Here is a 72,089-nt window from a genome sequence, read left to right on the forward strand (position 1 = left end):
TGTAGTGGACTTCAGCTTCTGAACAGGAATTCTAGCAGTGAGAGGCCCCCAGATATACTAGTTGATCTCCCATTCATTCCGCTGGGTCACACTCAGGCAACCAATCAGTCAGAAGGGCATTCATGCAGGCAGGCAGCCAATCAGGTGCATAGTGCATTCAGGCCATTCACTCCTCTCCAGACACTCACAACAAGTTATGTGTATTGGGACAAGTAACACTCCACACTGCATTCCTACCAGTTTCGGGCAGGGCTGTCTCAGTCATTGTGTCCAACACCAGATACTAGACACCCACAACACAGAATGTGTGTTCGTTACACACTCCATTCACCCAGGTCCCACCCACAGGCGTACCCACAACATACAGTCATTGGGAAGGCTCCAGCCAGTCTGGCCTGGACTTCACAACAACACCATATATGGAACTTCAACCCAACAGCCGGTCAGGGGGAAGGGACAGAGTCAGGGCTTACCAGGACTTTGGGAAAACAAGGTAACAGGCAATGGAAAGCAAGAGGCCATGGGGCCATTTTGCTTCCTATCAGGAATCAACTGATCCCAATGGCAGGGCCTGGGTATCCCAAAATGGAGGATACTCAGAGCACCTGTCAAATTCAGCATGGAGATGCCACCAGCCCATACCCTGCTCTGTGGGCCACACACAGGTGCCCAAAAACATACACTAGGGGCACAGGGTTGTACCCCCACCCATGGGTGCCATAAGGGTATCCCATGGGTCTGTTCACCAAACAAAAAGAGAGAGCTGCACCGCCAGGAGTCCCACATGAACTCCTGTGCGGAAAACACGACAGAACACACGATAAAAAGCAGTAAAGGACAAGGATACAGAGGCCCTGTCCCTCCGATGCATTTCCATCATCACAAAAGCGAGTATAGAAGAGGCAGGATTTGTGGTAGAGACAGGGGGTGTGATAAAGGGAGGAAGTGTAGTGGAGATAAAATGTGATAGAGCTTGGGCACATGATAGAGAGCTACGTATGAGAGAGGGAATGTGAAAGGGGTAATGTGGAAGGGAGTGGGAGTGTGGTAAAGAGTAATGGGGTGCAGTAGTGTGGTAGGAATAGAGGGAAGGTGTTTGTGAGAGAAGGAATGTTGTATAAGTAGAGGCGGTGTGCTAGAAAGAGAGGAAGCGTGGTCTAATGAGTGGTATAGAGGGGAGTATGGTAGAGAAAGGAATTGTGGTAGAGAGAGGGGATGTGGTAGAGAGGAAGTGGTAGAGAGTGTGAGGAACAGGGTATCACCCACAAATAGCACAGACAATCACTGTGAATCCCAAAATACCACATTGCAGATGATCCATTTCACTGCATATATATGTGGGGGGTGGGTACATTTAATAAAACATGTGGAGGGGTATGGGAGGGGCTACGGGGGTCTTCACGCCTATATATGCTGTAAAATGGGGAAAAAGAAAAAAAACAGTACTTTAGAATGTTTTATAAAACAACATTTTTATAATGTTCACAAAGATCAATATCAAGATCAAGATCGAGAGAGGGGGAATGAAGCAGAGAGAGGGAGGAGTGTCGTAAGGAAAGGAGAGTGTTGTAGAGAAATAATGGTAGAGAGAGTGTGGTAGAGAGGTGTTAAGATGGCCCAGGGAAACCCCAGTTTAAAGAGAAATGGGAAGCTGGAATATCCCACATGAAATAACGGAAATAGTCAAAGTGAAAGGCAAAACCTGCTTGATTAACAATCCAACATAAAGCAGGGACAGCATACAAGCACTTGAGTCTCAGCTCTCAGAGGTTCTCATACAAAACAACGAATTATAAATCAAAAACACGTCACTAGTGATGTCATATCACTATCTCTCTTACAAAAACCTACAGGGTGAATTGATTGGTTAGGGGAATTGATGTATGTATTATACAGGGGTTAATCTTCTAATTGGTTATTACATATCTGATGGCTCCACCTGACACCACCTCTAAAATTATAATAGTGAATACATGTCATCTATACAATAAGCTATTGGTTGGCATAATACATACCGGGCGGCCAAGCATTGGGTGTTTTCATTGGACGGCATCTTACTGACCAACCTTGGCAAATTGACAGGTCATCAACACATGAGCCAGACTGGAGTAGGGGGAGAGAGGCCTATAACTTCTTTTCTTTTACTTAAAAAAGATACTGGGCCTCATTACAACTCTGGCGTTAGCAGTGCCCTTATTAAGGGCACGGCTGCCGCCAGAGTTGCATTTTTTCTGGCACCTGCAAATGAGCAAGAACCGGGTCATGCCGAGCTCAGCGGACCCGGTAATTGCCCATTTGCAGGTGCCGGAATCAAAGGCCTCCCGATCCTTATTCTGTCCCATAGGGATGCAAGGGCAAATACAGAGCTGTGCCGGTGCATCCGACGTGCTCTGCTTACGGGTGCCATTACACCCGCCAGGAAAAACCTGGTGGGTGAAACGGCACCCGCGAGCAGAGCACGTAGTATGGCGATCCGGGAACTATGGTACTGGCATGCTTACAGGTACCGTAGTTCCCGGACCGCCATGCTTGTAATGAGGCCCACTATCCCTTATTCATTTCCTAGGCCATGGGCCAGATCAACCTCTTTGCAGTTGACCTTGCACAGCGCTGCATGTTTGGGAATATGTGGGGACTCGAGGCAGGTGCTTATCTGTGCCTGAGGCTAATGAATAGAAAGTGTTCTTGAATTAAGGATCACGTGCGAGAGAACCATGTTATGAATTATTTCAACCTACATTTACTGAGATTTCTAGCTAATATAAATGCAAGTGTTATTACTTTCCTGACCACTAGATACTGATTCTGCACCTACCCTTCCAAGGCTGGTTGTTTTTTAGAATCCAAGTGATTTGACCGAATGTCAAATTATCGAAAATGAAATGACCGAAAACAAAGTGTTCGAATGACCAAAAGTTCGAACACTTTGTTTTCGGTCATTTCAGACCCGATAATTCCGAAAAACACACATTCTCAAACACCCCCATACACACACACAACATACCCATAACACCCCCACACCCACACCCCAATCAACACCCTCAGCAAACCCCCACCCACACCACCAACATAAACAAACCCCACTTACTTTCTTCTTCACGCTGGTTCCTGCAGCACCAGTTCCCTTTCACTTCCGTGATCCGGAACCGGTGTTGCAGGGTCCTTTTTATTAACACGGATGGCTGCGGGCCGCCGCTCACTATACCATAAAGTATAGTGAGCGGGGGAATGCGGGGGACAACCCCGCAGCCCCCGTTTCTTTTTTTTTTTTAACACGGACGGCTGTGGGGTTTTCCCCCGCAGTCCCCGCTCACTATACCATAAAGTATAGTGAGCGGGGCAATGCGGGGGACGCCCCTGCAGCCCCCGTTTTTATTAAATGCTACCCCCAAAGGATCAAGGTTTTGGTGTTCGATCCTTTGGTGGCAGCATTTTTTGAACTTTTGGTCATTTCAACCTTTTTTTTTAGATCATTTCAACCTAAACCGTTTTTTAATTGATCCTAGAAAAATATGTTTTGTGCCATGGGAATTATTATTTCATGTCCTCTACAAGCCGTCCAAACCCTCTCTAATTTCTCGGCACCCTTGGATGGGTCTGTGCAGCAACTGAATGTGCCCTGAACAGGTCTGTATTTCAGTGATTTCAGCACATTGAGACTCATGCAGCCACAAGGCCTTTCATTCATTTGAATGTGTGGCGCTGCATAAATTAAGAAAATTATGGCTGCGCATAACTGTCGCGTTTCTATGTTAGTGAGCTATATACGTGTATTGCTTGTTTTGAATTTCAGTTTATACATTACTTATGTATGTGCTTTGTGTCTTTATGGTTGGAAGTGATATTTTTCATGTATAAATGCATATTTGACCTATTGTCCATGTTTCCTCGTGGTGAGTGTATATTTGCTTTGTGTCTATTGCATGCGCGTGTGTCAGTTAATCGTGAGTTTGATTATTCTCGCCTTCTTTAGTTCCAGTAGGTCCATTTCCACCTGTACTTGCCTAGGATAAGCTTGGTATGGTCGCCTTAGAGAGTGACGTTTCTCACCTGTGCTATATTAGCGTGTGGGAGGGGCAATAGTTATGCATAACATTTTCATGTTCCTTTCAACAGAGAGATGGGTGGGAGAGGGAGGAACGGAGTGGGTGAGAGAAAGAGAGGGAGAGAGGAGGGTGTTAGACAGAAAGGGAGCAAAGTGAACGTGTGCGTGGGACTGTGAGAGATAATGGTATACCGATTCAACATCCCATGTCATCAACCACTTCTGTGTGATTACCAAGGTTGTGTTCCCCTTGTGCGTGCACAGAACATGCTTCCACATACCCCTTTCACTTCTTCCCTCTTTTTCTCCCTTCCATTCTTTCTCCTGCTGTCTACCTCCTTGGTTGAAATACGAGCATCAAGTTAATCACGACTTTACAAGTATTTAGCTTTTTATTCGGCTCTGCCCTGCTGAACAGCCACTTACCACAATCTTTAGCAGTAAAGCAAAGCTCATAGTATAGCAACCTAGCACAGTTACTTGTTTCAAAATAACAATAACCCACGATTAACCCTAAACCATCCACTGCACCAATTAAATAATCACTTCTCTGTTAACCCAGAACAAGAGACAAGCCTTGTGTCTGTAGATACATCAGCAGGAATGTTAAAATGCATGGGTTCTTCAGGATATTGATATTGATATTTTATTTCTATTGCCCTCGTACACAAGTGTTTCAGAGCCCGACAAGGCAAGGGAGGGGAACAGGGGAGAACAAAACAGCGATCTTACTAGGCCCAGTGACATTGAGAACGCGCAAGTGCATGGGAGACAGGGAGTGGAAAAGTGCATGGAAGGGGGGAGAAGTGAAAAGTGTGAAGCATAGGAGAATCAGATAAATAACAATAAATAAATAATAAAGGCAAAAAACAGCGGTAGTGCAGCCAGCAATTTGCAAGTACTAGGTTTAAGGCAGCAGACAGAGTAGATCTGATAAGTGCAGGAAGAAAAGGGTGGGGTCTGTATGGGTACAGATACAGACCCCAGTGCAAGGGGTGGCCCGGAGGCAGTGCGGGAGGGTGGCAGGGTGAGCAGGTACCTGGGCCCGGAGGACAGAGGGTGGCCAGGTGCATGGTGCCAAGAGAGAACAGATCAGCAGGGGAGAGGGGGAGCGAAGGCAGAAGAAAAGAGGAAGGTCTTAAGGTGCTTCCGGAACCAGAGATGGTTCTCCTCAAGTTTTAGAGTGGCAGGGAGGCTGTTCCAGAGGGAGGCCCCTGCTGAAGACAGAGATATACCCACAGCTCGTTTCTTTGAAAAACGACTGACCCTGAGGGAGTTGGAGGTAGAGGAGCGAAGAGCTCGAGAGGGGAGGAATTTGCGGTAGGATAGCTGAAGGTATTTTGGGCCCAGGCCCCAGAAAGCCTTGTGGACAATGCAGAGGGTTTTGAATTTAATCCTTGCATCCACTGGGAGCCAATGGAGAGATTTCAGGGCTGGAGAGATATGATCCCAGGGCTTGAGGCCAAGGACAAGTATCGCAGTCCTGTTCTGGATTAGTTACAGAGGGCGGAGAGTAGAGGCAGGTAGATTTAGAAAGAGGCTGTTACAATAGTCCAACCTAGAGAGAACCAGAGCTTGGGATACCATGACCTTCTGGGGGAAGGAGAGGAAAGGCAGAGTACCTCTGAGGAGGTGCAGTAGGAAAGTTGACTTTTTAGAGACCTCAGAGATGTGTGCGGAGAAGGAAAGGATGGAGTCAAAGATGACCCTGAGGTTCTTAGCCTTGCAGGTGGGGGTAGGAGGAGGGCCAAAGGAGGCCGGCCGGACAGTGAGGGGAAAGGATGTGAAGGTGTGCCGATGAGGAGGATCTCTGTCTTTCTGGCATTCAGACAAAGATCATTGGCTGCACACCAATCTTGAATGGCAGTTAGGCAATCAGATATGAGAGAGGGAGAGGAGGTGGCAGAGGGCAGCCTGAAAATTAGTTGAGTGTCATCAGCGTAGCACTGGAAATTTGAGCAGAAAGTGGCAATGCAGTGGGAGAGAGTTGCCAGGTATTGGTTGAAAAGCCAGGGCGAGGGGTTAGACCCCTGGGGAACACCACAGGTAGAGAGGAAGATAGATGAAAGGAAGGACCAGGGATCACAGAGTGGGGTAAGTAATTTATTTACTGGTACAAGTCTTTAGGTTCCAAATAACAGGTAAGAACATTAGGTCAAGGGACACAGAGAGATCCACCGGCACCCTCTTGTTCAAGCAGCTAGCTCTCAACTGACATATGTGGAACACACACAGGCAAACACACATCAACATGCCACAACTCACATTCCACAGGCAGTCAGGCAGCTTGCATGCTCATAACATATCTCTCTCCTTTACAAACAGCCAAAGGAAGAAATGAATTACAGAAATACTCAATGTTAATGTTAAAGGTCATTTGTACCGCGCACTATCACCACCGGAGTGGTCCCCTGGCGCTCTGGCGGCTCTGAAAGAGGGAGGGAGGGGTGGGTTAGTGGGTGGAGGCTGGAAAAGTGCAAGATTGCAGTGATGTGCTGTTGGCAGCCTCAGCCCGGTGGTTCCGTCGGCTGGGCCTGGGGTGTATGCGGCCGGTAGTCGTCGTGTGCTGATGTGCGAGTCTATGTGTGTTTTTGTTTTGTTGTTGCAGTGTAGTGAAGTTCGTGCGGTTTGCTGTGCTGGAGGTTTGTGGTTGTGTTTGGTTTGGAGTTTGAGAGGTGTATGCAGAGAAGGAAGTTGTTAGTGGTATTGGTTAGTTGGCATCTCTATCCTGGATTGAGCCGGTTGGGCTCGTGTAATCTTACACGACGGGATGCTTGTACACCCTGTGCCTCAGGAGGTACGTGCTCGTTTTTTTTTTTTTTTTCTCCATTCGAGGCCGTTTGAGGATTTAGCTGTCCCCTCCGCCCGCTCCCTTAATAACTTTGCATGCTCCTCACCCCCCCACATGACTAGCGCAGCTGCTAGTGTCCATACTTCCGTTTGTGTGGTGATTAGTTGTGTCTTGTCCGTTCCACAGCTCGTGGTACCTAGTTGTGGCTGTACGGGTGATGGGGGATGGTGAGGGTTGGCTGGAATCGTTGCCTCCGTCTCCCTGGGTCTCGCAGGTGGACCCCTGTGTCAAGGTCCTTTTTGTTGAGCTATTTGTCTTATTGTTGTTTCGGTTTTAGTCTCTGGTTTTGAAGAGCCAGGTTTTTAGTAATTTTCTGAATTTGAGGTGATCTTTGGTGTTCCTTATTATTTTTGGGATGCTGTTCCAGGTTTTCGCGGCTAGGTGGTAGAAAGCGGTTCCTCCGAGTTTCTTCTTGATGTAAGGTTTTTGTTCCAGTCGGATTTCATTGGTTGACCTGAGCGGTCTCGTTGGCTTGTAGATTGTTATTTTCTTTTGTAGGAATTCTGCTCCTTGTCCGCTGATTGCCCTGTGCGTTATGCACATTGTTTTGAAGATGATGCGCTGTTTTACTGGGAGCCAGTGTAGTGTTTTTAGGGCCGGGGTGATGTGGTCTCTTCTGGATAGTTTGAGGAGTAGTCTGGCTGCTGTGTTTTGGATCCTTTGTAGCTTCTTCAGTAGGTATTCCGGTATACCGAGGTAGAGGCTGTTTGCATAGTCGATGCTTGACATGATGAGGCCGACGATGGTGAGTGTTTTGTGTGTGAAGGAGAGGAAAGGTAGTATTTTTCTTGCCGTGTGGAGGAGGAAGAAGCATTTCTTGACTGTTGCGTTTATTTGCGGTTCTAAGGTTAGGGTGTTGTCCATCAGGACTCCCAGATTTTTTACTACCTTAGATGGTGATGGTGCAGATCCCATTTCCGTTGGCCACGGGATGGCGGTTTCCTTTTGTTGGTTTTTGGATATGATCATGATTTCGGTTTTACCTGGGTTGATTTTCAGGTTGTTGGCATTCATCCAGTTGAAGACTTCTTTTAGACAGTCGGTTAAGTTTGAATGATCGGCTTGGGTGTCTTCGATCTTGTAGATGATTTGAGTGTCGTCTGCGTAGTTGTAGCATTTGATGTTGTGTTTCTTGAAGATTCTGATTACTGGGGTTTGATAGATGTTGAAGTACAGTGGTGATAGGGAGGATCCTTGTGGTACTCCACAGTCGTTGACTCGTGGGGTAGATTTGAATGGTTTGATCCAGACGGTTTCAGTTCTGTCTGCTAGGAATGATTTAGTCCAGCGTAGCGCTGTGTCTGTTATGCCTATGTCTGCTAGTCTTTTGGTTAGGGTGTCATGGCTAACTGTGTGAAAGGCTGCAGAGAGGTCGAGCAGGATAAGGGCAGATGTTGTGTCGGAGTCTGCGTTTGTTTTTAGGTCATCCCAGATGGATAGTAGTGCTGTTTCTGTACCTCTTGTGGGTCTGAAGCCGACTTGAGCTTGGTCTAGCAGGTGGTGTTCTTCAGCGTATTCTTGGGTTAGTTTGTATACGTAGGTTTCGAGGAGTTTGGCTGGGTAGGGATGTTGGAGATTGGTCTGTAGTTGGAGAGGTCGTCTACGTCCCCGCTTGTGTTTTTCAGAAGTGGTTTGATGAAAGCCGATTTGAAGATCCTTGGTACTGTTCCTGTTGCCAGTGATAGATTTAGAAGGTTTCTGAAGTATTCTGCTGGTGTTCCTTGTGCGAGGATTGATTTGTAGATGTCCGGGGGACAGGGATCCATCGGTGAACCCGCTTTCTTGCTGTGTTTTACCAGCATTGCGAATGCCTCTGCTGATATTTCGGGGTAGTTATTGAGTTTGTGCTGCGGTTCTGATTTGGGTTTGTTTGGTTGTATGTCGCTGCTAGTTGGTCTCTGTTGGATGGTTTGTCGGATGTCGTTGATTTTCTTTTTGAAGTGGTCTGCAAGATTGTTGCATAGTTTCTCCGAGGGGGTTGGGGTGTTGTCACAGCCTGGTGGGTTTCTCATTTCTTTAATGATACGGAACATTTCTTTTTGTGTGTTGGTGGCATTTGTGATTCTGTCATCAAAATGCCTTCTCTTTGCCTTTTGAATTTCCTTCTTGTATGCACGAATTTGCTTCTGGAACATTGTTTTGTTGTCTGGGTTGTAATCTTTCCTCCATTCCATTTCCATCTTTTTGTTTTCTTTTTTCATGGTGCTTAGTAGTGGGGTAAACCATTTTGCCATTGCTCTCTTTTTTGATGGTGTGAATGGTTTTTCTGTTCAACCCATGTTCAACCCACATAGAGACATGCCAGTGACATGTATGAACAACAACTCCATTCCCAAACAACAGGAAAAGCACTCCCACCAAAAAACAGGAGAAAAACTATCACCAAACCATCCCCTTACAATCCTACAGGGTGGAAAAACCACAGGACCAAACCACCTGAAACCACGCCAGAGTTCATACATGCTTGACAGATAGCAGAACAACTCACAAGACGGGGACAAGCCCCAAACACTCCAAGCAACTCACAAAAGCCAACATCCCAACACAACCATCTCTGTCAAACACAAGAAACCAACATGACTGTGCAGTAAACATCGCAGCTAGCGACCAACTTCTTAGCTCCCAAAGATATAACTAAAAATGTAAAAGTTCGAACAACTACCAACACAACCCAAAGTGCAGGAATGAACTGCCCCCTGACAAGGTACTGGGTGCCCAAACCCTAACACAAATGGTGTAACAGCAACCATTGAAAGATGTCCAACAATGACAGTGCAAGTTGTCAAACAACCCAATACATTAATGAAACAGGGTATCACACTAACAACTCCACTGATTGGTGCCCAATACCAGCCAACTAAACATCAGGGTAACAAAACACTGCCACAACCATTGATAACATCACCGCCATCACCACTCAACTCACACAAATAGTACAGTTCCACTGAAACCCCACAACAGTGCCAGGTGTCCCACACCCCTGAAGCAGTCACTGCCACAACCCAAAAAGGTATCCACACCTACCTCCTAAACCGCTTGGCACAGTTCCGAAGAACCCCATACAGGCTGGGTGTATAGCACCTCAAACACATAGAAACTACTCTTACCAAGTCCAACCCTGAGCTAACAAAGTCTGCAATATAGTTGGTCCTGGGGAGGTAAAAGTTAACATAGTCATAAAATAAGGACCGCTATTACAATGTCCTAACATGAACACAGGCCACCTCATCCATTCCCATGATACATCCTGTCAGAGGAAATCAGCACTCTCACCTGCAAAAGGCTTCACATCACATGAACACTACTAATCAAAATTTTGGGGACTGCATTGACAATTCCCTAAAGAAAGCGAAGAAATCTGCATCCAGCTCCTGCAGAAATGCCAGATGTTGATTCCTTCAATCCCTCAACATGGGCCTACAACCGCAGCAGAAGCTCCACAATTCCTTCCAATAAGCAGCTAACCCTTCCTTCCCTGCAATGCAATTTTCACATAACACAGTACCCTCATCACAGAATTTCTCACAGTTGTCACTCTGCAATCTTGTGACCCGATCTGGAAGTGCCCTCTACCCACTTCCATTACCAACAGCTTTATTGGATACAACATAGTCTGCTCTCCAACACAGGCAGACACTGACCACTCTCCACACACCTCGGAATGCCATGAAAGAAATCGCTGCTGCTTGGGTGTGCAGAGCTGTGGGCCATATTATTCCCCTGTGCTCCTTTTCTTACTTCGGACACTGCCCTCTTGCTCCCCACCCTCTGGGCAATGTGTGCACCTCCTGTGAGCTACAGCAGCTGTCATTTCCATGCCCACATTTCAAGGAATTCCCTCTCAGAGTCTTTCTCTGTCTCTCCCACTCCACTCCACTCCACCGCTAATTAATCGTCACTATATGTCCGGTCCACCTCTTGCAGTCTGTGATCTGAGTGCACTGGGTGTTACAGGCTAAATTTCTTGTTCACTACATGAATTAGTCCAGTATCTTTTCATTGTTGCAATGCATGTCTTTGCAATTTGTGAATGTATTTTCAGGTGTGATGCTGTGATGCAAGCCAGGTGGGTACCTTGTGCAGGTAGTTGACGGGATCTCAGTGTGTATCTTGTCCTGTGGTTTGTGACAGGTAGACTGGCACTGTGCGTGGTTGGTTTTGTTTTCCTTTTTTTGGTGTTGGTAGGGGTCCAGCATTATGGGTGCATGTGACCAATGGTGTTATTGGGCTGGTGTGTATATGCATGAGGTTTTGGACACACATTGATAGTGGTTCGGGTTGCAGGATCCTATTGGGGGATGGCTATCACTCTAGGGCCTTTGTTGTTGAGTTGTCCTGAAGGTAGCATGCCCGGCTGGTTGTGTGCTGTGACACGTGTTTAAGGGTGGGGTTGGGAATATTTACTTGCACTTTCCTGTTGCTTGCTCCATTTTATGTGTGTTTGTCTTTAGCCTCTGTTTGTCATTGTTTTATCATGTCTCCTTATGTCTTTCAGGCCAGTTGACTTGGTGCCCTGCCTTTCACTCTGACAGCTGCCTCTGTGAAGAGCTGCCTTCTAGAAGATCCTGTCTCCTGTACAATTGGTGAGATTTATGTTTCACTTCGTATTGGGCTTTTCATCATCGTCTACCCTGACAGTGTTTGCTGCATTGTCCCACTGCCACATTGATGTGGGTATGTAACAAGTGTAAATACTTTGCTGGCATTGCGCTTATCGAACAATAATCTCACTACTATGTCCAGTTGCACAATTTGCCATTTAATGATTTCTTGTCCGCCAGGTTTTCCTGATGCATAAGCAAGTTCATCACGTTGGCCGATACGTGTTTCAACTCTGGGTCATTTTCCAACCATTACATTAAATAAACTCCTTGTTAGGTCTCTCCCTCGTGGGTCTCTCTGTTAGATATCAAATGCCTTATGGGCTGTAAGGATGTATTCAATGTGTACACTGCTATTAACTGTTCTCAATCGCTTCTATACTTCTTATATGATAGTTATCAGCATTTTTGTCATTATAGTTGTCCTCCGGACAGTTTTCCATGCCGGTCGGATCAGCGTACAGCGTTTGAAAGTGGGTATGGCATGCCATGGCATTGAGAATACTATGAAGGTGCTCCTGGGTTTCCTTCCTGTATGTGGTATTGTTTTGGGGGTCCTCTCAGTGCCATGTTGGATACGTGTGATGTGGTCCTTCACTGCATGGTACACAGTGGGTCAGTGTAAGTGTTGTGGATGGGTAAGGTGTCACTGTGGGGATGGGGGGGTAAGGTGTCACTGTGGGGATGGTATTTGTTTCATTGGCATGTGCTGGGCGGATATGGCTTCAATGTGTGCCAGAACAGATGCTGATGGGTTGATGGTGTGTTATTGTATGCATTTGTTGCAGTCCACTCAGGGTGGCACATGTAACTGTATGTCTGGGTGCATGGATGTGTTTACTTCCCTCACATGGATTTGTATTTCTCTATAGATGAATTTCCATGGAATGATGGATGCAGCAATTGTGGAGGAAGTTCATGCTGGATGCATACACAGGAAAATGCAATTGTGTGTGCTGTTTTACAGTCCGGCAGAATTGAGTACGACTGCATAGTCCAGCTGCTGCTGGATAATATGGGATGAGGTAAGATGTGCATTTCTCTTGCATTTCACTTTTCTTCAAATTCAACATTAATGCTTTGGTGTGAGCCTAATGTTTGTCAGAGAATGGGTTGGCCAATTAACATGTTCATTGTTGTGTAACACACATTGTGGGTCCAGGTCTCTGCTCACCTGAGTTTGTTACCATCTATATTGTACTATGACTTCCTACTTGTGGTCTGATGATTGTGGTTTGGTGTCTTCATGCAGTACAGTTGTTATTATCCATGTGACGGTGCTCAAGGCCTTTGTTGCTTGTGGTGTGTGCTTTTTTGTGCACTACATGGACACTGTTGGTGCAAGTTGCTATGCCTGTGTTCATTTCAGCATTGCCATACATGTTGAGCCATGAGTCAGAGGCTGTTGTCATGTGTGATTGCGCCATTATTTTCTGCTTCTGTAAATGTGGCCTTTTGGGGTGTGAAAACTACTTTTGGTCACTTACAAATTCTGTCTTATTCAGTGGTTGTTTTGATATGGGAGCAATGTATCCATATTCCCAATATGTATGTCACATATGCAATCTTGCACCCCTGCTTTCACGCTTGCAGCTACATAGATTTGTGCCTGTATTGCACCTGGTCAACACAGCTCTTTAATCAGATTGTTTTTTGATTATGTTAATTGGTGTTATTGTTGTTTTGGTGGCCATGAATGGCTGGTTGATAATATTTAATTATTGCCTAGCTCATGCATTTTTCATTCTCAACATATGTTTAATTGCTATTATATTTTTGACATTTGTACAGTTGTTGAGCCTCCAGAATGATTTCACAAAGTGGTAGTGGTATACTCTCAATTTACAATTTTTTTCTGGGACCTCTGCTTGTGCATGTTGTTTAATGTCAAATAGATACACACATTTTTGCACTCCCAGTGGCACATTCTCAGGGTGTTTTTGTGGGAACGGAGCATAGACCGCAAATCATCATTGAATGTGTGTACTCCGCAGGGGCTGATATTTATGTGAAGTACAATTGCATCAGCTGTGTGTACTCCGCAGGGGCTGATATTTATGTGAAGTACAATTGCATCAGCTGTGTGCATGCAGCCTCCTCACGTGCCCTTTGGAAAAGGGTGGTGCCTTTGGGTGCGGTCGGTGTACCATATGCAGGTCCACTGGTATACCACACTGTGTGGCTACATTGCACAGGACACATGCAGCCACAATGAGTCTACAGACTACTGGTGGTGCAAATAGCAACACACCACCAGAGTGGTCAAGGGAGCGGAACTGTGACTTTAGCACTCTGAATGTGCGCTCCACTATGCCCCTAGTGCCTGCATGTGCAGTATTATACCTCACCTGAGCTGGTGTTGTGGGGTTCCAGATGGGTGTCATCATAAAAGTAGTCAGCAGGTAGACACCGGACCCTTGTAAATGTGTACGTGGTTGGCATTGTCATTTGTTGGCAGGGTCTATTGTTCAGTGTGTTTGTTTCGTGCATGCATGTGCATGAGTGTTGATACTCACCAATGAGCCATGTGTTGCCAGGTTTTCCAGATACCAAGACCCAGTCCAGAGGTGACATGCAGAAGATGTAGCTGTCATGTGTGCTGCCCGGGTAATTAGCATAGACTTCCATGATGATGTCATTGGCATCACACATTACCTGCACATTGATGGAGTGCCAGTCCTTTCTGTTCCGGTAGATGTGCTCTGTCAATTAGGGTGGCTGTAGCACAACATGTGTGCAGTCTATTGCACCTAGTACATGGGGGAAGAGTGCCAATGCATAGAAATCCTCCATGACTGTCTGCCTTTCCGCCAGTGTTCAGGGAATATATATGTGCCTGAGCACACATGCACATGCTGTTATAAAGGACAGCATCTGATGTAGACAGCATGACTGGGTGGCCTGTGATATCCCACCAACTACTGCAGTGGTCCGCTGGAAGGGCCCAGTGGCAAGGAAATGGAGTGCAGTCAGTACTTTGTCTAGCAGGGTAAGGGCCTGGGAGCCGATGGTGGGTGATATTAGGCCCTCTTCCCACCCCCTGACAAGGTCTAGGATTATATGGGGGGAACCTGTTCCTGCCATAGATGGCATCCCAAAAAGTGTGGTGAGTGTTGTGAAGATCCTGGTTATGGGCATCCTCCTCCTCTTGCGGTGTCCGTGCACAATGGCTCCAAGTACTGGTGGATTCATCGTGGCTGTAGACATTTGTTTGGTGTGTATTGCATGCTTTATACGCATCTGTTCCTATGCCCGTTCAATGCACTTTGACCTTTTCGCCTGCTATCATGCTATCATGTGGCGTATAGGTTCAGGGATTTGCGTGTACTTTTTCAGAACCTGACGTTCCCAGTTCATATCCATGAATACAGTTGTATTTGTGTGGCGATGGCCATGTGATTGTTTGGCCGTGTACCGTCCTTCAACACACCCACATTGTGCATGTTCTGCATGTTCTGCCCCCTATTTCGGTTGATGCGCAGGCCCAGCACACACTCTGCGTGGAGTCTCACTCAAGGTGCTTGTCAGCTCGCACAGGCATGCTAGTCCTGCGCAAACTCCACGCAAGTCCCAAGAAAGTCCAGCGCAGTTGGTTCCATGAATCCTTAAAGTCCTCATTGGTAGCTCAGCTGCACTTAAACCCACCTCTGAAGAGCAAGCACTGTGTTCTTTCAATGTTATTATAGGACCATTGACTCATAACAGTATGCCCAGAATACTGACCAGGCTGTAGTCAACCCTCACTCCTTAATTATATTTCTGATCAATGCATGCCAGAATTCAAACATTCCATGGGGCTGACCCTCACCCAATAAAATATCCACACAACATTGTAACACTGTAACAAGTGGCCGAGCCATGCACATTTGTGCTACTAACAGGGCGCACTTATTTTGCATATATCCATTGATATTGGGTCACTTGAGGCATTAATGCACCCAACAGGAGCATGAGGTGTGAAGTGCTAGAACAGACCTCCATCCATACCGGCCTAGTGAGAGGTACACTGTCCTGGTGGGGTGGGCAGGTGTTGCAGGCACAATCGCTTCTCTATCCGCCCCAAGAAGCGTGCCCACCTCCAAGCCCGTATCTCTGGAGCCACTAACAACACGGCCACATTTTTAAAAATCTACAAGGAACTCAACAATCCCGTTGCAGTTTCCATCTCTCTCCTTCCTTCCCAGGCTCTCTGCACTGCCTTGGCCTCCCATTTCACATCTCAAATATTAGAAGATCCGAAAAGTTTTACAATCTTTGCTATGAAATATTTTTTTTTTAAAACGACATATTTTTATCTGATATTTAGATGGTGATCTGTATTATATAATGCCAGTTTATATATTTTACAATTTTCATCAGGTAGTTTGATCTGTAATGTTATCAGTTTGTGTTTTATGAGTATACATTTTGTTTTTTAGAATATATTATTATGGTATAGTGCTCCATCAACTTTTATTGCCTTGGTCACACTATTAAAAACACAAATATAAAAGAAAATAAACATTGCTTCAAGAATATTTTAGAACGGATCCGCAATTAGAGATCACCAAGTATGCAGGCACCTGATCCAGCCACAGTGCTTCACATTACTCCAACTGCCTCCGAAATTCTTAGGACAGAGAAGTAGGTCTGGGGGAGGCTCCAGGTCAGTCCCTCGCACATATTTTCAAGCAAGCCCCTAAATCATCCCCATACATGATCTATATCCTTTGTGCATCAGATGAATGACAGTCAAGGTGACCTCAATGCTAGCTGGAGAAGGAGATCCACGGGAGGAAATCACTCTTCCCCTAGTCATCCCACTCGCTGCCATAGTATGTTAGTGACATCCAAGAATATTAGGCCATACAAGTAAGTCTGACAGAGTTTTCAGCTCTGAGCCTCCCTCAAATAGAACTCCATCTTCTCCTCATGCAGGATGCAAATCCTGCCCATGTCAGGGGTGCATGTCAAGGTGGCTCGAAGGAATGATTGGAGAAAATACCTGCTCCTGTGCTCCAGCTGCAAACAGCAACATGAGGCAAGCAAAGTACATTAAATTGCACTACTCTAATGACCTTTCAGCAAATTCATCTGTATGTATTATTGACAAATACTTTCTTCTCATCAGTTTTGGTCAGGTGTCGACACCATCAAAGCCACTAAAACGTAAAATGTATGGACCGAGTAAAACGAGTAGGTGAACACAATTGTTTTTAACACAGTATGGTAATATCCCATGATGGAAGAAACCTATGCCCTTAGCATGTACCAGTGAGCAGACCCCTTTAGCCTGTTTGCCAGTTTTTGGGATGGTGAATCTTTTCTGTCACAGTTGATTAGGGCACTTGGATTAATGAATGAAGATATTTCAAGAGATCAGAACATAACCATTCTCAATTACATTAGAAATCACAGGCATAACAAATAGATTGAGAATTGACCAGAATACCATGCCGGCTGAGCTATGCCTTTTTCAATGCGATATCCAATTACAGCTTCAGCTACATTCGTTTGGTAAGAGGAAAAACCAGAAGGTTATGACACTCACCAGATAATATATATAGATTAAGAGGTTTCAGATTGTGCTTCATTGGAGATAATGAGGATATAATGTATGGGCCTCATTCCGAGGTTGGTGCTAGTCATGGCGCTATTAGCGCTATGACTAGCACCAATACCGGTACCGTGTCCGCCCTGGTTCAATGGGGACTTACCGGTCTAGTCCGACCTTTGCGGGACCGGTAAGTCCCCATTGAAAATGTCAATCCCCATTCCCATTCGAGCCCCCATAGGGCTCAATGGGAATGGGGAGGGTGCTAATAACGGTACCGTAAATTACGATACCGTTATTAGCTCAGAAGTCCCTTTGCGGGTCCCGTCCTTAATGCCTGCTAAAACCAGGCGTTACGGAAGGACCCGCAAAGGGACCTCGGAATAGGGCGCAAAGGGATTACCGGCACCGGTGTCTTTACCGGTGCCCGGTATCCCTTTGCGCCCGGGTTGTAATGACCCTTGATCTGCTTGCATTATACAAATGGTCATAATTAGAGAGCGTGATGTGTGGTATTTTCAGTATTGTACTTGTCTTCCAGAACGTGTGGTTTATGGCACTAGCAATCTTGAATCACTAGGATGGCAATTTCAGAATTATCTTTCAATCTGAATGTGTTATGACAGTTAGTATGTTTTTTGGTTAAAAAGACTGCATTTCACAGAATGCCATCCATGCAACGTTTGCCTCTACCCTTGCGTGACAACGATAGTGGAGGAAACAAAATACCAATGACTGGTGGGTTCTAGCATTTGACCATTATCGAGGTAGAAAATATTAAGGAGATGTAATTGCTTTCATTTTAATTATTGCATTGTTGGCTGTTGAATCAGATTTCCTGCACTGACTGACCGTCAAGTTCCTAGTCATTCCTGGTTCTTGATTTTACAGATGTTTATAAAATTGGAATTTGCAGTTCTCTGGGGTGTTTTCTTATTTCTGGGGCAAACACAATACAGCCCTGTCCTCTTCTTTAACCAGCACGTTTAAATTGTCCCTGTGTTCCCAAACATGCACAGATGTACCGAGCACTCTAGTTAGTTTTGAACTAGCATCAGTGAAATGCTGTTCCCTGAGATTGTTCTACTTTGCGATGTATGCTGCTTCCGGTTCAAATGTCTTTATCCTTTCCTCCACTGAGATGGATGGGGTAGGTATTCGGGCTGTTCTTGGTTTTCCCTGCTGGTTTCCTTTGCTCTGGAGGAGATGACTTTGTTTTTCCTGCTCTACTTAAGTTCATGCTGTTATTGTGTGTGATGTGCCAGCTTGGCGACGGATGCTTGCATATGTTGTCCTTTCTGTCATGTGTGAACGTTTCCTACTTGTCTCTGTGCTTGTATCGATTTCCATCTATTTAATAGCATACCCTTTGCTGTTAAATCCTTTCGGGTTTCTGTTTCATCAGCAGGTTCTTTGGTCACTGAAGCCCATGCAGTTGCTGTTTGCTGTTCTTGTGATTATTGTATTTAAGTACATTTGTATAATACCACCGGGATCTCCTGCTCACAGAGCCTGTCATTGCTTGTTCTAAATGTGGAATTGGTGAAGACATTAACCACAGATGAGGAGCCTAAAGACTTCCAGTTTAATCTTATGGAGCTTCTGAGTTTTTACCACATATCCCTCTAGCCAGTTCCATAATCACCTTATTGATTTGCACAACCTGTATGTTAGTGTGTATGTGCTCGCCTAGTAGTATTACGGTTCCTGAGTGCATGTGCAGGAATATTAACTTTCTCTGTGATGTACCTCATATTCACCTTTCCAATACCGTCTGTTGGGTGTCTCTTATTGAATATATATTAATTATCAATATGATCGTTCTAATTATGTTCCCCTTATATAGATAGTGTTAAAATGTATACAAGGCTCTCATATTTATCTTCTACATTTAATATCTTTACGTTTAGGTGAACATCATAGACCTTCCTCTATCCACCGCCGTTTCTTTACGCTGAAGTCTTTTACACATTTGTTTCTACTGTTAATTTACTGAAATTCCATCCTGTCAGTAGCAAGTACTTGATTCTGCTTAACAAGGACTTGGGTTTAACTGTGATCAGGTTAACCAGAACATTATTATTTACTATTAGCTTTGAATATTCAGGTTTTCAAACTAATTTATAAGCTTCTGAGTGGCAACTTCTTCAATTGATCAAATAAGCCAATAAGAGTTCAGACAATAATTGATTATAAAACACTTTTAAAATCAAGGGATAAAACTGTACCGATCAATACAGTTAAGAAAAGCTTAATTAATCATTTTCTTTTGAAATGCTCAATAAACTGAGCAAAATCAAACATTGTGGTCATAGCTCCACTTTCAATGAGCAATAATGAGCCATAATTAGCTATTTATCATCAAAGAAGATTGATCAGACCAAACTATTCCATGATAGAAGCACATTTCTTGGACACTTATTCCATGATAGAACCACATTTCTTGGACACTGAAAGACGGGCCATGCCAAGATATGTTTGGCTCTGTTTCCTTGTTATCATAGATAGTTAATTTACTGTTATAATAGGAAGAATGAAAGAGAGCACAATTGGAAATCAAGCACATTCCTATATAAAAACATCTTGTTCATCTTAGGTACTGTCAACTAATTAATTGCTGGTCTCACGCTCCATTTCAAAAACCTCATGCAAACAACATTGGATCTTAGTCTCACACTGTAGTATAGTTAGCATCTATTCACTGGCATGCATCCCAAGTAGCATCGGGGCAATCGACTGTACCCATGTGGAAATGGTGCCCCCACATCACAATGAGGCTGTCTACCAAAACAGAAAGCATTACCACTCCATCAATGTCCAAATGGTTTGTGACTCAAAAAAGAGAACAACACATTGTCGTGACCGATACCCCTGATCAACCCATGAATCAATGGTCCTGCGGAACTCAATGATACCACGCAACATGGCGCGCCATGCTGGACAAAGTTTGTGGCTACTTGGTGAGTAGCAGGGCAGGCACATGGCAGTGTGATGTGGGGTGTGTTTGGCGGGGGGAGAGATGCACACTCCAACTGGTTGTGGTCTGTCGTCCGTACAATAAAGGGACATACAGATGTACGCCAATGTCCACCAACACAGCAAACAATGGAGAGGACACGAAACCACATGCAAGTAGTAAACTGCACAACAAAGACATCAATCCATAACGCAATACATGACACATCTATCCACATGCACATTGCACATCATACCATACCCTACATGACACAAAGCTACTAAATGCAGCCAATATGCATAATGTAAATGTGCGTTGAACAACATCACAACAGATATGCGCCCTTGAGTGCATGCAAAGGGATTACCTGTAGCCACTGTACAGAACCACACCCGTACACCACTACTGATGTGCCGCTTCACAGCATGGGACATTGGAATCATAAGGCCAGTACACTAGCAGTGTCGTACAAAGGTTGTCTGGGCCCAGGAACACCTAGGACCTATCCACACCCAGGACATGGGAAATACTGCCGGAGGCATGCATGATGCACATCCACTTGCAGGGACTAGCTTACCTTCTCACATTGCAGTTACACTGATCATCTCCATGCATGCTGGGAATCGTGGATGCTAATCAGAATGCTAACAGAATTAGTGTGAAATGTCCAGGTTGCAATTGAGGTGACCAGTTACCAAGCCCCATTGTTCCAGCCATGCAGGTGATGCTGGCTATCCCCTGAAGAGTTGGCTCCTTACCCCTATGCGGAACCCACAGAACAGGCACGAAGAGGAATACACCCTTGCACAGAACCGTACCTGCGTCGTGATTGAGCAGGCATTTGGCCTTCTGAAGACATGGCTCCGGTGCCTAAGCTGGCCGGGTGAGGCTCTCCTGTACGGCCATGACAAAGTGCCAAAGACAACCATGGCATGTGTCATGCAGCACCATATGTGTATCAGACGGAATGTGTCTATGCCCCCTGACATTGACATGCAACCACCTGATGAAGATGATGGGGATGAGTATGGGGGAAATGGGCCATCAGGACATGCAAGTGGCGATGGCCAGGAGGCACACGATGTGTGTCAGCATCTGATTTATCAAATATTCTGAGAGACAAGGGTCAAATATTTTGGATGGAGATGGGAATTGTTGCCCTGCTGTATGTGGTGAGGCGTACAATGGACCCTGTCCCCAATAAAGTACACATACACAATGATGAAGACCAAGCCTGTGTCTCAACTTGTCAACAGTGTATTATGATTTATTCGTGAACAAAAAGTGCATGGCCCCAACTGTGCAAACACCCTTTCCCCCCTCCCCGCACAACACTCTCAAAAACACCCTTTCCCCCCTCCCCCACAACACTCCCAAAAACACCCTTTCCCCCTCCCCCCACAACACTCCCAAAAACACCCTTTCCCCCCTCCCCCCACAACACTCCCAAAAACACGCTTTCGCCCCTCCCCCCACATCACTCCCAAAAACACTATTTTCACCCTCCCTCCACAACACCCCCATGTGTGGCTTGTAGTGCGTAGGTGTCCTGCTGCACATGTGCCAGCTAGTTCTTGCTGGCTCTACTTCTCATGGCCTCCACCGCCATTAGGATGTTGGGATGGCGTGCGCCTCATGGTGCGCAAGGAGCGGTGGCGGGCCTTGTCTGACGTGAACTCGCAGAGGAGGAGGTGCCCGGTTGATCCTGTGGTGGGGGGGAAATTGTCGCTCCATAGCATCCGCTATGCGTGTGAGGACCTGCCTCAGTTGGGCCATCTCCTCGCATAGCCTGTTTGTGCAGGCCTCCATGCCCTCTCTTGTCTGGCTTGCATTCGACCTAACCTCCTTCCTCAGAAGGCCTGCCTCTTCCACATGCTGGCCAACCAGCACTGTTATTTCCACCTGCCTCTGGCTGATGGCTGACAGGTCATGGCGACTGAGTCCAGCTATTGGGGTGGCTGCTGCGCCCTGGTCCATGCCTCGGCCATCAAGTGAGGACACCTGAGTGCTCCAGCACCCTTCCACGGTGTCGTTGCCAGATTGTCCATGGCTACTTGATTGCGATGGTGGCCGTGGGCTTGGCTCAATGGATTGCGGGTGGCTGTGGGTCTGCCTTTGCGTTTCAAGGTCAATGGTCTCCTCAACGTCCGACAGCGGCGCAGTGGCTGCTGCCTCACCAGTGGAACTGGTGGCAGCAGAGAGCGGGCCCTCCGTGCTTGTTTCCAATGACGGGAGGAACACTGCCGTGGGTGCAGCAATTGTAGCAGCTGTGGCTTCAGGCCGTGTTGAACTGCCGCTCTTGCTGCCTTTACCCCTCTGCTGGTGCTCACTCTTCCCGGTACCCCATGAGGTGGTGGCGGTGTCCCCTGTCTCCTGTGCCTGGCCTTTTTCTTGGTTGGGGGAGCATGTGTCACAGTGCCCTGTTCATCACTGTCTGTCTGTGATCCTGTGGGGGACAAAAATAGGGAATATCATCGGTGATGGTTCTACGTGCCTTATGCAGAATGATTACGTCATGCCGCTCTATGCATTGGGACCTCTTTAGTTGGGAATCCGGTAATGGGGATGTCGGGAGGGTCATGCATGAATGGGTCTGTGTTGCACGTGTATGTGGTGATGCGTGCATGTGTGTGTGTTGGGGTGTGACACTCACATTGGCAGGGTTGTGAGCATGTATGTTTGTGGCTGGATCCATGGGCTGGTTCTGGACTTAGATTTGGGGGGCCCGTCACTCTTCACAGTGCATTGTTTAATGTGTACACTCACCTCCATCTGATGAAGTGGGCGCACCACGCTCCATGTCTCTGACTCCCTCGATGGATTCCACGCCAATAGTGCTGGCGCAGGTCTCCTCCCACTCCCAGAGTTTTATTGGTGAATCAGCGCCACCTCCTGTGGCCATAGCCAGGTTGCGATTTGCAGCCAGAATGCTGCAGACCCGGAGCCGTAGATCATCCCACCGCTTTCTGCAGTGCTTGACAGTGCGGGTGGTGGTGCCCACTGCACTGACTTTGTGGGCAACCTCAGCCCAGATGGCCTTTTTCTTCACAAGGGTCTCACGCTGCATGTCATTGGTGAATACAGCATTGGCATTTGCGGCAAGGGTCTCGGTTAAGATGATCAGCTCCTCGCTGGTGATTTTTTCTTTGTGCTGCCGATCCGCGCCTTTCTTGATGGCCTTTGGCATCTTCAGGGTATCTGGCATGATTTGGTGTTGGAGTCGTGTGGAAACAGGTCCTGGCTGCTGAGGATGCAATGGATTGTGTTTTTAAAGATGGCCGCTGTGCTCTTTCCCGTTCCTGTGCGATGACGCTATTTCCAGTTCCGCAATTTTGCGGTCACCGCTAATAGCGGTGATCGCTAATAGCGGTCTCCGCTATTAGCGGTGACCGCTATTTGCATGTAGCGGGAGGTCGGAAGTGCTATCAGCGCTTTCATCGAAGCCAGTAAGGGACTTTTTGGGGTCTTTTGCGGCATGGCGGTAGGGTCGTTACCGGCATGGCGCTGTGCTTGTGTCCGCATACTCATAATTCCACGCTATTAGCGGCATCATGCAAAGCCGGACACGTTAATAGCGCCATGCTGGTAATGGCTGGATTTTACTGCATAACGTGTAATGAGGCCCACTGTGTTAAACAGTTTAGACGTCTGTAGGGTTCGAATTATTGAAGTACTGCACTCGCTCTAGTTGTGAGCACTTTTTAACTGATCTTATGATGAGTTAAGTTTGTTTTCACAAGCATAATCATGTTGGACTTAATACTGAATTACCAAAGGAATGTAACCTCCAGTAAACTTCAGTGGCAATACACAAGAGGGAGAGGTGTTTTTCCTGAATCCATTATTATGGCGGTGTGCATCAGCAAAACGTTATGACATGTAAGCGTATGTGACAAGTGCAGTATTTTCGATTTAAGATACGGCATGTATGCTTCAGCCCCTTGAAAACAGGAAGAAATTAAAGTGACTAGAATGAAGCCCTGAGGAATTGTGCAACTTAGGAGAATAGGTTACCATTTGAAAGAAGATGGTCGGAACACAAGGTAATGCGATTCAATCTGAGTGGATTTCATAGAGGGGACTGTGTTAATTATTAAGTTGAAACGTTATCTCATGGTCCTATTATAAGTCGCAGTAATGAGTATTGATATTTGAGGATTCAGATGATAAATGAAGGTACTAAAGAGAGGTGAGGGAAGCCCTGCCAGACTCCGTTTTCAGGTATTTCCGCACACTTGTCATGGAGAGGGGCAGACTTCCTGCAGCCTTACCATAACAAGATTACGGCGAGAGTTTGGGAAAGAAAAGAGGTTCTCCTACCTGAGGGATACTGAATACCCTGCAGGGACAGAGTATCTAGGAGTGTTCATGAATACATGCTGTACAGGCCCATTTACTCCCGGCCAGGAGAACCTGCGGTAAACACCACAATACCTTAATGCTATGTTATACAATCTAGAAATGTGCTTGTGGAGGATGGAATTGGAAGGGTGACTGTGATGGTTAAACTGCTCCGTGAGAATGACCTATAGAAGAGAAGAGAAGCGAAGATTATAGAAGATGCATGGGAATATTAATTTGCCCAAATGTGGGTCCGACACCGGATGCCTAAGGAAGAGATCTAGTACAGGTCTAGCTATGCCAAGGCTTGAATGTCCACCGGAGCAGCAATACCTGCCAAGCAATACCTAAAGCTTAGCTGTGTCACCTGAAAGAATAGCACAGAGTGAGTATTGCAGACTGGAGTAGAATCTACATATGTGCATACCTACATAGAGGAATGAAGTCACACATAAGGAATCTTTAGAACGGCTGATTCAAATATCTAAAGTAAGGCATAAGACTATATGCAATTTAAAAGAAATGTATTTAAAAACATCCAGAACAGCACTTATAGAGGGTTGGGTGTCATGCCATCAACACTTGGAGGCTTTGCTGCTTACCTTGCCTGATTTAAGCATAACCAGCATGACGGGTGCTATAGATACAGGCCCAACGTGCTGCTGTAATACATCTTGGACGTGTATGTGATTTCCAGCTATCTAAGTTACATGATCTACAATCTATTATTCTCCAGGATGTTTTACGAGAATGCAAGTCATTAGCCGTTAATATTATTAGTTCCTGAGTATACTAACACTCTGCAATTGTGGTCTTAAAAGGGCATATTCACATTTGGAGTCAACATGTGCATGCCATGTGCATGCATGCACTGAAATACTTGATGCTTTGCTGTGCAAAGATGGGCAGTAAAGAACCCACGGTCCAATAAGTCTTGTTGAAGGTGATTATGACACCTGTAACTACCTGATCTTAGTCATTGTCCCACAAGCGGCTGTGAATTTGATTACGACTGTGACTGCTACCAGAGTAATCCAGCAGCTGCTGAACATATCTAAACCCGGAAAGCTTCCTGTTCCTTTTGAAACATCATTCTAAGGGTGAGTCAAGGGGAATGGTTTCTATTTATAGATATGAAGGCACAATCATCACTTTTGAAGTAGTATGGGGACAGTAATGTTTTAGGAATGCTCTGTCTTACTGCATATAGGAAGGCTATGTGTTGATATCATATATCATATATCATATCATATCATATCATATCTCTATGCTTAATCTCTACACCATCACACAATTAGAGTGCAGCTACACCCCTCAATCAATTCAGCCTGGCTGCTCACATACGAACACTATCCCATGAACATCTCATCATTCTAATAAAATGCATCTATAGCCCACGAAAAACATGCCTAGCTGCACACATAAGCGTCCCACAGGCCTACGTAGCCAGAACCCAGTCTTGGTGTACACCTGCCAGACTGCACACATTGAACTGATACCATTACCACCACACCTAATGCTAGGATGCAGCTATCATCAGGCAACTACATCAGCTTCACATTTTAACCGGTGCACCCAAGCACCCTTCGACACCCTACTCTTTCAACTGACCTAGGCTACGGTCCCAGAGGGCGTTCAATCTACCGGTGCTTTGAGGTCATACCAATGATATATAGAGCTCTATATAAATGTCAAATAACATAGCATAACAGAACATATAAATGGGTTGTTAAAAGACTGCATGGATTACTTGGAACACATGTAATGAGGACAATAGGAACAGCTCATCTACATCCCTGCTCATCCTTACTAACATCGACACAACACTGGTCTTACCCTCACTTGTGGTGGCAGTTAGATGTATACAATTGCTTCCACCTCTGACCTGACCGTACCTCATGTTCCTAAGGAAATCATGAATCTCACTGATTGCAAACAACTCTGCTTTTTGGGAATTATGCATTACATCCTGACAAACAAGATTATCAGAAGATTGGAGAAAGTGCAGAAAACATATTCCACACATAACTAAGAGTGTACAATGATGATCATCTTCTGGGGAGAAGCATGAACTGTGCCAGGAGGACACTTCACTGTGGTGACTTTGGAGCTTTTCTAGAATCAATGAGGAGGTCTGTCATCAGGATTCAGTAGGCCTTGCTGTTCAACTATATTCTTAGTACAGTTGGAATGAATATGTGTCAATAGATCAACAAATGTTAAATGTTAAATGTTAAAGGTATTTGTACCGCGTACCGTCACCAACGGAATTGGTCCCCAGGCGCTCAGGCGGATCTGTAAACGATAAAGGAGGGATGGGTTAGTAAGGTGAAGAAGGGATTAGGATAGTGAGAGGAGTGGTGTTCTGTTGGCAGCTTCAACTCAGTATACACCGGGTGCTGAACTTTGGTGCGGGTATCGGATCGGAGTCAGTCCGCGTGTGCTGTTGTTCCGGCTTATGTGTTGTTGCAGTGTTGTGAAGTGCGTGCGGCTTGTTGTGCGAGAGATGTTTGTGTGAGTTTTTTGAGTGAGATAAGTATGCAGAGTTTGAGCTTATATTGGTTTGTGGGTTACCTGACCTTTACCGTGCTAACATTCACAGTTCTGTCTGAGTGTGGCACTTGTTGGCCCTCACATTCCCATCTGGACGCGGCGCAGGCCAATGCTCAGGACTCCATCCAGGTGCGGTCACGCCAACCTTCACACCTCTATCCAGATGCGGCGCAGGCCAGTCTCTAGAGACCCGTCCAGGTGTGGGCATGCTAACATTCACAACTCCATCTGAGCGCCATGCAGGCTGGTGTTCACAGCTCTAGGTGTGGCACATGTTAGCATTCACGTTTTTCTAGGCGCGAGCATGTTATCCTTCAATCGATCCTATCCAGATGCGACGCAGGCCAACTTCTATCTAGATGCGTCTGCCTGTCTGGATATGTTCGTCCGGTACGTACGAATGGGAGAGTCACTTGGGGCTTTCGTCTGGGTCTAGGTATGTGGTCAGTCTCTGCAGCCTTCCTTTGTGGCTATTTTCCATGATGTCTTATGCTCTGTCGAATGGTTGGTTCTTTGGTTTGAGTGTTTGTCCAATTTGAGAGTGGTCGAGGTTGGAGTTATTTTCATCATTGTTTTAATGTCTGGGCATTCTAGTGCATCTCCGTTGTGGTTACGCTTTGAAGAGCCATGATTTGAGGAGTTTCCTGAATGCTAGGTGGTTTGTTGTATTCCGTATATTCTTAGGTAGGTCATTCCAGGTTTTGGGTGCCTGGTGAGAGAAAGACGATCCTCTGAGTTTTTTTCTGTTGTAGGGTTTTGGTTCCAGGCGTATGTCGGTGCTTGATCTTAGTGTTGTTGTCGGTTGGATAAGCGTAGTTTGTTGCTTAGGAATTCTGCAACTTGTTTGTGTATTGCTATGTGTGTGATGCACATGGCCTTGAACTTTATTCGTTGTTTCAGTGGTAGCCAGTGTAGTATTTTTAGCGCGGATGTGATGTGTTCTCTTCTGGGTAGCTTGAGGAGGAGTCTGGCTGCTGCATTTTGGATGCGTTGCAGTTTTTTTAGAAGTCGTTCGGGCATGCCCAGGTATAGGCTATTGGCATAGTCTACTCTGGACATGATCAGAGCGATGATGGTAAGTGTTTTGTTGGAGAATGACAGGAACGGTAGGATCCTTTTTGCTGCTCGCAGGAGGAAGAAACATTTCTTGATTACCGAGTTTACTTGTGGCTCCAGAGTGAGGTTGTTATCCATCAGGACCCCTAGGTTTTTTACAGTTGATGATGGTTCTGGTCTGGTGCCGAGCTCTCTTGGTCAGGGGATGTAGTTGATGTCTCCTCCCTTTTTTGAAACAATCATTATCTCTGTTTTGCCTGGGTTGATTTTGAGATGGTTGAGGTTCACCAGTTCAATATGTCACAAAGGCAATTCTCTAATGTGGTGTTTTCTTCTCAGGTGTCTTGTATGTTGAAGATTATTTGAGTATCGTCGGCGTAGTTGTAGCATGTGAGGCCGTGTTTTTTGATGAGTTTGATTAATAGGTACATGTAGATGTTGAATAGAAGCGTGGAGAAGGATGATCCTTGTGGTACTCCGCACGTGGAGACTCTGGGTTTGGATTTACAAGGTTTCATCCATATTGTTTCTGTTCTGTTTGTTAGGAAGGATTTGATCTATAGTAGGGCAGTGTCTGTTATCCCTAGTCCTTCTAAACTCTTTATGAGGATGGCGTGGTTGACAGTGTCGAAGGCTGCAGACAGATCAAGGAGAATCAGGGCGGTGCTGTTGTCTGAGTCTGCGTTTGTTTTTAGGTCGTCCCATATTGAGAGGAGAGCCGATTCTGTTCCTCTCATAGGACTGAAGCCAACTTGTGCCTGGTCTAGTAGGCAGTGCTCTTCTATGAATTCTTGGGATATTGGGTAGACGTACTTTTCTAGCAGGGTATGTTGGAGATGGGTCTGTAGTTAGATAAGTCCTCTACGTTTCCTGTTGTGTGATGTAAGCCGATTTGAAGGCCTGCGGTACTTTACCTGTTGAGATTGAGAGGTTGAGGAGGTTCCTGTGGTATTCCATGGGGGTTCCTTGTTTGAGAATTGTTTTGTATATGTCTGGGGGGCAAGGGTCTTCAGGAGAGCCTGATTTGTTGCTTTGGTTTACCAGTTTGACGAAAGCCTCAACTGATATTTCTGGGAGGTTTCCTAGCTTGTTTGCGTGTTCCTCGTCTGTGTCGGTGGGGTTTGAGCTGTGAACGCTTGGTCTGTTTTGTATGGTGTGTTGGATGGAGGTTATTTTGTTGTTGAAGTGGTCTCCGAGGTCCTCGCAAAGTTCTGTCGATGGGATTGGTGTGTTGTTGCAGGCCGGTGGGTTTTTTATTTCGTTTATGATTTTGAATAGTTCTTTTTGAGCGTTTGGTGCTCTGAAGATTCGGTTGTCGTAATGTTTCCTCTTAGCTTTTTGTATTTCCTTTTTATATGTGCAGATTTGTTGTAGGAATTTCAATTTGTTTGCGGTGTTGTTGTTCCTCCATTCAGATTCTAGTTTTCAGTTTTTTCTTTTCATGGCATTGAGTAGTGGGGTGAACCATTTTGCCGTAGTTTTCTTGCGTGATTGGGTGAAGGGATTTTCTTTGGCGATGTCATCAAGGGTTGTTGCGATCCAGGTATGAAGTAGGGCAACTTTTTTGTCTAGGTCTGCTTCTTCCATGGTTGATGCTTGTGGTTTTCTGAGTTCTAGGAGCTCGGTTAGGTTGGAGATTTTTATGGTTCTCCAATTTCTTTTCATCATGATGGGTTGCTTTTCTTATTGCTTTTTTGTCGGAGCGGCCGTTGTGATTATGAACGGAATAATGAGGTGGTCGCTCCAAAGTATTTGATTTGGGGGTATCGTGGTGATGAGATCCTTGTTGGCGAAGATTGCGTCAAGTGTGTGTCCTGCTGAGTGGGTTGCTCCTTTGACTAGTTGTTGTAGGTTCATGGCTGCTAGTTGGGCGGTTAAAGGATAGTTCCGGGACTTTTTTTTTATTGTCCCTACGGGTCGGCCATGTGTTTGTAAGCATAAATCGGTAGATCGTAGGAAACTTTCCTATGGACCTTACCCAACTTTTCGCCCATTATCGCACTCGAAATCAGCCTCCATTTTGTGATAATCCTATCATTTCGCCCCATCGACCTGGCTCACCTGCCTTTGCGGCACTAAATCAAATCCCCCGCCCCTGAGCCTGACATCAGCAGACGCGTACTGCCCATTTCAAGCACGTCTCGTGTCAACAATCGCTGCGCCTCAGCTATTGACGTGTTGCCATGGAAATGGCAGGACGCCTCTTTCCCCAATAAGTATAAACAGACCGTTTCACAACACACAGCAGCAGATTTTCGATTCCATTCCTCTCTCTGTGTTACTTTGAGTATTCTGTGACTCGTTTCTGTGCTCTGGTCAGCTACCTTCGCCGCTTGTAGCCCGTGTGAACACCTGTACCATCTCTGTAAATTATTTTACTATCTTTACCGCACAATGGCCACAATAATGCCGTATATGTACGAGCCCGAGTACACCGAGGAGGAACTACTGGAAAGGCAAGCACGCGAAAACGATGGGGATTCGGACGGCAGTTGGGAGGACCAGTCAACAGATGAAGAGCCTGGACCATGTCGCATGGACGGCGTCTCCACCTGGTGCACGTGCAATCGGTGCGAGCTAATGCCAACTGAGGAGGAGAACTGCTGCTGCCGTGAAAATTCCGGGTGCTTGGCCTACATTTCGGAAAGCGAGCAAAGTCTGCAGGAAGGCGAGCAAAGTCCGCAATGCATCACCGAGCTGCCAGAGTTCAGGGAAGCCTGCCTCTCACGGACAGTGTTGAGGATGATGATGGTGCTTATGCACGAACTTCGTGGCACTGTTCGTCCGCGTAATCCGAGTAACGAGTAAGTATACTCTGTTTGTGATGTCAGTGATGCCACCACTATTTCATGGTCGTCTCCCACATATAAAATTACATTTACATATCATTCGAACGCATGTAAATTGGTTCCATATAGTGCATTTTCTAGATAGAATTTTTTTCTAAGAAAAATGACATGTGTTACCTGAATCGACATTGATAAGAAAGTTTGGTCAGTTTAATACAGTTTGCATCTTTTTTTTTCACAGGTGGTACAGGCTGGTGGCCTATCGTTGCTTCACTTGGTGGCTTCACGGGAGGCTCGGACACCGCGTTCGGAGAGTAATACCTGCCTGTGCGGTACTTGCCATTAGACAACATTTCCCCAGTGACAGTGGACAATACCGCGGATTTTCCCTCGATGTGCTGCAACCTCAACTTTACAATGTGTAATGTTTATTATTTATGTTTAATTAAAATCTAAAATAAAGCCCAACATATATTTTAACAATGGTTGTTTTGATTTTTTAAATGAATCTAGTGTGTCTCCGTTGAATAGCCTTCCAGTGCCTTGTCTTGTCACACCACATGTCTCCGGCCAGCATCCTAGATCCTGCAGCCATCCTCTTACATTCAGTTAGATGGCCTCTCCTTGGTGAGGCCCTGCGGCAAACGGGTCTTGTCTGCACGACCACCGCCCCGATCCACCCCCCGCCCTATCAAAGGCAGTTCGCACCAGGGTACTTGCGCTGCTGGCAAGTGGAGCTGTCAGGGAGCGATAAAGGCCAAGAGGTGCCAAAGACCATGTACACTTCAAAGTGGTCTATAGAGCATGGGTTGTTGTTCCCATGTCTACCTCCAGACCCCGTGTCTCCTGCCAAGCATCCCCCTCACGATGGACGCCCCCCTGCAATCCACATAAGTGTGTCTCCATTCACAAGTCTTCCTGTGTCTTGTCTGCACGACCACCGCCCCGATCCACCCCCCGCCCTATCAAAGGCAGTTCGCACCAGGGTACTTGCGCTGCTGGCAAGTGGAGCTGTCAGGGAGCGATAAAGGCCAAGAGGTGCCAAAGACCATGTACACTTCAAAGTGGTCTATAGAGCATGGGTTGTTGTTCCCATGTCTACCTCCAGACCCCGTGTCTCCTGCCAAGCATCCCCCTCACGATGGACGCCCCCCTGCAATCCACATAAGTGTGTCTCCATTCACAAGTCTTCCTGTGTCTTGTCTGCACGACCACCGCCCCGATCCACCCCCCGCCCTATCAAAGGCAGTTCGCACCAGGGTACTTGCGCTGCTGGCAAGTGGAGCTGTCAGGGAGCGATAAAGGCCAAGAGGTGCCAAAGACCATGTACACTTCAAAGTGGTCTATAGAGCATGGGTTGTTGTTCCCATGTCTACCTCCAGACCCCGTGTCTCCTGCCAAGCATCCCCCCTCACGCTGGACGCCCCCCTGCAATCCGCATAATGCCACGACATATACACGTCATTCATTCACAAACACACCCCTGTTTCGAATTCTTTATAACCCACTTCATATTTCTAATGAGAACTTCTTTGCGCTTTGCTAGTCAACCCGTGAAGGTGCTGGTTATCTGCTCTTCGTCTCTGTGAACTTCCGTGACCACTTTGAGCAAACTCGTCAGTTTGCAACCTGTGAACTGCTCCCTGTTCTACGACAAGAAACTACTCTGATCCCTGCATCTAACTGTTTGTTCGTCAAGGTAAGTCCATGTACCATAATCATTTTGCGTCCAATTTTTTAATTTATATCTATTTGCTAGTAGTCATCAAATTGCATCCATGTTTTCTTTTCGTTCACGACAGTACATGCAAGGAACTAGTCACATGTTCTGAGTTTAGTCAAATTACTTTTTCTATTTTTTGAAAGTTATTGAAATACTTATCCGCATGTGAATAACGTGTATAGTTCCAAGAACCAAAACGGACCTTGCATTGAACCTTTTATGTGTCATTTAATGTTTTAACACATTGGTATTCATAGAGAATTGTTGATCTTTACTTTTCAGAACTTTCCATAATGCCTGCCTGTTCCATTGGCGGTTGCCCTTCGAAGACCCATAACAAATCTGAAGATACTATAATGCATGTTTTCCCTAAGACAATAGATCAGATAAGAGAATGGGTCCGATATTGCGGATATCCAGCCTCTGAGCTAGAAAGTAGAGTCCTAGAAGTCTTTGCGGGCAAGAGGGGTGATCGATACCGCATCTCCCCATCCACCCATCTCTATCTGCAGGCACTTTAGTCCTGACATGTACTCCACATCATTGCTAATAAAGAAGAAAACACCGCGAGCGAGGCGAAAATTGCTCTCAACCGCTATTCCCACTCTATTCGTCCACATCCCTCCACTGGTGAGTCAAGTTTACGTATTTGTCTCTCGGCCTTGCGGTAGTGTGTAGCATTAGCTAACAATAATTTCCCCATTTATGTATCCACTCAATATGAAGGCGGAAGATTCTCCATCCGTGTCGTTATTGCAGTCATCAGCCACTTCAAGCGCCTATCGGGTAATCTTACTTAGCTACTCTGACACTGACTTGTTTTAGGCATGTAAATCAATAGTTTTAATTGATCGTGTAATTATTTTACCTAATGGTACACCACAGTACTCGTCCTCTAGTCTTTGTTTTCAGTTATAATTATTGTTATCCAAAATAATGCAAGTACTGTCTTTCAGGGAGATGCTGAGGAGTCCAACGCATTGACGACAACCGTAGATGTCACTCAGATGCTCGAGGTACGTTTCCGGACAGTTCCATCGATGGAGATCATCAGATCTTGCATTCTTGTAGCGTGATTGTTACACACAATGTTTCTTTCGTTTTTAGTCATTGGTATGTCCTTCTGTCGTCGCCCTCCTATGTGTCTTCTTTTTTCAATATTGTGTTCATTACTAATGAAAGTCCTATGTTTCAGGGAGTCGATGGAGCATTATTCCAAGAAGAAGGGGGAGCATGCAGTTACGGGTCGGCGCAACAGCTTGCAGAAGTGTGCACCGCAGTTACATCGTCCCTTGATGTTCTTATGCATTTCGAGGTATGGATACTGACAGATCAATCATGCGAGATCAAATGACGTGATTACATCCGCTATACTTCCTTCTTTATTAACGCAAGTACTATGTTTCAGGGAGCTGACGGAGCTTCTTCAACAAGAACATCACCCCTAGTAGTTGATGCAGATCTCTGGGTGGTGACACTTCCAACGATGGAGCAAATCGAATCATATTTAGATATCCATTATTTATTTTAGACAACTGATCATTTGTGCAGGTCTATTTAGATGAGCCGTTGACGCCTGCAGAAAGTTTATGTTCTTTTAAACAAAATAGAAAACCATACTAATGCAATTACTGTGTTTCAGGGAGTTGCTGAAGCGTCATCTTCAATAATATCATCAATGGAAGTCTATGCGGAGCCCGAGGTATGGATCTTGACAGTTCAATCTAACTAGATCAACAATGCGTGAACTATTGTCGTTTGAATGTTCTACACAATGCGTTCATTCGTGTTTTGCTATTGAGATGTACGTATGGGTATTGGTCCCCAAGTACATTTTGTGTTTTCAATATTATTATACATACTAATGAAAGTTCTATGTTTCAGGGAGTCGATGGAGCCTCAGTGAGTGATGGATGTGCTTATCATGAAAATATAGTCGTTGCAGCGCGAGAGGAAGTGGAGACATGCACACACGAGTCGGAGCAACAGCGTCCAGATGTTGAAGTTCGAGGCAAGAAAGTTTCAAAGAAAAGAAAGCAAAAGAAGGTTAGTGTCCTGTTCACTATATTATGTTGTCTTTCACTGTCAATAGTTCAATACTGTAAGTTGTGTTTAAACTGAACATCCCTTTTCTAATCTGTCCTCTAGTTGCGAGTGGGTGTAAGAACTAGATCTACACAGACAGTGAAGCGAACGAGAGATGTTGCTTGTCAAACCTTTTGGCAGGGACTTGAGACTGGAGATGCATCGTGCCAATGGGAAGAATATGAAGTGATTGACAACGGAGCTATACCACCACCAGCCATTGATAGTGAATGTCCTCCTGGTAGTTTGGATGCAGTCGGAGATCAATTCACAGAATCCACACCCGCAAAAAATAAGAGCGCGCGAAAGTTGAAGACATTGTTTTTTTCTCCCATCTCCGGACAAGGAACAGATGTTGCAATGGAAGAGAATGAAGTGGACGACAATGAAACACCATCAATATCACTCAGCATAGCGGAAGACGATATCAGAGATTGTACCTTTCATGCGAGTGACATGTCCTCAACGTTACAGGCCGAACCAGCTGGGATGCAGAGTGACAGTATAAGGAAAGAGGCCAAATTCATTGTATTCGATAGCTGTTTGATGGATATTATTATGATGATGAAATGTGGGCATTGGGTTGGTGGGGAAGTATGTGGGGAGCCATTGATTAATGTGACTCGTGCAATTCGAGGCACTAACCTTAAAATACATGCCACCTGTACACAATATCATCCGTTCGCATGGTCTGCACAACCCATGCTGGGGCAACTGCCAGCAGGCAATCTACTTTGTGCAGCGGCCGCACTTTTTAGTGGTTCAAGTTTTAAAAAGTTACAGTATTTCTTTCAGTTTGTGGGAATCCATTTCATTGCGAAAAGTCAGTTCTACAAATACCAAACCGATTATCTATTTCCAGCCATCAGCGAAGCTTGGAGAATGGAAAAAATGTCAATGGAAAGTACATTCGCGGGCAAACGCTTCAGGCTAGCCGGTGATGGACAGTGCGACAGCCCAGGATTTTCAGCCAAGTACTGCACCTACCACTTTCAGGACATGGAAAGTAAGAAAATTGTGAGTTCGGTGGTCGTGCAGGTGTCACAAAGTACATCCTCAGTGGCCATGGAGAAAGTTGGCTTTGTAGCATCATTGCAAGAACTACAATCGCGGGGAATGGTGATCGACCTGATAGCCACGGACAGACACGTTTCAATTGCCAAGACAATGAGAGAAGAGTACAAAAATATAAATCACCAATTTGACGTTTGGCATCTTGCAAAATCAATCAATAAAAAATTGTCGGCTGCAGGTAAAAAAAAAGAATTGCAAGGTATTTCACAGTGGTCCAAGTCAATCAGCAACCATCTTTGGTGGAGCTCAAAAACATGTGAAGGGTCGTTGGAAATTCTACTGGAAAAATGGCGGTCAGTAATGTTGCACTGTAGCAACGTACATCGATGGTCGACAAATGAACATTTCCACAAATGTGAACATGGCCATTTGTCCACAGAGGAGGCACGGAAGAAGAAGTGGTTGATTCCTTCATCACCCACTCACAAAGCCATTGAAAAGATTGTATTTGATAAAACTATAACAAAAGCTTTGAGGGGACTCACGGAATTCTGCCACACAGGAGATTTGGAGGTGTTCCACAATATGTGCCTCAAGTACAGGCCCAAAAGATTGCATTTTGGCATGGAAGGCATGATAAATCGGACTCTTTTAGCGGTCTTGGCACATAACCATAATGTTGGCCGTCAACAAAGTAGGACGACCGGAACTTTAGGGACGCTTCGCTACAATAAGGCCTTCACTAAAAGAAGTAAACAATGGGTGATCAAACCAGTGTTTGAGGATATGCAATATGAGTTTATTGAGAGACTTATCGTAGATGTCCTCGATAGGCACATACATGGAGTGGTGAACGAACCTATGCAGGGGACAACTGCATTGCCACCCAACATTGCCTCTGTTCCATGTCCACCTAAAGCAGAGCTCATTGAGAAATACACATCACGGTTTAAATGATTGTAATTTGATTGTCTGTTCTCTCGAGTCTCTTCATGTTGCAGGCCCATTGCAATTAAACCAAACAGTAATATAAATCATTTTTACAAAAATTATAGAATGTTTCCGTATTACAAACACATGGCCGACCCATAGGGACAATAAAAAAAAAGGCACGCAGACAAGATGTCCCTAAAACTAACTGCAGCTAACTAGAAATGTGTGCTCGCTCAAAGTGAAGGTCAGCTGCTTTGATGTTTTGCTCGGGTGGCGGAACGGCCCACGACCCAATATAAGGTTCTATTGTGATTTGACCTTGACAGGCCGGGACCATCCTGAAAGACTAAGAAAAGATAATGAATAAAATTTCAGAAACGAAACGATGAGCCACGTTCATTAGAAGAAGTAACGTCGGCAAAGAAGGAGTGGTGTTTCGGGTCTGCCCTACACAGAGACACAATGGAAAATGCAAATATAATGTAAGTAACTTTTGATGAGTTTATACCGCAATTTCATTACTATACAGTGGCTTTAAAGACGGGTTCAGTTGTACTTGTTCGTTCTATGTGGCATATTGTTTTCTACCGCGCACTATCTTGAGGAGAAACATCTGCTTTTACTGAAGCACCTCAAAACCTTCCTCTTTGCTTCTGCTTTCTCTCTCCCTCTCCCCTGCTACAACTGGTCCACTGTCTGTGACCTCAGTCCTGGGCCCTTCCACTCTCCACCTGCACTGCCTCCCTGTCAACCCCTGCACTGGGGGACTGTCTCAGTATCCTACAGCCCCCCCTTCCCAGCACTTGTTCTGCACTTACCTTGCACTTGCCACCAGCTGGCCCTATTTATTTATTATTTTATGCTACTTACCTTGTACTCCACTCCCCCCCCCTCCATGCCTCGCCACGCCTTTAAACACTTGTGTACACCCAGTAGCGCTGTCCTCGCTATGAAATGAATAATTTTAATAAGGATCTGATGGTGAGACTAATTTCATTTTTTATGTTTTTAGGTACATCATTCACTACTGTCTGTGTCACGAGTACCAGACACCGGCGGACGGCTTCTACAGCCGCCAGTTGCTTCTCCGCGTGAACAACGTTACCACCCTGACCATTTTATGGGACGATCGCCAAGTACAAGTATGCCCTTACGCGGTACTAACGGTTAGATGCAACATACCTACCGTTGTGGTGGCCTAGTGCCTCGTTGTTGGAACAGCCATGCGATTATCAGTGCGACCGAAGAGCTTATTTTTATCGTAAACCAACACCCTGTGTACTGCACACGAACATCGCTTCCCTCAAGACGAACTAATTTGGATCGAGAGCAAAGAAAAATGCAAATCGCTGAATATTCTCTAAACATTTGATGTCCAATAAACGTACTTTGCCAAATGTACAATCTTGCCGTTTGCTTTTAAACCACGGTTTCACATTCCGAATTGTGGCGCTGTATTGTGAGATGCTCTAAGACCCTGTGTACAGCAAAGGACCATCGCGTTCCTCAATACGAACTTTTTGGAACGTGAGCAAATAAAAATGCAAATCGCTGAATATTCTCTAAACATTTGATGTCAAATAAATGTACTTTACCACATTTACAATCTTGCGGTTTGATTTCAAAGTACAGTTTCATATTCCGAATTGTGGCGCGCTGTATTGTGAGCTGATCTGTGTTGATTTCCGGGGTCTGTGTGGAGTCGCGTAGAAGACGCCTGGGCGCGTTTGCCTACGCAGCTCAGTCACGTCACGGATAGAGGCGGGGAATATGAATGTTTTGATAAAGTCTGTTTCAGGGGCGGGGGATTTGATTTAGTGCCGCAAAGGCAGGTGAGCCAGGTCGATGGGGCGAAATGATAGGATTATCACAAAATGGAGGCTGATTTCGAGTGCGATAATGGGCGAAAAGTCGGGTAAGGTCCATAGGAAAGTTTCCTACGATCTACCGATTTATGCTTACAAACACATGGCCGACCCGTAGGGACAATAAAAAAAAAGTCCCGGAACTATCCTTTAAGGATTTTTGTGTGGTTGTGGTTTCTACATCGAACCAGATGTTGAAATCTCCGAGGATGATCAGATGATTGTACTTGATGGCTAGGGTAGTGACTGCTTGCGTGAAAGCATCTACGAAAGTCGCATCGTAGGTTGGTGGTCTGTATATCAGTATGAATTTCAGGTTGGTTTTGGGGTTTACTGAAAGTCGTAGTATTAAGGATTTGCATTTATCGATGTATAGTGGATCTTCCATTTTGATGGCCAGTTGTTCCTTGTGGATGATCGCTAGTCCCCCCCTCTCTTTTGGATTTTCTTTTTGTTTGGATGCATTTAAAGTCTTCAGGCAGGCAGTTGTTGAGGGTGATCTTGTAGTTGTCGTCTAGCCATGTTTCGGTTACAAATAGGATGTCTATGCCTCCTTCTGACAGGAGGTCGTATATTTCCGTTGAGTGTTTGGACATTGACCTTGCGTTTATTAGATTACAGTGCATTCTCTGGGTGAGATTTTGTTTTGAGGTTATTTGTTGCTCGAGTTTGTAATTGCCTGTTTGTGGAGTTTCCGCATTGATGCCGGTAGGATGAAGAACGGCGACAGCTGCTTCTTCATTGAAGCGGTCTAGTAAGTTGATAACAGGGCTGATTAGTCTTGGTGTTTCTGCTGTGATGCTACTCGGATGAAGATCAGCGGTGGTTTCTTCATTGGGTCCGATTGTTGGGTGGGAGGTGGCGTTGCTGGTTGTTGGTACTTCGCCATATCGCCCGGGATGTAGTGGAAATCGATGTTGCCCCTCTGTTCATGTAATGTAAGGGGTAATGGGGTCGGAGCCCTCCCACTCTCTTGTTGAGTGCCCCCATCTTTTTTTTCTGCGTGTATCAGGAAATTCTTGCATGTTTCGAGGTTTCTGTGTTGGGGTGTCGGTGTACCGTGGTTGTTGCAAGGTAAGGTGTGAGGTAGAAGGATTTTTCTCTTGTGGATTTTGTTCCGGTTGTGGCTGTTTTAGGTGTGTTTTCTTCCAATGGGGCTGTTTCTTGTGGGTTCAGTCGGTGTTGTGTGTTCGCGTCTCTTGTTGCACGATCTTGTTCTCTTTCTCTGCGTCCTTTTCTGGTATGGGCCATTTTCCAGTCTAGGTGCAGGCGTGGTATGGTAGTTGGTCCTCTATGTTGTGCTGTGCGGTCGCAGTGACCTCGGTTTTCCTTCTCTGGATGCGCGGGGTGTTCTCTGGCTCAGTGTTGTTTTTTGTCGGTGGGTAGGGTATGTTTCCTAAGGGTGCACTGTTGGTGGGGGGGGTTAGGGTGTTAATGGTCTGCTGGTATGGGATTTAGTTGGGTTAGGTAGTGGTGGGTTTCCGGGATAGGTAGGTACTGAACTAAGCGCAGTTAGATTATTTGAGAGATGTGTATAGTGGGTAAGAGTCCTATCAGTGCAATCTAAACCTCACACAGTGCCTTTCGTAGACAAGGCCCCTGCTAAGTTTGAGAGACCTGCACAGTGGGGAGAGACGTCCACCAGCGCAATCTAAACACCACACAGTGCAGTTTGGAGACGGAGCCCCTGTTAAACTTGAGAGACCCGCACAGTGGGAGAGAGGCCTATCAGTTCAATCTAAACATCCTACACGGCAATTTGGGGAGAGAGCCCCTGCTAAATTTGAGAGACCTGTATGGTGGGAGAGAGGCCTATCAGTGCAACCTAAACATCATACAGTGCAATTAGTAGACAGAACCCCTGCTAAATTTGAGAGACCCGCACAGTGGGAGAGAGGCCTATCAGTGCAATCTAAACATCATATGAGGCAGTTTGGGGACAGAGCCCCTGCTAAATTGGAGAGACTCGCACAGTGGGAGAGAGGCCTATCAGTGCAACCAAAACATCATACAATGCAATTAGGAAATAGAACCACTGCTAAATATGAGAGATCCGCACAGTGGGAGAGAGGCCTATCAGTGCAATCTAAACCTCATATAATGCAGTTTGGGGACGGTGCCCCTGCTAAATTTGAGAGACCTGTATAGTGGGAGTGAGGCCTATCAGTGCAATCTAAACATCATACAGTGCAATTAGTAGACAGAACCCCTGCTAAATTTGAGAGACCCGCACAGTGGGAGAGAGGCCTATCAGTGCAATCTAAACATCATATGAGGCAGTTTGGGGACAGAGCCCCTGCTAAATTTGAGAGACTCGCACAGTGGGAGAGAGGCCTATCAGTGCAACTAAAACATCATACAATGCAATTAGGAAATAGAACCACTGCTAAATATGAGAGATCCGCACAGTGGGAGTGAGGCCTATCAGTGCAATCTAAACCTCATATAATGCAGTTTGGGGACGGTGCCCCTGCTAAATTTGAGAGACCTGTATAGTGGGAGAGAGGCCTATCAGTGCAATCTAAACATCATACAATGCAGTTTGTGGACGGAGCCCCTGCTAGATTTGAGAGACCTGTATAGTGGGCGAGAGGCCTATCAGTGCAACCTAAACATCATACAATGCAATTAGGAGACAGAGCCCCTGCTAAATATGAGAGACCCGCACAGTGGGAGAGAGGCCTACCAGTGCAATCTAAACATCATACAGTGCAATTAGGAGACAGAACCCCTGATAAATTTGAGAGACCCGCACAGTGGGAGAGAGGCCTATCAGTGCAATCTAAACATCATATGAGGCAGTTTGGGGACAGAGCCCCTGCTAAATTTGAGAGACTTGTATAGTGGGAGAGAGGCCTATCAGTGCAATCTAAACATCATACAATGCAGTTTGTGGATGGAGCCCCTGCTAGATTTGAGAGACCTGTATAGTGGGCGAGAGGCCTATCAGTGCAACTTAAACATCATACAATGCAATTAGGAGACAGAGCCCCTGCTAAAAAATATGAGAGACCCGCACAGTGGGAGAGAGGCCTATCAGATCAGTGCAATCTAAACCTCATATAATGCAGTTTGGGGATAGAGCCTCTGCTAGATTTGAGAGACCTGTATAGTGGGAGAGAGGCCTATCAGTGCAACCTAAACATCATACAATGCAATTAGGAGACAGAACCCCTGCTAAATTTGAGAGACCCGCACAGTGGGATAGAGAGACCTATCAGTGCAACCTAAACATCATACAATGCAGTTTAGGGACAGAGCCTCTGCTAGATTTGAGAGACCTGTATAGTGGGAGAGAGGCCTATCAGTGTAACCTTAACATCATACAAAGCAATTAGGAGACAGAACCCCTGCTACTTTGGGTTTGGTAAGCGGCTCGGAGTCTAGGGTAGAGTAGTTGCTCTAATCCTGACCCAGGCCACTCCTACCTTACTGGTCTTTGGGGATGATGGTTGACGGCTGGCCACTGGCTTCCCCTGCGGACACCTGCTGACACCTCCTGGAGCCGCCTCTGTTGGAGCCGCCCTTGGCCTTGGGGCCCTTAGCCGCAGGGGGCTGCCAGGCAGCTGGGAGGACCAGTGATGAAGTGTGGGTGGACCAATCAGAGAGGGCCTGGGCGGGTCGGGAGGTGGGAGGGAAGCAGAAACAGGAAGAGGGAGCGGGTGGACGCGGGCTGCAGGGGGGCACAGAAAGGCCTCGGGGCCTCAAATAAATTAAAAAAACAGGCGCTCCTGGAGGGGCCTGGCTACTCACCTCGCTCCTGTGCAAATGGAGCCGGTGAGGTAGCGCGTTGCTGGGCTTCTTGTGGCTCAGTCCAAAGGACCAATCAGAGCGGGCCTGGACGGGTTGGGAGGCGGGAGGGAAGCAGAAACAGGAAGAGGGAGCGGGTGGACACGGGCTGCAGGGGGGCAAAGATAGGCCTCGGGGCCTCGAATAAATTAAAAAAACAGGTGCTCCTGGAGGGGCCTGGCTACTTACCACGCTCCTGTGCAAATGGAGCCGGTGAGGTAGCGTGTTGCTGGGCTTCTTGTAGCTCGGTCCAAAGGACCAATCAGAGCGGGCCTGGGCAGGTCGGGAGGTGGGAGGGAAGCAGAAAGAGGGAGCGGGTGGACGCGGGCTGCACAGGGTCACAGAAAGGCCTCGGGGCCTCGAATAAATTAAAAAAACAGGCGCTCCTGGAAGGGCCTGGCTACTCACCGTCCTCCTGTGCAAATGGAGCCGGTGAGGTAGCGCGTTGCTGGGCTTCTTGTGGCTCAGTCCAAAGGACCAATCAGAGCGGGCCTGGACGGGTCGGGAGGGAAGCAGAAACAGGAAGCGGGAGCGGGTGGACGTGGGCTGCAGGGGGACACAGAAAGGCCTCGGGGCCTAGAATAAATTAAAAAAACAGGCTCTCCTGGAGGGGCCTAGCTACTCACCGCGCTCCTGTGCAAATGGAGCGGGTGAGGTAGCGCGTTTCTGGGCTTCTTGTGGCTCGGTCCAAAGGACCAATCAGAGCGGGCCAGGGCGGGTCGGGAGGCGGGAGGGAAGCAGAAACAGGAAGAGGGAGCGGGTGGACGCGGGCTGCAGGGGGGGCACAGAAAGGCCTTGGGCCGCAAATACATTTGAAAAACAGGTGCTCCTGGAGGGGCCTGGCTACTCACCGTGCTCCTGTGCAAGACTTCTTTGTGTACATCGTGTGAGGGATGACCCATCACCTGAGGACCACACAGGAGTTTTAAAAGCATATGATCATTACTAAAGCCCCAACAATCCCAAAAACGGAGGTGATATCATAACAGGAAGGTAGTTGACCTTACTGTAAACAAATATGTTAATAGTAGCATAAAAGATTCAGACTCAGCAAGCAATATGTTCTCTAGGAATGTATCTGTAATAATAAGCCAAGCTGCCAACAGCCACAAGTCACCTTGGAATGCAATAACCTAAAATATATGCATTGTAAAGGGAGGAGTTTTAATAGAATGCATTTTAGCCAATACTGTTAGGTAGAGTTTGTGTGGATCCTACTAAGTCCCAGTAAGGGAGTAGAATTAACACTCATTGTAAGGAAGCAAGACATCAGACATTCTGCCTTCAACTTCTCCACAGTCAAACAATGATGATGACAAATATCTAGTTCAAGTTGTGCCAGCAGGACAAGGCAAGCCAGGATTTCTTTTGACAACATCACTGATGCTGAGGGAAAATGACTACAAGCAGATCACTGAAAGTGATAAATGGTTATTTCCATATTTATTTCATGAGGGAGTATAAACTGAAAAAGAGTAACATATGATTGTTTCATGAATGGCAGAAAATCATAGAGAGTACTAAGTGATATGTTATCAACGAAGAGAAACCTCATTGACATGAAGAATCACAAGAGGCACAAGACTTCAATATTTCCAGAGCCCTCAAGTAGAGTTGTGGGAGTGTTGCCACGGGTTGCCATTAAATTCAAGCAATGGAGATATCTAAACCAAGTATTAAACTGTACAGCAACTCTGGAATATCAGGTGTTGCAGTGTCTATATGTGAAAGCATTAGGACAATCTGCCACAATTCACTCTGGTTTGAGTTATGGTACCTGAAAAGGTGATGGAGGGGGTTCACCCTATATTATCTGGGAAGCAAGACGACATTCAAAGGGAGGGGAATTAATGCAGGATGTAGAGGACAAGGGTTTTGGAAAATCTGTGAATGTACCTAAGTGCCAACCTGCTAGTAATGTTGGGTATGGAGTTTTTACCATGGTTGGTTGTGGAAATTGCAGTTTTATGGGGAGTTGGAGGGAACAAATAAACTTCTGCTATGAAGTCAGGATTACTTTTGCAGAGCTGTTCTAGTGCAGTTGCACAACCAGGCTCCTCTTGCACTCATGATATTATTAGGCAAAAGACAGGGGAGGAAAGTCCCTTTTAACATGAACATTTGAGCCAGTGGACAATGCACTGGTTAAATTGCCCTTCTACCGCAAGTCAAAAGGAATCACTCTAGTGGCAGCAAGGGTACACCGTTTGCCAACAGAATACTTTGGACATGAATGTGGAAAAGGTACTGATACAATAATGGGTATACCTAGAATGTATCACATAACCACACTTTAGACCAAGCTCTATCCCCTATCTGGTGAATAAGTCATCCTTCTCCCCAATGTTGAGGTCCATTCCTTCTTATCCTCACTGACCGTGGTACATGAGGAAAGCTGACGTGTGTGACTGCATGGATAAGAGAGTCATCTTGACACTCAGAAAGAATAGCATATGAGTGTGTCTGCCTATGAGGTTTAATGTGTATGCATGTTACACCACCCAGGCTATGCTAGATAATTTCCATAAATACTAGAGCATAATGGAAAAAGGGTAGGATTTCTGGGACAGTTGCAAAGGATGCAGCTGCAAACAGACATCCTCTGAGGCCTGGCCTATGTTGTGGTAAGATCTCGATGCAAACTGCCATTGCAACAATCAGACAGGTGTACATCAGACACTGGACTACTGATTCTTCCCAGAAGAATGCAGCCTTACTCCTATCATTCACAGGATTGAAGCTCTTATGAGAGGATCTGGTGTGACAAGCCTACACGCTGCATGAACAGTTTGTCAGGTGGAACCGTCTGGAAGTCCAGGCCATCTCTTTAGGCAGAATCAAGCCACCCTTCCAGAGATGAGGAGAGGAGCAGAGTTTTCACAGCTAACCCCCTGCACTTTTAACCACCAGAACCAGATCCCTGTTTGAGGTGAGTAAGTCATGACTGGGCTAATCGCCCCTAGTCTGGCAAGGTTGGGATGGTTGAGACTTTTCAGCCGAGAATGGAAGTTGTCCGTTACAGACCTGTGGGTATTGAGCATTGTAAGAAACGGCTACGCCATATCATTCTTTCCATCCACACAACGAAATGGACCAGATGAACTCCAAGGCCCAAATATCCCAACAGCCATCAAAAATAAAATGCAAACCCTGCTTAAATATGGAGATATCAGTAGGGTGCAATGATCGCAGCGGAGAAGAGCTGTTACTCAATTGTCTTTCTAGTTTTCGAGATATCAGGGTCCTTTCAAATGATCCTAGACCTCAAAACGTGAACCAAATGATCTAAAATATTCCCTTTGTGAAAGAAGAAGGTGTTAGGGAGAATTCTCTGTTTAGGCTGAATTTCCTAACCTAGTGAGTCCCCCAGCAGCTTTGCTGGATTTCTGGAGTTTGTTTTTTTCCATCCTGCCAAGAGTGAGACTCTTTTCCTCCCACTCTTGGACATGAATGTGTGTAATTCCTTTGAGTATCAATGTGTTCTATGGGCTATGGGGTCTTTTACTCCATAGGGTCTCATATGTTTTTCTATGTGTGTTACACCGCACCCTCCGTGCCGTAGCACTGGGGCGTCCTAGCGGACCTCCATCATAGACTCCATACCCGGGGACTGACTACTGTCTCCCCGGGCATGTAAAGTCACCATTGGCTTTACTAGACCTAAATTTACTAACAGAACTAGTACAAACCATCCTATTGTGGACGTACTAGTAGGGGTAATTCGATTACCCCTGGGTCTGTTATTCGAGGGGGCACTGTCCCGTCCCCCCTCGTCGAGTTTTGGCTGGTGGCAGGTGAAACTACTTGTTATATTCGACCCCGAATATAACCCTATGGGATTCTTCCCATTGTTGGAGGTTGATACTTTTTCTCGTTAACCTCTAACATACCACCGGTTTAGTTGTCTTAAACAAATCTATCGGTTGGTATTTTCTGCCAGAACTCGGTTTTTAAAATGGCGTCTGTGTTTGTCTCTGTGACTCCTAAACCAAAGGTTGAGCCCTTTGTTCCACCCTTGGCGGACTTCTGCACAGAGGCCCTCCAAAGTGGTGCCATTCTGTCTGTGTACCACAGGAGGTGTGGGAGGGGTTTAGGCACCCTGGACTGAGTTGCCTTGCCAACTCAGTCCAGGGTGCCTAATTGGCCCAAGTGGTGAGCCACCCCGCTCACCACTTAGCGTGGTTTGATTGACAGCTAGGCTGAATGGATGGGGGTTTTCTGCATAAAAGCAGGGCTTTTGGGACTGGATCTTCAGAAGTCGCCACAGGACCTAAGAATCCGACGAGGGTAAAGCTGAGCCAACCTGTAACGACGACACCTCTGGTGGAGCCCTGCTGAACCGACTCACCACTTCCCGACGACAGAGGAGATCTCCCCGCCGGAGAGTCTCTTCCCCTGACTGGTGGGAGCAACCAGTCTCCTTTGCTTTTTCTTCGTTCCAGGACGTAGTGGTCGAATTGCCCGTGCAGAGCACCCCGGCAACCGGATAGCCACTACCCCTGTACCGCGACCAAAAGGTGGTGCCTTGTAACGGAGCACTCCGCGGCTGGTCTCTTCCCTGGTGGTGCAACGATCTTCAACTTTCCTTTGACGACGAGATCATCTCTTCTCTTGGCAAAGACCCGACGTGCATCCACCACCAGGAACAACTGCCCCCGCCGGAGCTGTCTCTCCACAATCAAGGTACCGTGTCCGCCTGGCTTCCCTTGCTGCCGGATAGCGTGAGGTGTCTTAATCCTCATCTCTCCCTTGGGTCGCCTATAAGCTTTCTCAACTTTCTATTCTGAACTGGTGTGATCTTTCCATAACAATTTGCGACAAAGACTGGAAGTGCATTTCCACTGTGATACTTTCGGGGACATATCGCCTTGCCTCTCTCCGAGTGGGCCTGGCCTCTGACTTTGTGATCTACAGTAGACCCTGCCTTACTTGCCTTGCATTTGTTTGTAAAAGTGTTGGTACCGAGTTGATTTCATACCCTGCCTTTCTCTCCCCCATCCTAACGAATACTAGAGTGCCATCTAGGTTAAAGCATTCACCACTGTCTGCAAATAAGTGGTGCCGTTGAACCTAGACTTGTCGAACTATTGTTAGGGGGATTGATTTTTCTGATAGTAATTGTATTTTAAGTGTTTACCGTATTAGTGCTAGTGTATTTTCATAGATGTGTTTTTATGAATAAATAACTATATATCTTTACACCAAAGCCTTGTTCCGTGTTTGCTTGTTCTACTGTTTAAATTGCCCTATGTTGTATACTCCACATACTGCCTAACTCTTCTTGAGGGAAGTCTGACTGCTCAGCCACAGCTACCCAGTGAATCTGTGTGGTACAGACTGCTACCAAGTGGGTTTACTGCCAAACACCTGTAGTCCTAAATCTTTTGCAGTGGTCCCAGAGGGAACTGCACAGGTTTCCGCCTAACAGTAGGCACCACAAAACGTTTTTCCGCTGATTTTCAGTGTGGTTTGGTAGACTCCGTTGGATCTTCACGATGCCTTTCTGTACGTGCCCATGCGACTGGAATATTGGAAGTTGCAGAATTCTGCATTCCAGGGCTAGCATTAGCAGGATATTGTTCTCCCCGTCAGTCCTCAACCAGAGTTCACATGAAGATTTAAGCACTTCTTGTGGGACTGGTATACAAATCAGACAAGAAAACTGTTGATGTTGAGCTGTGAAAGGCAATCACATCCTTTCCCACATCCCTTTGAAGTAATGTTTCAGAATCTCTACATAGGGATAGATGAGCATTAAAATATGCTATGAAACACATTTTTCCAAATTTCCTTTGGCTGAGAACCCCCGTCCAACCCCACTTGCAGAGCGTAATTGGGTGCCACTTTTGGCTCCCAGTCTATCGACACTGATTTAGTAAAATATTTGCTCAGGGATCTATAATGACTGGTAGATTTGAGTGCACAGTAAATACAGAGGAGCTTCAAATGTAATTCTGAAATGGATTAGGATAACTGGAAAATGAATAGTTTGTATAATTAATTAGTTTTGAAATGCACATTCTTTTAAAGTGCCCATTGGCGTCTTTGCCAGACTGCATACAGTTTTAAAAAATACATGTAAACAAGGTTGAATAACTCAACACTGATAACTCGGGACGCATTATTAAGATAAAGCCCCTTTTTTAAAATGATTGGGTGTGAGTCAGAATTTGAGCACATGGATGTTAACTTCTGTTGCAACCCAGATGCAGAAAAAAGGGCACATGTAACATGAATTGTTCAGCATAGAGGAATTAGTAGCAGTCTGAACTTATGTTCGCTTGAAAATAGCTTGTCCAACATAAAGGCAATTTTCATGGTCTCTCAGTATAATGCACCCTTATCAAAACATATCCAGAAAAATACATTATATTCCCATATAGTAGCTGGACATGTGTGTGGGCAGAGACCTACCGGTCTTTCTTCTGTTCCATTGAACGTGATGTCAGTGGATACTCTGAACCTCTCCTTGATGGCTTTCATGGTTGTACTTCCCAGTTCATTGACCCTTAAGACATATGTTCAGAATACACAATCCATATCTATTCCAGACCACATAGTTCAGAGTAAATGGTTTAGATAAGACACGTTGTAAAAAGTGTTAAATGCCCTTGAATTCCACATGTGAGTCACAGCCACTGCCATTTTGTCACAAAAAACAACTCCCAATTCACAGAGGTCAGATCGAACAGCAGAATCAGCCCAATGTATTATGGGATCTGCATTGTCACCAATGACCACTGTATTTGATAAAATGGTAAACAGCCAGCTATCAAGACTTCAACACCAGCTAAAGGCCACTGTCAGTGATTATACTTCCCATTCTTCCAGAAACACCGGAATAGTTGCAGGGCGTGTTCCCGAAATCTACAAGCGACTGATCAAGAATTCCTCTGGTCCACTTCTGAGAATGGGACCACGCTGAATGAGGAGGTCCCTGAAACGCACACCTTGTCACTGATTGGTATTTTATCCCCATGCATAAACATCTAATAATGAGATCTGCTGGGATAAAACCAGGGTCCTATGAAGGTTCACTTTTTGAATTCTCAACATATTCGGCAATGAGCAAGTGAATTAAACTTGACTGATTCCTTATGCCAGAAGTTAGTCCCATGGGGCCATTACAGTTTTCCCAGGTGCTGTAAACCGGCTGGTAAAAATGCCAGTAAATCTGGTGCCGACACTTTTACCGCACTGGGAAACAAACGGTATTGATTTACCTCCAGCCAAGAGCCACTGGTGGATCAGTCTCACACCAGCAAAAAAATGCAGGAATTACCGGCATCGGTGATACCAGTGCCGCTAATTCCTGCAATCCTTATGGGACGCCAAGGAATGGCAATTTACCACACTTTCCGCCGCCGGTTATATCCTGCTAATACTGGGATATCAGGTAGCGGAGACGCTAGGTAGCTTTGCTGGTATCCCACCAGAATTACGTGCTGGCTGCCAGCAACGCTATATGGACTCCCCATGTGTTACTCCTGACTTCTGTAATTCAACGTTGCCTATAGGGGGTCATTTCAAAATGGGTTGGAGCATGAATGGCTTTTTATGCCCCAACCCATTTTTGTGCTGACTCAAGGGGGGGGGGCACGCAACATCATTGCCGTGCTTTCCTCCTCTGTCTTCAGTGAGCACTGCCTTCTAAACCTGCATGAGGTTTTCATGAAAGCACAACACACATGGATTCCAACTGAATACGCTGCAAATTAGCACCTGCTAATGAGCAGGTGGATTCGTGTGAAATCCATTATAACACGGCCCCGGAAAAGCATATTTGCAGGTGGTGTTTTGTATCTTCCAAAGCAGCAAGTAAAACTGAGAGCAAAGGCAGCTTTGCCTCTTTTTACTCTTTTCAGTTTTACTCTCTGCTGGCAGAGTGACTAAAATTGCATGCAGGGGACCCCAGACGTCTGTACAAACTTATACAATTGCTGTTGTTTACAAAATGAGCCCCACATTGACGTTTTCATGCATCGGCCCTAATATGCAAAGATGTTGCAAGGCCACCAGAAATGGCAACTGAAGGGTGCTGAGGGTTGGGCTGGTGCAAACATTTGTAGTGTATTTTTTTTTTCCTACCAAGATCTTAAATACATCTCAAATATACCTTAAATATTTACTCGCTGTGCACTTTCATAAATGTCTGCACTTCAGAAAAAAGAGCCGCTTTCTGGACCCCAAAGACACAGTGCTCTTTTAGATTGGTCTGCTTCTCTCCAGATCTAAAGAAAATTGATGAATCTCGCACTTGAGAAATTGAGTCGAGATCCCTCTGGTCCCAACAGCAGTCTGAATGTGTGTACCCTCCAAACCTCTGCAATAGGACCTGACAGAAAAGGAACCGGACACTGCGGTACAACTTTATCTTGTGTTAAGGGTTCATCAAAAGCAAGTTCAGTGTATCAGTATTTTAAGATTTAAATGATAATGTTGTCATCACTAATGAAAAACTTGAAATCGTAATGTAAATGACACAAATCGATCTATTGCTCACTAGAAAATAGAGCATGAGACGTTTAAACGTGCATTGTATGCCTGCAAGCGAACAGTGAAAGCCAAATATCGATCTGCTACTATGGGGCTAGATCTTGAAAAATAAAAATGGGAATTTGAACATTGCCACAAATTCTGACATTCGTGAAGTGCACAAGATTATCTAAGAACATGAGAACATTGGGACATGCCTGATTCATGTCTGAAGCATGTATTAAATAGACCTTCAAGTTGCATAAAATATGCTTGTCAAGATTCGTGATAAATGGTCTCATTTGATCGCTTCATGAACATGTGGACCGTTTATGTTTACTTTGCAGCATGTATGTACTTCAAAGAACGGGCATGGACTAATGAGGCATCGCCCCACGTGACACACCTCTGTGAACCAAAGCACCCTCAATAGAATACGAAGCAGCAACAATTGATTGTCCATCCCCAAGGGCTTATGGTTTTTGGCCATGAAGCCAGTGGCTTCTTAGCAAGACGAAAAAGGCCACGTAGCACTTCATTATTCATGAGGATTGAGTTGGAGTCGGTGACTCTTGAGCCAAGGTTTCTCAAGGGCAGAGCCATCATTTTCAGACAAAGGAAAGAGTGGAAACCGAGGGAAACTTAGAGACAGATGTAAATTGAGGTTGGGAAGCAATCCTTTGGATTTAAATGATATGCATTGTGTTTTAAATTATTATTGTTTTTGCTATTATTATGATTATGATTATTATTATTATTATTATTATTCTTATTATTATTGTTTTGTGATCAAACTAGCCCAATTCAGGATCCAACCGGCGGTACAGAACCTGAGATCGTTGTTACGATGATTACTAGTTTAGAACATTTCATCTCTATCTAATTGTCAATCACACAAACTCTGGGAATTATTGAACTATTGAATACTTACACCCAAGACCATGAGGTAAGTGTTAAAGCCCCTTCATAAACATATACAGTGGGAATTGATATTATGATGCACATTTGCATAGATCTTGCCATAGGCATACATGTTGGAAACCTTTCATAGTCCACATGAGTCGCTGATAGGGTGTTATGTCTCAACCGTTTATGCTGCAGCAATAGTGCTGGCACATTTTCAGTGTATTGGTTGGATTACTTTTCTTTTAAATATGTACGGGTGTAGGAGATTTGTAAATCACAATCCTAGCTGGTTAGCCACAGAGGTCTGGGCACAGGGAATGTACTCAAAGGTGGTAAAATGGAGGATGCTGGGGTAGCAGAGGTAGCTTTAATGGTTGCAGGGGTGTAGGGATGGGGAAGCTGTGGATGGGGAGAATTAGGGTGAAGTTGGGAGATCAGTGGCCGGTGAGCTATTCTTTGAAGAGTATGAGGTTCAGGTTCATCCAGAAGTTTAGGAAGCATGCGCCAACCTTATTGTCATTGATGACTTGTTGTAGACACAGGGTGCATGTAGGCAAAGGCTCGTACCTTAGTTTTTCTTTTCCTATCACGGTTCTTTGTCGCCAGTCTGGCGATGTTGTGGCTTTTGGAGGTATGTTGGCTTCTGTAAATGGTGAACTTCTGAATCAGGTAGAGTGGTGTATTGGCGGTGACTGTTTTTTTAGGTGATGCAGACTATCTTGCACATGCATGAGGGTAACCATTACAGTCCCTGGGGATTAGGGTAAAGTTTTGGAATTGTTGTTGTACTATAATGAGACTTACTTCAGCATGCTCAACAGCATTCATAAGGTACCTGTTCAATGCACTTAATAAGAATTGTGGAGCTTTTAACAAGACCCAACCTGCATCTCACTGATGAGAGCCAACAAGGTTGAAACATGTCTGGGGTTGCTTGTGGTCTTGTACAGAAGGGATGTGAACTAGCAGTTAGGGCTGGACTGCCCTTTTGGGGTGGGACCAAGCCTCATTTGCATATGGTCTTTTCCCTTTCTGTTATGGCTTGGCAGGTGAAGAATGAGGAATCCGTAGAAAAAACGTATGCAAAAAAACCGAAGAAGAAATGACCAAATTGTTTTGACCAAAAATGGTAGGTATTTTATTATATTATAGTAAATAATACATGGGGTAAGGTTATATGTTAGGGTAGGACGTGAGGAGTGCTTTATAAAAAAAAAAGAAAAAAGTTAAAAAAGAACAAAAGTAATTTTCATTTTTCGGTCAAAAAAGGTTGTAATTTCTCCATTTATTTTTTTCTCAAAATGTTCACATATATCCGAAGAATGATGGTATGGAGGATTGGCCATATCAATTGCCAGAGGTTTATGATTCATTTTAAACTTTCCAAACTTCACCTCTATGTTTTTCCTTAACAATTTGAGCAACACGTTTTGAAATTAAACCACTAAACACATGAGTTTACAATTTAACAACAGCTACATTCATTAATAGATTAAACATGAACTGGCAATGTATGAGATATGTAATTCTCAATACTGAAACATATAGGCAACTGCATAGGAAACCCACACTCAAGAACATTTAATTACACTTTCTTTAAAGCCTATGCATTTCTGGGGCGCTTGTTGTTAGAGGTAGGCGTTCTGATTTCATCATGTTATTACTGTCTTCATTTAGGTAAACAAAAATGCATCATTCTAAAGCAGAACCTAAAATGAGACATAGTTGTAATAGGAACTCCCATGCGGACAGCCTGTGCAGTCAGCATTCTTGTTATATGTGTCTATTGAAAAGATACACTTTGGTGAGTGAAATTATCCTGGAAATGGGTGCTTGAGGAATGTCCACTCACAAATCGAAACATAAATGCCACTCTGCACCTTTCCATGTGGCAAAGATCAAAAAAGATGTTTGGGTATAGAGTAACAGAATCTTCTCTTGCCAATGGATAGATATGTTCAGAGGTTACCAAGAATTCTGAGCAGGGCAACAGGTATTAGTCTAATAATGTGTGCCAAAAATGGATGTGCTAACCCCTGTGCACGCAAAAATATGCAAAACTGCGTATGGGTCACAATCATAAAAGGCTCCACACCCCTGCCCACACAGTCAAAGTGGGGGTGAAAACAGAATTCTCACTGCAGGAGCATGTCAGTGGGAGCTGTTACATTTAACATGAAGCAATGCCGCAGAATTGGGCTAAAAGCCGGAAACGCCTTTTAAAATGCAGCTTTGCAACCTTCAAAGTGCTGTTTTGGCACTAGATCCATTTTATTTTCCAGTGAACCATTGAAATTAAAAGGGTACTGGAATTACAGATCATCCAGGTGGCTCAGAGGAGCCGGGCCTCATTGACTGACAGCAGCTAAGAAATCTATCTCATGAAAAACAAGCCCAGAAACATTTGTTTTCTGTTCCACGGGTGAAATGCGGCTAGTAATGACAACATGTAACAATTTCAGCTGTGCAGAGAGAACTCGAAGCAAAGGCTTGATACATACATCCAGACTGCAAACAAATCCCAGCATTTAAGGGAAGAACTGGTGCTGAATAAAATGTATGTGCTGCAGAGGAAAGTCTGATGTAAAGGACTCCGTTTTATGTGCGTTTTCAGGAAGGAAGTCCAAAACCATCTGTTTAAAAGCATGTTTTTGTTGAAAGGCCTAATTCTTTAAATGCCAGAATCCACCTATAAGCTCTTTTCATTTATATGATTTAATGAAAGATGTAGGTAACTTAAAGTCAAAACCTAGTCTTGAGTTAATTAAATATTTAATTCTGAGCTGACAGCTTCAGCTTGGGAATGGTTGACACCTCACTACTGGTAGGAAAGGGCTGATGGCTGTTGGGAGGTTTTCACATATGTATGACAAAGAACTCATCAGACTTTTGTCTGGGACTCAGCTAAAGACAATGGCAGGCTTGAACACTTATCCCTACAGGGGAGGGGCAGGAAACTGCCCTCTCAAGAAAGAGGACCCCCACCCTGATCAAAGGAATTTGACAGCCGTTGCCAATTGAAAGAAAAGTTAAAAAAAACTGCTAGGGATTTTTGGTCCTATTGCAGTTAAGCTTTAAACATCTGTAACTTTGCCACATGAAGGAGGACAAATCTAAAAGTTGCCAGTTGTACATCTAATTGTATGCTCTTTCTTTGAAGACATGATTGAACCCTGTACTACATAAGGAACAAAGTTTATACCGAAACACTAATTGCGCCAATACTATTAATGCTGCAAATCTAATATTGTATACCCGTGTTCTAGGGGTGATTGCACAGATATGTACTGGGTTAGGAATTGTTAGGCCAAACCTTTATGATTAAAATTAACAACATTCCACAGGAAGACAAAGCCAGCTCTCACTAATGCAGGAGTTGGATCTAAATGAAACCCATAAAGTATATAATGCATGTGTCCGATTTTATTCGAGGGCATAAGTATAGAAATGTGTATTTGGCAGAAAGTTAAATTGTGGTCCCAATCACTGTGGGTGTTTCCCAAGGCACATCATAAATATGACAGCCCTTTCTGTCACACAACCAGAAAAAAGCAAGTGCCTTTGACCTATCACAGCATTGTGGGTGTGGATTGTAAGTCTGCCCCCACCATAAACTTAGTGATGTCACTTGGTATGATAAATAAGGGACCCTCACAACACACAGACACACTGATTCCTGATTTCCGCGTGACCCCCTGCTCCAGTATTCTTCATCTTGTCCTGATCCAGACTACTTTGCACAACCAAGGCCATCAGAATTTGCTGAACTCTTTTCAGCTAGGCCCAAATCCTGAACCATCCCAAAAATAAGGGAAATCATTCTGATCCAGTCTGGCTTGCTACCATTCATGCTTGTCTGCTGAAAATCGCCATCCCGTTAATCTACAGTGTCCAGTGACCAGAAGGGACAATCCAATCCAATCTGAGGTACAGTCCAATTGACCAGAACCGCCCAGCTGACCATCCTGCCAGAAGTGCCCTGCTGCCTGTAGACCCAATCCGTGATGACAAGAACCTGATGGTCCAATCTTAATGTACAGTAGACTGTAAGTATAAACAGGAATAATAGTAACCCATAGTATATTTGCTTTGTCCTACCCTCATTAAACCCATCCTCTCCTTAAATTAAGAACTTGTAATAGTGTTACAACAGTCTTGAAACTGTGCTTTGATTCCTTGTGATAGTGATAATTTCTTTAAAATTCTTTTGTCTTGTGAAAATCCCAAACCCTTAAAGTCATCCCACGTGTAATCCGACTGAGTCCTCCAACATAGACACAGAGGTGCTGGGGTTGGTTTCCGGGGACCACTCTGGAGCTTACTGTGTTTCAAACTGGTAACCAGCCTGAATACCCTAGTTTAGAGCATAATTGTCATTGTAAAATGGATTTCTCTTTTCATTTTTGCATCTTTATTTCCAAAAACCACTCTTATTCAAACATGCATAACTTCTTCATTTGTATAGCTAGAGACTTAATTTCAACTCTGAGTTAAACCTAAGACCTGTAGCTACATCCACAACCAAAACCACATCACAAAACAGTATGACCCTTTTTTATTAAAAATCGCATAGTGAAATTTAGGCGGGAATTCACAATTTGACTAAAGTTTCTCCATTCAAAGTATTTCCAAACTTTCATTTTGATTCTAAGTGTGTTTTTTGCTCATATTGTAGCTTATGTTTGTTAGGACCTGTTCAGTGTTGCTCCCGTAGGAATGTATATCAAATGAAGGATTTTTGCACACTTTTTCATTGTTTTACAAAGCCATTTTCAACCGTCATTTAAAAGTGTACATTTCCAAAGCATTTTTCTCTCTTGTTTGTGGAGAGAAGATTATATTCAAACACTGTACTTTGTTCTACGTTCCTGAATACCTGCTGCTTATTTACATCTGTGAAGAATTGCTCATTTGTGAAATAAGAACTTTGCAGTGGGAAATATTAACCTAAGTGCTATTTTTCAACAAACCAAAACTGTTCTTTTTCCTGTGTTTTATCTTCTGTATTGCTATAAGTGAATTCAATTGCCTTACCTACTTTCTGACTTGTTTTGTCACCACGTTGGTGATTGCTGTCCCATATATTAATTTGTGTTTGATTTTAATTTAAATACATAAATAATACCTTTACCAACCAGCCTGATTCCTGGTCCAGTGTGACATGGGGGGTATGTTGAGAAGGGTGTGATATGAGTGGTATATCACTCGGAATATTGAACCTATAGACACAATAAATAAATATTTAATTTGTGCATTACATGCTAGGCGGCACAAGGTTTTTATTGCCTGATTGAAATCCTTAACACGTGCAAGGTCCCACCCATTGGGTTGACTTGGAAAATAGGAAGCAACCATTTGCTATGTAGAGAGAGAGATACTCCCCATTGCTTGGACCACCCTGGGCCCAGATTCCCTTTCTATAGGATTGAGGAATGTCCCAAAAAATAACAAGATTACTGTCTCTAGATGAAGGCCGGATATATGTGTGCCTTTTACAAGAACACCCTAGATGTGGTGGTGTGAAGACAGTAGGGAGGTATGGTTCCTCATGAGGGGGATGCTAAGGTCAGAGCCTACTTCTCTTGGAGAGAGGAAGGAAGTCCTTCTCACCACCTCTAAGTTGTCCATTGGAGAGGATAAAAAGTAAGACCCATCACATCTGAAGTTCTCGACTCTATCCTCTCTCTGGGTCCATCATTCTCCTCTCTCCTCCTACCCAGAGTGGCATCAGCTATTCAGAGAGAGTGGAGAGAAAATACAAAATTAAGCTCCAAAACAACCTCTGGAATATTCCCTCCTACTTGCCTGACTCATGTCAGGGACCCATTTACATGTATGTCTGTCATCCAATTCTACAGACTTTCCCAGCACCAGTCAATTCTCTCGTTCTATTCTGGAAACTGACCAGGCAAATAACAGGGTCTCACTCACATTCAGAGGCCCACAAAGGTAAATACACTGATGTTCTGTTCTCTTAGGTATCATGAGTTAAAGTTAATAACACAAACACATAATAAAGAGGATTTCTCCTTTGTGTCCTGAGCAAGTGAAGCATGCCACAAAATGGGGTTTTTGTTTGGTGACCCAGACGAGGAGGAATTGTGACACACAATGCATTTCATCCACACCCCTCCCTTGTTGCCCAAGGCCAGGGGGGAGTAAACCCAGGTCTCCCATCATGCAATTGGTTGTGTTCCTGCTCTTGCCTGCACCATCACGAGAATGCTGAAGACACAAGGAGCTGAGCACCAGGAGAGCCAATGACAGAGAGGGAAGGGTGTTAGTATCACAAAACTGTCTGTGATCATCAACGGGTCTCTCAATGCAAAATAGTAATGACCTGCGAGTATTCAGGAGTATTTCTATTATTGTAGTATGTTTTGTATTTTTACTGATGTGGGAATCACTAGACTGGATGGTATTTTGAGATGAATGTATTCAACAAAAAATCTGTTTGGTGCTCCGGACAACCCCAAAGCATGCCAAGTCACGTGATTTTATGTGTATCTAATACTTACCCAGGACGACAAATAGCAATGAATTGTGGCTGTAATCATGGAAGAGAGAATTTCTGAGACCCAGGAATAGATGCATAAAATGTTCTCAGGGCCTTCAAACTACACCTGCGCGGAGCCTCATTCTTTTCTCAAACTGCTGCTGATGTATTTTTTTTCAGCTCCATGTTTTTCCACTTCAGATTCGTTTTACTTCCACTAAACCTATGGTGTTTTTGTTTTAATTTATTTCTGTAAAACATATATGGAAATATCCATGTGGATGCATGGACATGTCCACAGAGGCAAGAAGAAGCACTTTAAAATTCTCTATTGCAGTTCAGTGTGCTTTGTTATCACAAATATTTATAAAAAAAGTAAACAGAATAAATGTTATTCTTTTAACTAATATAAACACAGCAGTATTTATATAAGTGACAGTGTCTTCAACTAGTGCGGATATTGCTCGTCTTTGATGAGTTATGTTACAATGTGAGGCAATGTTGTGGCAGATTGTATTGTGGGATAAAGTTGGAGATCTGATCAATAACCACCAACATCCTCATTATGTACGTTTGGAGGAGTTAATTGTTTATGAAAGATGCAGTTTAAAATGTAAAGATGTTTAAAGTTATGGCAGCGCATTCTTTTGTATCATTGCCGTTATTTTTGACCCAAAGCGACTCTGCTGAAGCACAGGCATCCACTATTTCACTGTGAATCCGAGGACATAGTGGGCATGATGGCTAGTGTGCATGTGTTATCAGCTGCCACTCTGATGTGCAACCATTCATTTTGAAGCCAACAGAACTGAAATGTGTATAGGTCACTCTTTGGGAGGTGCATGCGGCCACTCACCTTCTTTTAAGCGGGGTGATATAAATGGCCAAGGAAGAACTAATGCGGGAGAAGAGTGCAACGCCCCTCCACTCTCTGAGCCCAACTAACCGTTGCCATGGAGAGCTTTCAACTGGCCAGAAAATGGAACCATAGCCTAGAATGTGCAGCATCCGTCCAAATGATTGTACCACTGCAAATGATGGCCATTAAGGGCCCAATTCATGGAATATTTTGCACAGTGCAAAGTGACTTTGCACTGCTGAAAAGTGACTTGGCACTGCTTACAGTCGGTTGTGCAGTACACAATGACTTGCACTGACTTTGCACTGCAAAAATACACTTTGCACAGTTCCATGGATCAGGGTCTGTGTCCGCAGTGCACAGTCACTTTTCAGCAGTGCAAAGTCACTTTGAACCGTGCAAAACAGTCCTTGCATGGGGCCCTTAAATGAATCTCCACGTACTTGCCCGATGTGCAAGGATGTCCATAAAAAAGTGAGGAACGTGCACCATGGCCACATCCCTCCCGTGGCCACAGCCCATACTCGGTGCATCTAAATGGTCAATTCATTGGAGGAAAACGGGGGTAAGCTGCATTTTTGTTATGTGCTCAGGCATTACACAACAGTGTCTGGCTGGGGCAGTGTTTCTGCACTGCCGAATGGCTTCCCGCTTCCTTCTTTCTCCCTCTTGTGTGTTCCAGTTCACAGCTGCGGCAGACAGGAGGTCAGGCAGTGGTCCACAGGAAAGACAACGGGAAAGATGACTGGCATCCTTGTCGTTACATTCCCCTCCCAGTTTCTTCGTCCAGCTGCCCATTTCCCAGGGAAAAGGGAAGGCAGGCGCCGCATGGGCTGCTGTGCGCGGAATGAAAACGAAACTGGGATGAGATACAGAAGCAATACCTCTGTGCCTCACTCCTCACTAGGACTTCTGAGTTAAGAAGCACTCCATTGCGCCATTTCTGTAATAATTCTGCCTTGGGTAAATTATAAACTATTAATCCTATTTCGAGTGATCGGACTGGTTCCGCCAGGGAGGGCACTGGGGAACTAGGGCTGAACTTGCGAATCAATCCTGGAGCTTTCTGTGTCCTTCTTGGTATCCTAGCCTGAATGCTCTAGTGTAGAGTAAAACTGTTTTTGTCAAAATTGATTTCCTTTACTTTTTCACCGCTCCATTTTACTCAAAACACGCCTTTCTAGATCTTGCATAACTCACTCAATTTACCAGCTAGAGCCCTAATTTCACTTCTATATTGTACTTAGGATCTATAGCTACACCCCAACACAAAAATACAATATTTCACCCGCTTTTATTAAAAACCGTTTTGGTAATTTCAGGCGGGATTTGCAAAGTTTGCCAAATTCCCATTTTATTTGCTGCAACTTGTTTTAAAACCTGCAAATCATTTTCAAAATGTATGCTCTTGCTAATCCATTGATTGTGATTGTTTTTACCTTTACATGGTTGCTGTAGTGAAGAATAATATTTGTTTCAAGGTTTTTACACTCATTCATTCATTTATTGATCCATTTCCGAGTGTCATTTTTAGCATTGCCATGGTTTAAAATCTGTTTTTCTCTCTTGTTTGGGGAGGGAAGGAGGGAAGGTTGGATTTCCATTCTGTTTTCCAATTGTCATTCCTGATTACCTGCTGCTTATGTTTATCCACTTAGAATGGATTATTTGTGGGATGAGGGAAACTTGCAGGGGGAAATTCGAACTTATGTGCTATCTTTCCTAAAATCAAAAAGTGCTCCTATTCCCTGGTGTTTTGTAGATGTATCGACACATTTGTAGATGTGTCGATAGATGGTTAAACTAATTGCATTGCTTACATTCATATTGTTATTATCACCCCATTGGTGATTGCTGCCCCATATTAAAATATGTATGATTATATTTTACCAACCAGCCTGGTTAATGGTCCATTGTGACGTGGGGTATTTGAAAAGGGGGTGTGACATGAGGGGTGTACCATCTCAATATTGAATCTGACATAAAAACATAAGCATTTCAGTTGCGCGCTGCATACTGGGCCGAGACTAAGGTGTGCGTTGCCTGATTGAAATTATTAACAGCCTGTGGCGGCGGAGCGTATCTAATAACAATAGGGTGCTGATGCACCCTATTCATATCATTATCTCCGGAGCAAGGAGGTTAAAAAAAGTGGCACATCCTGGCCCTGCCCCCCCCCTCCGCCCCACCCACTGTTGACCAGGGGCGCGCGGGCAAAGGCGAGGTGCCAATTTGCCCAGTGTGCTGCTGCCCCTAAGGCTAGCCCTGAGTGGAAGCATGACAACCTAGAAAAAGGCTCTAATGCTGGCCTCCGCTTCTTGCCATAGAATCCAGCAATACCTATACAAACGCCTGAACGTCATGCTTTTCTTACGATAAAGGCAATTCATGTGAAATCACTGGTCTCATTAATGCCCAGTTATGATGTCAGAGCCAACGGAAAGTGTACAAAGACAGCTCTCTCAACAGAATCTTAGCTACCATTAAAACACCATTAAAACACGTGTTGCCTCAGATACCCATTCAGATTGCTTCCTTTTAAAATCATTTTTTAGTCATATAAGGAGGCGACTACTAGTACAACTACTGCACTGTTGGAGTTGAGTGGTGGTGACCAGAAATATTTTTAAATGCTTTTTTGTCTGCACCACAAGGCTGGCGTTTTAATTGCATGCTTTGCCATACTCTGTGCTTTATGTTTTGCAACACATTACAACCACTATAACTGGAGGATGTTCCAGGAGGATAGAGTCTCATTCTTATCCAAATTACAACAACTGAAATATATTTTACATTAGATTAAGCATGAGGAGTTAATAAAATCCTCACATTCTATTTGAAAACTGATATTGGAAGTCGCGTCAGAAATCGAGGAACTTGAAAGGTAATACAATCAAAACCAACATCTTCACAGAGTGTGCTTTAAAGGCACGTGATCTATCAGCAATGCTGCATCCCACACCCATGCCTGAAGGACAGTATAGAGCTTGAGGCGATTTCAGGTAAACATGTTTTCACACATTGTTTCCACTATTTAATCTCTGAAGTATGTTTCGTTCTTGCCTCTTTTAAGTTGGGGACATGCTACAAAATGAGCACACCCATCTTTTACCTTTTACTCAAGTGCACCTATGTTATGATACAATTACTGAATCCAACCCAGAACATGTAATTACATCAAATAACCGAATCCAAAGTAACCCAATGGATTCCCAAAGAGATCTTAATTAATTACAAAGGAATTCAAAGTAGTTGCGAGGCAATAGTCGCTGTCACCTTAAAACCAGGGGTCTGCACTCTGTGGCTGTCCAGTTGTTTTGGACTACAAATCCCATCAGCCTTAGCCAGCATAGTCAACGGGGAGTGATCATGGGACTCGTAGTCCAAAACACCTGGAGAGCCACGGGTTGCTGACCCTAACACCAACTTCGCCATGTAGTGCACAGAAGGGCCAGAACGGATCATGTTGCGCATTTAAAACGTTGCTCAATCAATCCAGATGTAACAACAACATGATGGCAGAAATTAATACAAAAGTAAAGGCCCATCATTTTTGGGAAATGCTGAATGAGGCATTAATATGAAGTCAGCAGTAATGTTGCAGTGAGGCAGATTGTCGGAGTTACGGCATGAAGTAACAGTTACCACGACATGCGGGTATTCTGAGAGAAAAAAAAAATCTGCCGACCTCCCAATGAGGCTCAAAGTGTTAAAATAACCTGGCTAATGCGAGTCACTAAAAGGAGTTTAAGAGCCATTCCCTGGGAACATTCTCTCTGTGCCAGTACCTGGCAGATAAGGAATTATTGATGGCTTTCTCTCTGGATAGTTCATTGTGTGGGTTAAGGACCGCAGCACAGGATTGATCCACATTTTTGATGATAACGATAACACATGTGAATGAATAGTATTTTTTTAACCTGGTTGCCAAAAAAATGCAGGTTGCCTTTTTCTTTTCTTTTTTGTTGCTATGGTACTGAACCTATTTTTTAACACATTTTCATCCAAGATTATCACTATCATCACACCACATTTCAAGGGATTTGTTGTGACCATGGCTAGGTTTCTTTTTATGTTAAGGACTAAAACAACCTATACAAAATTAAAAAAAAACAATAGGGGGGAAGTTCACACAGCTTTATTTAGAATGCAATTGAATATGCTGCCATAAAGAAAATCAGGAAAAGATACTGTGAATAAATACACCGGTTTCGCAGACGGGAAAAGAGGACCTTCATTCATTGATGGAAAAAGCTGGTATGCAAGTGGCAGTAAGCAGCCTTAGGTGTGCAGGGATGGAGTGGGAACCAAAAGAGGCCATGGAAATAATTGACAAAGTTGCTCCATGTCACACATTTTCAGCAGCAAGCCCACACCGTTTCCTATGAGAAAATGTGAACATAAAATAGGTAACGAAACAAAAGTGGCCCAAGGCGCAGAGGCCTGCTGGGAAATCCCCAGAGTTTACTAAAGGCCAACCCACCCCGTAGGTGTGGCAAGTGCGTATACTGATCTGCTTACACAAAACATGAGCGTGAGGGGAATGTCCATGCAGTGCAACCAACGTTCAATGCAAATGAAGGTCACTGTTATATCCTAGGGTAGGGCCGAGCGCAGAGACCAAAAAGATAAACAGGGTGCCTTTTTCTTCTTCTTGTTCTGCCAGAAATCTGCCCGCATGTGCCTGGGGGTGGGTACTCCTTTATACTCGAGTGCATGCCTGTGTGTTTGCAACAGTTGGCCCATGCATGTGTAAGGCTGATAAAACATTCCCCCCAAAAGTTGAATCACATAATCCCACGGGGTCCATTGTAGATGGTTCTGTGGACGACTACCACCTCACCGACTGAGGGTATAATCTTTTAGTTGATCAGGCTTCTGTCATTCTTTGTACAGGATATATCTAATTTTACCTTCTCTGCCTTTCAGTGAGGGTGCAGGGGCGTTGATCTCAGGAATCGCCTCAGGTGGAGCATTCCGACTTCTGTGGTATCGTTGTCAGGTGTTTGTGTGGACAGTATGTCAAGTGCTCAAGTTGCTCCTGGCCATACGAGGGAGATTTGACCCATGGGGTCTCTATGAGTTTCTTGAAATTATTGGTATTTTGAGTCTTTACCCCTTGTTCATTTGTGGTAATCATCGAAATGTGTTGAAGGGTGCATCAGTGTGGCCTGAAAAGGTAAGTCTGATTTAGGTTAAGGGTGGCGACTCCTGGCCAGTACTATATCACTGAGATCCAACTGCGGCTCTCGGCCCCCACGTTTGCCACTCATGTTGTTGTTAACTGGAATCCAGCAACTCCATATCCTTTCTGAGTCGAGAAAATTAGTATCCAGTATTCATGTGGAGGAGTGGTGTGACCACTGGAGGAGGATTTAACAATGATGTCAACGAACGTGGTGCAGTTTGATATCTTTGAAGTAATGGATATAAGTCATACTCCAGCAGAGAGCCATCCTTCACTGTCTGATTCCAAGATGCTTACCATAGTCCTCAGATTCAGCACGTTGGAAGAGTGGGCCATTTTGTGTGTTGATTTATTCCATGAATCCTTTAGCCATCATTATATTCTCGAGGCTGTGTATCATGGTTCTGTCGATGTTTCCACATGACTTAGAGGTACAGTCAACTGGCTAGTGAAAAGAAGTTAGCACTGACCTTCATCCATGGTCTATCCCCTCTCCTGAACGCTAGACTCATCAGTCTGTGGAAATGACATCCTCACCTTTCTTGCCCCCCTCAGGAATCCATACTTGCTCCCTCAGCTAGACTGAACAATCCAGGGTGGCACTCATGGGTGAGCAGTATTACCCATTCAGGGAGTGCTCAAAGTGCGACTATTTCTGTGTTTGACATGATTATTCCCTCTATGGACAGTGACAGTTTCTTTTTGACTGCCAGTAGTTCTTACAGTTGTGTTTTAAACAATGGGATGCAATGGCTGTGAGCAGGTGAGCGGCTGGTGTGTTGAGACCCTTCCAGGGCCTTTCAATTATTTTGTGCTATCAGGGCCTCGTGAGCCCCTGGGCCGCCTTGTGACCACTCATTTTCCCTGCTCCCGTCCCGTGATATTCACTTCCCTCTTGTGTTCCCTTCCGCCTCCCAGCCCACCCTCCATCACTGATTGGTCCTTCCCCTGTGTGTCTGTAGCCCTAATTGCGTGTTTGTGCTCCGTGCCTGCTTTTTCATCCTGAGCAGGTGAGCGACTGGTGTTTTGAGACCCTTCTAGGGCCTTATAATTATTTTGTGCTATCAGGGCCTCGTGAGCCCCTGGGCCGCTTTGTGACCACTCCTTTCCCCGCTCCCTTCCTGTGACATTCACTTCCCTCTTGTGTTGCCCACCCTCCATCGCTGATTGGTCCTTCCCCTGTGTGTCTGTAACCCTAATGGTGTGTTTGTGCTCCGTGTCTGCTTTTTCACCCTGAGCAGGTGATCGACTGGTGTTTTGAGACCCTTCTAGGGCCTTGTAATTATTTTGTGCTGTCAGGGCTTTGTGGGCCCAAGGGCCACCTTGCAACCTCTCCTTTACCCACTCCCTTCTCGCGACATTCACTTCCCTCTTCTGTTCCCTCCCGCCTCCCAGCCCGCCCACTGCGCCTGATTGATCTTTTCCCATGTCTTCAGTGACCCCCCAGGGCAGCCCTCTGCCCAGCAACCCCAGTGGCAAAGGGCCCCAAGGCAAAGGGTGGCTCCTCAGAGGCGGTTCCAGGTAGTGTCTGCAGGAGTGAGCAGGGGAAGCCAGTTGCCAGCAATCTACCAGCAACTACTAAGTAAGGTAGGAGTGGCCCGGGTTAGGTGTGGAGCCTTCTCCCTATCCTGGATACAGTGCCACTTGGCAACTTTGTACACTTGGTGTATTTTATTTCCTTCTCCAGTATCTTAAATTGCATTGTGAAACTATTTAAAATTGCATTGTGAAACCTCGGCCTTTTCCCCACTATTCAGGACTCTCAAACCTAGGTGTGTGTTTATCCTGTTTTTAAAATTGCACTGTGAAAGTATTTAAAATTTCATTGTGAAACCTAGGCCTTTCCCCCACTATTCAGCCTCTCAAACTTAGGTGTGTTTTCTTCTGTTTTTAAATTTGCACTGTGAAAGTATTTAAAATTGTATTGTGAAAGTAATGCCGTTTTGTTGTTTGCCTCCTAGCAAAGCTCTCATTTAGCAAACCTCTACGACTATCTAAGCGCCTGTCATCTTGTCCAATTGTCAACTTGTCTCTAAAAAGGACATCCTGGTCTCCAACCCAGGCCTCCCTATCTCTGTCACCTATACCAGTGCCTCTTCCAGGCAGACTTTCACCGGCATCCTCTTTGTCGTTCCCTCGCCAGACCTATGGACTCTACATATGGTCTCTGTGCTCTCTCAATTCTCTTCCTCTCCCATTAATGGTAGCACCCGATGGGAGACCCTCCTGACCTCCTTCCACTCTTCTAAGGTCATCATTAATGTTCACCTGAATGGTACCGTCTTGGTCCAAGGCCCTCAAGCCAACCTTCTCCTCTTTGATAGATGCTTCCCGCACCGCATCAATTTCCTTTCCTCCCTTGCTCCCGGCTTCCTGTCCCCTCTCCCCCCTCCACGGCTTCCTTGCCTTCCCCTGATGCCTCCTCCTTGGCTACCTTGCCCTCTCGTCCTTCCTCTTCTGACCCCCCCGGCTTCTTCTACACCTCTGCAGGGCGGACATCTGATTTGCACCCCTCCTGGAAGTCTTTCAAGGATGGCAAGCTTCTCCATATTACCACTCTAAATTCTTGCTCAGCTGTCAAACACTCCTCTGACATCTGCCGCCTCCTGAAGCAACTTGACCTCATGTCATCGATGTCCTCGGCCTCACCGAGACATGGTTCAAAAGCAGCCCTGCCACGAACTTTGACACTCTCCTCCCTGATGGCTACAAGAAGCTCTCTGCACCCAGATCCAACCATACCAGAGGGGGTGTAGCCCTGATCTTCCCTGAGTGGATTCCTGTCACTGTCATTCTTACGCAGGCCTACTCCTCTTTTGAATTCCTCATCTTCAGGCTCTCTCTCTCTTCTGGCCATTCCCTTACTGTGGCTACCATTTATCCGCCACCTGGTCTGATCTCCTCCATCCTCTCTGAGTGGGCGGACCTCTCCTCTTCTCTCCTGGTCTCAACCACTCAACTCCTTTTTCTTGGAGACTTCAACATCCACCTCAATGCTTCTTGTCCCTACACTGGACTCTTTCGTGACCTCTGCGACTCTCTCTGACTCTTTATTCTTCCCTCTGGCCCGATTCACTCTGCTGGGCACACTCTGGAGGTACTGATCTCATCAGACCTTCCCCTTTCCATCCCTCTCACCACCCCTCTCTCCTGGAGTGATCACTTTCTCCTTTCCTCCCATCTCACCCTCTCTACCCCTCAGGCCAAGCCAACTCCAGCACTGCCACCTACCTTCTCGGTTATCCAACCCATGAAGCATGTGTCAGTTGAGGCCTTCGCCACCACTTTCTCACCCCCCTCTCCCCTCGGCTGACTCACACCCTGACAAAGCCCTTTCCATGCTCCACTCTGCTATATCTGATACTTTCGATGTTCTTGCCCCTGGCATGAGGATCTGCTTGAAACCCAAAGCCAAGTGCAACTCTTGGTACTACTCAGACCTCGTCACCCTTAAACGCAAGTGCAGGGTGGCGGAGAGGAAATGGCGTGCTTCCAGTGCATCCTCTGACAAACTAGCCTGCCGCTTGCTCCAAAGGCAATACCGGCTCTCCGTCTGCACCAAGAAGAGAGCCTACATCCAAGCCTGCATCTCTGCGGCATCTAACAACTCGGCCGAACTCTTTGAAATCTGCAAGGAGCTGGCCAATCCTTCTGCAGTCTCTACCTCTCCTGTCCCTTCCCAGGCCTTCTGCATGGCCCTGGCTTCTCATTTCATCTCTAAAAATCAGGACATCCTGTCCTCCCTTTCTCTCCCCTTCCTCCCTCTATTCCCTGCCTCTGTTCTGGCTCTTCCTCTTCCACCTTTGCTCCCTCCTTCTCTGCCTTTCCCCTGTTCTCCTCCGTTGAAGTTTCTAGACAAGTCCGATCTATGAAAGTCTCATCAAAACAGGTTCATCCCTGTTCCGCCAAAACCATCAAGGACCACATTAACACCCTGGCCCCTGGGTGATTTCTGCAACCACTCATTTGCCACTGGAGTCTTCCCCTCCTCCTAAAGCACTCCCTTGTGCAACCTCTTCTTAAGAAACCCTCTGCTGACCCTTCCTGCTGGGCTGACTATCGTCACTCTGTTCCTGGGCAGACTCCTGGAAAAGCTGGCTATCTTCCAGCTTAATCTTCACTCTGAATCTGTTGGTTGTCTCTGTGACCATCAGTCTGGCTTCAGAGCTGCCAGAAGCATGGAAACTGCTCTCCTGAACATTTGTGAAGACCTGCTCTCCAACCTCGATTCCAACATCCTGTGTGTCCTCATCTTACTTGATCCCTCTTCTGCCTTTGACACGGTCAACGATGCCATCCTGTTCAACCATCTCCGTGATAACCTGGGTATCACCAATCAGGCCCTGGCTTGGCTGACCTCTTCCTCTCCGATCGACCCCCCCGGTCCAACTTGAGTCCTTCCCCTCCTCTATCTCTATCTCTACCTGTGGTGTTCCCTAGGGGTCTAACCTCTCTCCCTGGCTGTTCAACCAATACCTGGCACTTCTTGCCCACCACATTACCGCTCTCTGGCCCAACTTTCAGTGCTATGCAGATGACACTCAAGTCATTTTCAGGCTCCCTTCTGCCACCTCCTCTCCTTTACTCATCTCTGACTGTCTGTCCGCCATCCAGGAGTGGTGTGCCACCAATAATCTCTGCCTTAATGCCAGTAGGGCCAAGATTCTCCTCATCGGCACACCTTCCCCTTCCTTTCCTGTCACTCTCTGGCCGGCCGCTCTTGGCCCTCTTCCTGCTCCAACCTGTGAGGCTCCAGAGCTCTGGTTCTCTGTAGGCTGGGCTACTGCAACAGCCTCTTTCTAAATCTGCCTGCCTCTACTCTCCGCCCTCTGAATCTCATCCAAAACAGGACTGCGAGACTTGTCCTCGGCCTCAAGCCCAGGGATCGTATCTCTCCAGGACTGAAATCTCTGTACTGGCTCCCAGTGGCGGTGAGGATTAAATTCAAAACTCTCTGCATTGCCCACAAGGCCGTCTGTGACCTGTGACCTCAATACCTTCAACTCTCTCTTCATAAATATCTTCCTTCTCAAGCTCTTTGCTCATACGCCTCCAACTCCCTCAGAGTTAGTCGCTTCACCAAGCAGGGAGTTGGTGGTAGATCTCTTTCTTCAGCTGGGACATCCCTCTGGAACAGCCTTCCTGCCTCTCTGAAACTTGAGGAGAACCATCTCCGGTTCCAGAAGCACCTCAAGTCCTTCCTCTTTGCTTCTGCTTTCTCTCCTCCTCTCCCGTGCTGATCTCCCAGCTGAATCTGAAATTGCACTGGTTACCTGGCTACCCTCTGATCTTGGGCCCAGGTCCCCTCCGTACCAGCTGCATACCTGCACTGCCCCCCTGGCAATCCTTGCACTCAGGGACTGTTTCTGTATGCCTACAGCCCCCACTAGCACTTAACACCTTTTGCCTGTACTTATCCTTGCACCTGCCACCAGCTGGCCACACTTTTACTTCCACCCTCCCCTGCACTTGCGCGATCTCAATGTCACCTGGCCTAGTAGGATCGTTGTCTCTGTCTTCCTTCTGTTTCCCCTCCCTTGCTTCATCACGGCTTGAAACACTTGTGTATAGGCGCGTTATAAATGCCATATCATATCATGTTGGAAGTTTCTCAAGCAACCAGATTTGGTGACTTCTGAGGTGGCTAAGAAGCATTTGCTTTGTGTTGCTTCTTCAACTTCTTAACGCTTTAGGGCTCTAGGTGCTGTGGATTTAGTCATTGTTGCGACATGCTTTTATGTTTGCTTGGCCTCAGCTGGTTCCTTGGCCATTATTTCTCAGGAGTGTCTTCACAGAAATTGCACTGGATTGCTAGCTCCTGGGCAGTATTTGAGTGTGAAATTGAGGCCCTGGAGTTGCAGAAGCCATTTTTAAGGATTTAGTGCTGAGCCTTTCAAGATTGACCTGAAGGGCTTCTGGTCAGTAATTACTTTTAATGACTGCCCTCTTAGGTAGGCATTTCTGTCTTTCTACATTCTACCATCTTTTATCGCTCACATAAACTTGAACAATGCTAGTGAAAAGTTGTTTTTTAGAAGTGTGCTCATGACCACAGGCTGAGTTTCCATTCATGGGCACTTTTCAGGAGGGCCACTTAAACTAAACAGGATACAAAAGAATGGTTGTTTTTTTCACTCCAAGCTGAAGAGTCTGCAACTAGGGCACAAGCACTATTGTGCAAACATAAATATGAAAAACGTAAGTTAGAGAGAAAACTACACAATAAGAAACAGAGTGATAAAGCAGAACATGCCCTTTACCCTGTTCTTAAACCCACTAGTAGATTGCCTAGTAATTATGACAGTGACCCTCCTCCAATAATTACCCGCCTACAGTTAAAGTGCTACCATATCACCCACCAATTCCATCTCCCCATTCCCACCATTGCCACATTCTGAGTTTGCATTTCCTGACTCCACTACCCCTCACCCTCCCAGCACCACCTTTCTCCCAAGTGCATTACAAAGAATACAAAATCACCTGGCAATCATATCTAGGGATTCGTTTACCTCTACAATGAGTGTGCAACAGTGGAGGGACTTCAGAACGAGAGTGGGGAGGTAGTTATAAAACAATATGATGGTCTTCAATATGATATACAGGAAACTGTGTCACAGTTGGGTAAAGATACTACTAATGAGAGGTTGAGAGATCTATTGCATGATGTTTTGCATGAATTAAATGAGGATGGTGGGTTAAGAGGTATGCCACCCTTATGGGAAAACATACTACCCCTGGAAGAAGTGTAAATGGGAGCATGTGCATATACCATCAGGATAATTCCTGCACCAGAGGTATTTCACACTGTGCCATACCATGTGGCCTCAATACCACATCAGATAAGGTCCATTCAGGAAGCATTCCAACCACTCCATAAAAACCCTAGAAAGTGTGTTACAGAACTGGAAAGCACCAGAAATACCCATAACCCCACAACTGAAGATTTGCCAGAATTACTTAAACAAATCCTTACCCCTGATCAACTACAAGAAGTTAGAAGAATGGCGGAATGGCTCCAAGACTTTAAAGATCACTTAATGGGGAACACTGCTGGAACAGATCTCGGCCGGGCATGACAAATATTGTCCTTAATTGGAGTAAAATACTGGATGTAATAAAAGAATTCGAAAAGGCCAAAACAGGATTGGTCAAATGTGGGTCATGAAGACAAGAAAAAGTGCCACATACAGAAGATTTTCTTTCAAGAGTAATAGCTAGCGTTGTAGATTGGGGAGAAAGGATAGCTCAGGGCAACACGTTTGCCTTGGAAGCAAGACAATGCAGCACAACACAGATTTAAATACCGATCCCGCGCTTAGAAACCACTCACTGGCATTAAGTGTGCATTAAAAGAATAATTATAATCATTTTAATTTTGAAGATGTCATTAACTCAGCCATTAAATTAATAATGGCATATTTTGTTGGCAGTGTCCTCCCCGCAATTAAAACCAAGCATTGGCAATGCCAATAGTTTTGGCCTTGTGCTCCAGGACCCCCAACCGGCCCATAGAGTCGGGGTTTGCCCAGAAGCACTTTAAGACAAGATAGCAGCACCCGTGAGATGGATGGGGGTGCAGATTTAATACTCCAACACCAATCAATAAGGACAACTCAACGGTTTGGCAAAGGGAGTCCATTTAATGACAAGTACAAAAAAGGGGAGTCATGACTATCAGCAATGGTGCGATCTTCCTTCTCATTTCAACTCCAATGAACTTCATAAAAATCCTTACATTTATACTATAAATTCATCATCCTTGACGTGTAACACTCAAAGGTTGACATGCAATTCTATTGGTTAGGAAAAGGTAACTTTACTATAGGTACTCTATCTGTATATGGTAACGGAGTGAGGGGATTGGGAAAACACTGTCAGGTGGGCATCTAAGCTCTTCCTTCAAAAATGACTTACGCAGATGTCACTAAAGTACAACGTCCCATTGGTTCTACTAACGATATGACCCTAGATTACTTGGTCCACTCTGATTCGGTTGGCACCAACCCCATGCATACCTTTTCACTTTGCCTC

This window comes from Ambystoma mexicanum, chromosome 6q, assembly GCF_040938575.1.
Source record: "Ambystoma mexicanum isolate Mex_15411 chromosome 6q, UKY_AmexF1_1, whole genome shotgun sequence".
NCBI classification, from domain to species: Eukaryota; Metazoa; Chordata; class Amphibia; order Caudata; family Ambystomatidae; genus Ambystoma; species Ambystoma mexicanum.